The sequence below is a fragment of the Chionomys nivalis genome, chromosome 17 (genome assembly GCF_950005125.1).
Source record: "Chionomys nivalis chromosome 17, mChiNiv1.1, whole genome shotgun sequence".
NCBI lineage: Eukaryota > Metazoa > Chordata > Mammalia > Rodentia > Cricetidae > Chionomys > Chionomys nivalis.
This window is the reverse complement of record NC_080102.1, coordinates 39,200,821-39,257,183: the sequence shown is the minus strand read 5'-3', so window position 1 is coordinate 39,257,183 and position 56,363 is coordinate 39,200,821. Positions and strand designations below refer to the sequence as shown.

Below are 56,363 nucleotides of genomic sequence, written 5' to 3'. Positions count from 1 at the left end.
GGAGGCAGAGGCAGGCAGATCTCTGTGAATTCGAGGCCAAATTGGTCTACAAGAGCTAGTTCCAGGACTGGCTCCAAAGCTACAGAGAAATCCTTTCTTGAAAAACCAAAACCAAAAAACAAACAAACAAACAAAAACCCTAAAACAAACAAAGAAAAGCAAAACAAAAACGAAGTTACCTATGGATATCATAAAGATCATAGCTAACCAATTCTTACCTCCCATGTCAGTTACCTGAAATACTTTGTTTCTGAGCGGTGGGGAGGGACACTAGTGTCTTACAGGTGGCAAGGACCCTTCTATCACTGAGCTAAACCTCTACTCCTCAGCTCCAGCCCCCAAATACCTTATTTTCTTTTCCCTGTTTCCTTTTCCTTCTTCTTCCTCCCCTGCCTTCTTCCACCCACCCCACTTCTTCTTTTCCAAGGAAGGGTTTCTTGTACCCAGGCTTGAATTCACTGTAGCGCTGAACTGAATTCCCAATTCTCCGGTCTTTACCTCTCACATTCTGGGGTTATATTGTGTCTGGCTCTCCAAAGTTATTTTTATTTATTGGCGGGGGTTTCGATGCTAAAACACAGGATCTCATTTTGTAACTCAGGCTGGCCTTGAACCAGCTGCTGGTATCATACACCTGAGAATATCAGTATGCACTCGTGTGCTTTTTGTTGAGTATGTCAATGTGGCACCACTTTCTGTCATCCAGAAAGGTTCTGGTGACCCTTTCTTGCCCAGCATCTTGGGTACTGGTCTGGAGCAAGTTCTGGTTTTTGTTGTTTGAGGCAGGGTTTCTCCATGTAGACTAGACTGGCCTCAAACTCAGAACTCCACCTGCCTCTGCCTCTCGAGTGCTGGGGTTCAGGGTGTGCGCCAACAAGCGCGGCTATACGGATTGGTTTTGTTAGATTTGTATTTTTATTTATTTTTTTTAATATTTATTTATTATTTATTATGTATACAATAGCCTATCTGTGTGTATGCCGAAGGCCAGAAGAGGGCGCCAGACCTCATTACAGATGGTTGTGAGCCACCATGTGGTTGCTGGGAATTGAACTCAGGATCTTTGGAAGAGCAGGCAATGCTCTTAACCACTGAGCCATCTCTCCAGCCCTAGATTTGTATTTTTTTTTTTTTTTTTTGGTTTTTCGAGACAGGGTTTCTCTGTGGTTTTGGAGCCTGTCCTGGAACTAGCTCTTGTAGAGCAGGCTGGTCTCGAACTCACAGAGATTCGCCTGCCTCTGCCTCCCGAGTGCTGGGATTAAAGGCGTGCGCCACCACCGTAGATTTTTTTTTTTTTTTTTTTTTTTTGGTTTTTCGAGACAGGGTTTTTCTGTGGTTTTGGAGCCTGTCCTGGAACTAGCTCTTGTAGACCAGGCTGGTCTCGAACTCACAGAGAGTAGATTTGTATTTTTAAAACATCTCTCCGGTTGAGAAAAGATAACCAGGCCTGAAGCGCAGACTTGTCTCCTAGCAACCAGAACTCCCTGAGGGGCCTGTGGTTGGCTTAAGAAGGAGGTCCCGCCCCCTCAAAGCTCACTCCGCTCCTCTCCCCTCACTGGCTGGAGACAGCAGGAGACCCCGCCCACCTCATGACCACGCCCCTCTCCAGAGCCTCGTGTAGCTCCGTACCCCTCCGGGGCGGGCACAGGCTTCTTATTGGTCAGTTCTCCGGAAGCTGAGGGACCTCGGAACGCTAGTTGCGCGTGAATAGTGCATGGCTGCCGCTCGTGGGGCACGCGGAGCGGTGCGGGGAGGTTCAGCATTTGGGGGGTGGGTGGCGGGCCTCAGCTTCCTCCGGGGCCGGAGAGTAGCATCCGCAAGCGGCACCGCAGGCTCTCCCGCGCGGCCCGGCTGCCGGCTTGGCTTGTCAGGCTGAGAGGGGACCGAGGCGGCTTGGGGCTCTCCACCGCTGGCAGGCCCCGGTGCTTGACAGGCTCTCCGGTTTCCAGAGCCCCGGCGCAGGATGTTCGTCCTGGTGGAGATGGTGGACACCGTGCGCATACCACCGTGGCAGTTTGAGCGGAAGCTCAACGACTCTGTTGCCGAGGAGCTGAACAAGAAATTAGCTAATAAGGTACTGGGCCCTCGGGCTGGCGTGCGGGGTCCGATCCCGCCCCCTGCTAGCCTGGCTGACGCCTGGTTCAGCCTTAGCCTAGCCTTGCACACTTAAGTAACTTCATGTCGGGGTCTCCTTTCCTCTTCTCTCCTCTGAGCCAGGCTTGGATGTTAGAGGTACCCCAAGTAGTAAATGGGCCGGGCGAGGTAGCGCACACCCGTGGTCCCAGCTTCTTGGGTCGTTGAGGCTTGCGAGATCGTGAGTTCGGGGCCAATGTGAGCAACACTGTAAGCCCCTGTCCCAAACAAATTAAAAAGCGTCGGGGTGTCGAACAGTGCTTAAATTTGCTTGGCCTTTGCGGGACTGTTGGTTCGAGTCTTAGTATGGACAGAAAAGAAACAACGGAGAGACCGCGCTCAAAATGAGTTTGTAAAAGCGAGATTCCACATCCAGTTACTGTGCCGCCTCGGCCAAGTCACCGTCTCTGGGCCTCAGTTTTTATTAAAACGGGGATAATTGTTTTTCTCTCAACTGTACATTGGGTAGCTCTAGTAGTCCGGCGTTGTCGGGAGGTTTCATTCTCAAATCGGTGTTTTTCACACCTGCTGTGGGCTATGCCAGTGGAGAGGCCTTTCTGCTCTCCTGTGGTCTTTGGTGACTGCTTAGCCACTCTTCAAGTCTCTCTTCACACTTAACCAGTTATTTTCTTGTTTATTTGAAGTTTTTTTTTGAGACAGGGTTTCTCTGTAGCTTTGGAGGCTGGCCTGGAACTCACAGAGATCCTCCTGCCTCTGCCACCCAAGTCTGGGATTAAAGGCATGTGCCACCACCACCCAGTCAGATTTTACATTTTTTATCTTTGTGTATACCTGTGTGTATACACAGGTCAGAGGACAGTTTGTGGATTCTTCCACCGTGTGGGTCACTGGGATTGAAATCAGCTGTCAGGTTTGGAGGTCGGTGGCTTTCCCAGCTGAGCCTTCTCACTGGCCCCTGGATTTATTTGGTTACTGTGTTTCCCTTTCCATGGATACAGGGGTCTTCTCTGACTTACTCCTTTAACTATCTCTAACACTTAGCCAGGGTGGCCCTGTGGTGTACAGTGAAGGGAAGAAAGTCTTGACCGGCAGGGCCTCACAGTTGAGGGTAAATGCCAGGAAGGGCAGGCATTCACACACTTGGGGAACAGGAGAAGCCAAGTGGAGGCTCTGTGGGGAGGGTTGGAGCAGGCTGGGTATGAGGAGCTGTGCAGGCAGAATCATGAGCATGTGCAGAGGCTCTGAGGAAGGAGGGGTTGGTGGCTTCTCACAGGGCACCAAGGAAGCTGGTGTGGCTGCAACAGTGAGGGAGGACACTGTAGGAGACGGTATGCGGAGAGGTGGGGGCAGAAAGAGCAAGACTGACTAGCTTTCTACGGGAGACAGGTGATCCCTCTACGGGAGACTGAGGTGGGGAGGAGGCACACCTACAAACCTGAGGCCTGGCCGCTTGGGGGAGCGAATTCACGGACTCTGATTTATTTTGGTTTGGCCTTGCAATCAGAGAGACCTGCCTGCCTCTGCCGCGCAGGTGCTGGTATTAAAGGTCTGTGCTGTTGTCTCCGTCACAGTTCAGTTGCCATGGAGAGACACCATGACCAGGGCAGCTTCTGGAGGTTTAGTCCGTTATCAAGGCGGGGCACACATGGTGCTGGAGCATCAGCTGAGCGCTACCTCTAGATCCACAGACCAAGAGAGCAGCAGTCTCAAAGCCCACCCCAGTGGCACACTTCCTCCAGCAAGGCCACCCCTGATCCTTCTGATCCTTCTGAAATAGTGCCTCTCCCTGATGCCTCAGCATTCAAATATCTGGGCCTGTGGAGGCTGTTCTTATCCAACCCCCACAGCCACCACATCCAGGGATTCTTTTGTTAATTTTTTTTTCCTGAAATCCGCGCAGACTGCCCTCCCTGATGAGAGGCAGATGATCAGCTGTGAGAGGCAGCTGTAGCAGAGCAGCGGCCAGAGCTGCCGCCCTCAGGAGGGACCACATCTCGTCCTCGTGGTTGCGGGTGCTCCACACAGTCAGAGAAGCCTCTCCAGTAACACATTATAGAGATGATCCCTGATGGCACACGCCTTTAGTCCCAGCACTCGGGAGGCAGAGGCAGGAGGATCTCTGTGAGTTTGAGGCCAGCCTGGTCTACAGAGTGAGTTCCAGGACAGCTAGGGCTGTTACACAGAGAAACCCTGTCTCGAAGAACTAAAAAAAGAAAAGAAATCCCTGAAAGTGTAGTCTTCATTAATTTTTTTTAATTCCATGTATTTATTTTGCATGTGGGTGTACATATCACAGCACGTATGTGTAGGTGAGGACAGCTGTGAGGAGATGGTGAGTCTCCTATGTGGTCCTGGGCTGCAGCTTAAGTCGTCCGGATTGGTGGCAAACACCTTGACTGCTGGGCCCTTTTGCCAATTCCACCTCCCCACTTATTTTTGAGGCAGGGTCTCATGGGACCTGAACCAGGGTGGCTCTGCCTCCACCTCTCAAGTTGCTATGCCTGACTGAGGCCAGGTCACTGACCCCGTGAGAGGCGCCCCCGCAGAAGAGCTCACCGGGGAGCTCTGCCCCAGTTCTGAAGTGCTCTGCTGCCTCTCGAGTCCCTGAGCAGCTCTGGTGAGGTGTGTGATTTAGAGGGTGGCGGTGTGCAGACACCGAGACAAGAATACCAGAGTGTGGGCTTGGGTGTGGGGCTCTCTCTTGAAGGGCTTGACCACATACCCCTGTGAGAGCCCCGTCTCTGTGTGTGTGAGGTGGCATGAGTGTTGAGCAAGCAAGGCTTCCCACTGCCAGTCCTCACGGTGGTGACAGTCAGTTTGCTCATTTGTGGTCTCTGAACCACCAGGAAACTTTTTTTTTTTTTTTTTTTTTTTGTGGTTTTTCGAGACAGGGTTTCTCTGTGGTTTTGGAGCCTGTCCTGGAACTAGCTCTTGTAGACCAGTCTGGTCTCGAACTCACAGAGATCCGCCTGCCTCTGCCTCCCAAGTGCTGGGATTAAAGACGTGCGCCACCACTGCCCAGCTACCACTAGGAAACTTTATGTTCACCCTACTCACTTAATAACGCTTCAGCTGGGGTCTCTTTTCTTTAGGGGGGTGTCGGTTTGAGACAGGGTTTCTCTTTAGCCCTGGCTGTCCTCAAACTCGCTCTGTAGACCAGACTGGCCTCAGACTTCCTGCCTCCACCTCCTGAGAGTGCTGGAATTAAGGCATGTGCCACAATGCCCAGTCTGGTGTCTCATTTTTAAACATGGGAAAACTGAGTCTCAGAAAGGCAAAGCAGTGTCCTTGGTGGTCCCACAGTGAGGTGGAGTAGCTGGTCGTTCCGGCCCTGCTCTTTCCAGAGTTCTGCGTCCTGAGGTCCCTAACAGTCAGCTCCTGCAGAGTCTTAGCTCACACCCCTCTAGAACAAGGGGAACTTGAAGCTCGCTTATAAGGAGAAGGGTTTGGAGATGCTGGACCCCGGGGTCACTGTATGTATGCACGTGTGTGCACAGGTCGTGTACAACGTGGGACTCTGCATCTGTCTGTTTGATATCACCAAGCTTGAAGATGCCTATGTATTCCCAGGGGACGGAGCCTCACACACCAAAGGTGGGTGCCTTCTCTTCCTAGGGTACCATATTTCTTGGGGCTCATTTTTCTGTAGCAAAAGATCAAGTTTGCCATGCCTCTTGGGGTGGCAGGAGACCTGGGCCCCAGCCTAATTCTGCTAGGAATTTACTTCCGTGACCGTGGGTGGGTACTCTTGTCCCCTCTGGGCCTCAGTTTCCTTTCCTGTCAGACAGCAGTGTGGATGGGGAGAGTCTCAAGGCTGCTATGGTTTTGAGATTGGGATTTTGGTTCAACCTTTGGGTCCCTTGGGTTCCATCCAGTGCCCCCTGATCCTTGCCCAGCCCTCAGGCCACTCAATTGCTTCATGAGTATGGTGAGAAGGTCTGCTAGGCAAGGACCCTGAGCGGAGAGCAGAAGGTGAGGGTAGAGTGGCCTAGTGAGGTCTGGGGACCTGGAGGGGCAGGTAGGCCACAGCAATTAAAACTCTGGGCTCAGCGAGTGGCGCAGGGGTAAAAGTGCTTGCTGTACAAATCTAGAGACCTGAGTTTGATACCCAGAACTCACTAGAAGATGGAGGGAGAGACCTGACTGCACACAGTTTTCCTCTGATCTCCACACGGGGTGTGTGTGTATGTCTCTGTGTGTCTCTGTGTGTGTGTCCGTCCTCTGAGCAGGGATGGTGATACATGCCTGTAATCCCAACACTTGGGAGGTGGAAGCAGTAGGACCAGGAGTTGCGGGCCAGCCTGGGCTAACAGCGATAGTAGCTTCTATACTTTAGGACTGCCAGGAGGACTAAGACATTAATATAGTAGAGCTCAAGGTGGGGCCTGGGCACGGAGGAAGTGTGGCATTGCTTGTTTCTGTTGGCTCTGGGGTTCCTTGGGTGGTGCTATTCTGGGCGGGTCTTGGCCAGGCTGGAGTGTCTGGTGCGGTGGTCTCAAAGGTCTGAATTCAGTGCCTAAGTATGTCTTCAGCCTTGCCTAGAGGCCACTGACCAAGAGCTGTCACGTGGCTAAGACTGAGGAATGGAGAGACAGACTTTCCCCTTGTGAGGCAAAGTGTAGTAAAACTGAAAGGGATGTGCATCTGGGGGTGAAAGGGTGGTGGGTGGGACCTGGGGAGGTGGTGGGAGGGGCTGGTCAGCTTAGGTGTCTTCCCTGGAGGATGTAGGGACTCCTAGTCTTGCTTACATGGTGCCATCAGCAGGACGGCCTGGAGGAACTCTGCACCCTGTCTGCAGGACCAGGGTAGAATGTGTATCCTCAGCTTGCCCAGGGCTTGCAATGTCAGCCCGGAAATGCGGCAGAGGCAAAGAGCCCCGCGACAGACACACAAGGCACAGTGGGGAACCTTATCTTTGTCCATGTTGGTCAGCCTCTTAGCCCAGGGACGGGTGGTTGAGCATTCTGGAGTGGGCAGAGGCAGCCCGGGGTCTGTGTGGGCATCCAGAGACTAGTTAATTGAGCTCTGCAGAGAGCCCCAGCAAGCAGTCTGTCTTTGTTTGGACTAGGAATTTTCATGAGCAAGCCCAGAGCATGGAAACAGCTATGAGTAGCCAGCCCTGTTCTCAGAGAGGAGTGCCAAGCTGAGCTTGGCTCTGCGCTTGGACAAGGGCAAGGCCTCTGTTCTCAGGGAACACTGCTGAGCTGGGCAGGCACTGTTCCTGGACAAGAGCCTGTTGTCCAAGAGGCAAGTGCTAATAACTTGAGGAATACCAGAAACAAATCAGCTTTAAGGAAATGCTGCCTGTTTTCCCTTGGTGATATCTGACACTTCGTCTCCAGTATTGGTTTGTATTGTCCCCTAGACCCTGCTCACCCTGGGTCTCTTGTTTCACCAAGGGAGCTGTGTAAAGTTTGACCCTCGGAGTAAGTACGTCCCACAGACCTGTGCTTCTGGCTCTGGTTCCTGGGATGGGGGCTGGGCAGCTACATTTACCAGTCACACAGTGGGACGCTCTTGAGGGCCATGAGCACTGCGAGAGCATCGGGCCAAGCCCCGCTTCCTCTTCAGAAGGTCAGCTTGTTAGAGTCTTTCCTCTCCTTTCACCATTTGGGTCCTGGTGATCAAACTCCGGTGGTCAGACTTGGTCACAGCCTCTTTTTCCACTGAACCATTTTGCTGGCCCTTCTTTGGAGTCGTGGCCACTTCAGTGCCTCGTGTGAGTGAATTCAGGAATTTGTTCTTTTCCCAGAAACTCCCAAGAGTGTGGAGTACACGTCCCCAGGATGTAGAGTACTATCCTATACATCTGCTTATGCCTGCTAAGAGCAAGTGATTCAAATGGTGCTGCCCCCTGCTGGGGTGGGAATGGAGTACAGTCCTGGGCTGGAAACCAGGGCCTCACGTCATTGAGTGTTCCACAACTGGGCCACATCTTCTAGCCCTTGGCTGTTGTCTTTTAAGACGGGGTCTCTGTGTAGCCCTGGCTGTCCTGTAATAACTCATCATGTAGACCAGGCTAGCCTCGAACTCACAGGGATCTGCTTCCAGGGTGCTGGGGTTAAAGGTGTGTGCCACCATGCCCAGCTTCAGCCTTCCTTTTCGAGGCTGATTACTGTGCTGTGTGTGTACACCGTACAGTAAAGGTGTGTGTTCATTGTCAGTGCACTTGGGCTGCTCACCGCTTAGGCCCTGGGCCCTGCTTTACATGGTGTCCTGTCCATGTAGGCCTGCGCCAAACTAACCTGGCGGAGGCTTTTTTTTTTTAAATATTTATTTATTATGTATACAATATTCTGTCTGTGTGTATGTCTGCAGGCCAGAAGAAGGCGCCAGACCTCATTACAGATGGTTGTGAGCCACCATGTGGTTGCTGGGAATTGAACTCAGGACCTTTGGAAGAGCAGGCAATGCTCTTAACCTCTGAGCCATCTCTCCAGCCCCTGGCGGAGGCTTTGAGCTGAATGCTGGTGCTGTGGGGGGCAATGTGTTTTCGTCCTGTGGGTAAGCGGCCCATGTCTGCTCCTGGCTGCATTCGGGAAAGTTAGTAGAAGGCTCAGTCACCTTTAGGATGCGTGTCACCTCACGGGGTAGTGTGCAGGAAGGCAGTGGACAGAGCTGGGTAAGGTAGGTCACTGAAGGAGCCCTGGTAGGAGAAGCCTGTGCTAGGAGTGAGTCTGTCTGAGGAAGGCCTATTCAACCTGGTGGCCTCGTCCGGGGAGAGACATCTAGGGTGGCTGTTAACCTGTGGGTCGTGACCCCTTTGGGTCGCATAGCAGATATCCTGTACATCCGATAGTTAATTACGATTCATAAGTTGTAAAATTACAGTTAGGAAGTAGCAGCAAAAATAATTTTATAGTTGGGGTCCGTGTATGAAAAGGTTGCAGTATTAGGAAGGTTGAGAAGCACTGACCCAGAGGCTTCTCGTGGCCGAATAGGCAGGGGAGCTGTGTAGTTAGAGTAGCACACCCAGCCTCTGAGCTGCCTCTTCCTCGTGTGTTGGAAACGTGGCTGGCCCAGGCAGTTCATAGCTGCACTTGGCTAATGGCAGAGAGCATCTTCCTGTTTGAGAGGTGTGGCTTCTGCTGAGGCCAGCAGGCAGCCTTTCCCTTGGATTCAGGTGAGTGGGGAACACACAGGACAAGGCCTGAGGACCCCGAAGACTCCCCAGCTGTCACCACAGGCAGCCTTGGCGTTTTTAGCATCCTATCGCAGATTGGCTGTGCTGAAGGTGAGCTTGCTGGGGGGACAGGGAGTTTGGAATTGACTTTGGAGTCACTAGTGGTCCAGAATCAAGGTTCAGGTGTGACTTGAGATGGATTTGGAAACCAGCCTTAGTTCAGGGCAGCAGGAGCTGCTGGTCCCTTTGGAGACCAAGCTGTGACCTTGCAGAAGAGAGGGAGGGTCGGTTCTCTGGCTTAGCAGACAGGTGTAGACCTGCAGGAGGACTTGGCATGGACCATTGGGTAAGTGTGCTGGCAGAGAGGTGGACATAGGCGAACATGATCAGCCCCAGGCTCCATGGCCACCATGGAGGGTCTGCTGTAACTGACAACAATGTCCCTTCTTTTCCAGTCCATTTCCGATATGTGGTGTTCCACCCATTCCTGGACGAAATCCTCATTGGAAAGATCAAAGGCTGCAGCCCAGAGGGTGTGCACGGTAAGGGAGGGTGACTCATGGGGTGGGGCGCAGCGGGGTGGGTGTGTCTGCGGACCAAGCAAGGGTGCCCCGTCCCCTCATCCAACTGTCAGGTTTCACTCTAAGGCTACAGCTTAGGATTTTAGGGTGGCTACTGAGCAGGTGGAGGTGACGGGCGCACAGTCCATATGGCTCTCGGTGAGCACTCAGGGTGGAGAACTAGATCCTTGGAGCTTTGCCCAGGGCTGCTGAGCACTTGTTGGCGGTATGGTTACAGATGTGGGGCTTTGAGGAAGGAGGGGACAGATTGCCCTGGGGACCCCTGGGCTGCAGTGGGAAAGGGACTTGCAGTGTCCAGCCATCTCTTCTGTTGTCCCTTTGAAGTTCTCATCCTGCGCCATCATGTTCATTTCTTCCAGTCTCTTTGGGGTTCTTCGATGACATTCTCATCCCCCCCGAGTCACTGCAGCAGCCTGCCAAATTGTATCCTCTCAAGGTTAATGGGGCAGCTGACATCCCCGCTCCTGTGGTGACCCGGGGCTCTGTGATCTGCCACGGCTGGTGTGAAGCACCAGGTCCCCTGCTCCACTCTGACCTCAGGAGTCATTTCAGAGACCCTTCCCCTAGGAGCTGGAGTGCAGAGCCCCTGTCCTCTTCCTACATCCGGGCTGTTTTTAATGGGACAGTCAGTGGTCTTGGGAGAGAGGCTCAGGTGGCTTGTCATAACTGTATTCAGAGCTCCCAGCAGTCGCCTGACATGGAGGATGCAGTGTGCCACTAGAGGGCAGTGTGGCTCTGCAGGCTGTGGGGGAAAGCACAGATCAGCCTCCGCTCACTCCCAGGCCTCTGCAGGGCAGGGGTAGAGACTGAATTGTCAGCAAATCTAGCCTAGCCTGGTTTTCCTCAGGCAGGTACCATTTAAACCTACCTCATTTTCTGGAGACCAGGGGATCCATGACCTTCCGGTCGAACTAGTTAAGGCTTGAATGAGGCGTGTGGGGCGCTGGGTCATTCTCATCTCCAGACTTGGGAATGTGGTTCTCACTTTGGGTCCTGGCACAACTAGCTCCTCTCCAAGGACCAGAAGCAGCTTTCCCTGGGATTCCCAGCCAAAATAGTCTCAGCCTGGAGTTGGCTTTACCTTGGGTAAGTACTTCCGAGGACCCTCTGCCTCCTGAACCTGCATAGCACGGTTGTGGCCTTGACCTTGGTCTCCAGTGACGAGGCGGAACAAGTCTGGGTGTGGGAGTATGAGACCGAGGAAGGAGCTCATGACCTGTACATGGACACTGGTGAGGAGATCCGCTTCAGGGTAGTGGATGAGAGCTTTGTGGACACGTCCCCCACAGGACCTAGCTCAGCTGAGGCTGCCTCTTCCAGTGAGGAGTTGCCAAAGAAGGAAGCGCCGTACACGCTTGTGGTAAGCTGATGGGGGGTTGCTTTATTTTTTGGGGGGGGGCGTTGAGACAGGGTTTCTCTGTGTATGTCTGGAACTAGCTCTTTTTTTTTTTTTTTTTTTTTTGGTTTTTCGAGACAGGGTTTCTCTGTGGCTTTGGAGCCTGTCCTGGAACTAGCTCTGTAGACCAGGCTGGTCTCGAACTCACAGAGATCCGCCTGCCTCTGCCTCCCGAGTGCTGGGATTAAAGGCATGCGCCACCACCGCCGGCCTAGAACTAACTCTTATAGACCAGGCTGGCCTCAAAACTCAGATCTGCCTGCCTCTCAAGTGCTGGGATTAAAGATGCGCAGCACCACACCTGGCAAGGAGGCTGCTTTCTTGGAGTTCCACTTCCAGAACCCCCTCCTTAGTAGGTCAGATGTCTTATGAGTGTCACCTGTCACTTCTTAGCCTGCTTTTGTGGACTGGGGCTGAGGTGACAGTGTTGCTGTGGGTGTTGGGCAGGCTAGATGGGAGTATGTCCTGTGCCCCCAGAGGGACAGCTCAGACTGGATTATGTCATGGGGATCTTAAGGGATGGAAAGAAAACCACGGAGGGTTAGAGAGGTTAAAGTGGAGATTAGAGCAGAGTTCCAGGGAAAAGGGAGTCTCTGGTTTCTCCCTCGGTGTGACTTTGGGGGGCTCAGAAAGATACGTCTAGGGCTGAGGAAGGATTACCTGATTCCATTTGAGGCCATGGGGTCAATAAGCTTTTTCCTAAGAACCTGGAGAGCTGGGGCAGGAGTGACACTGTGGTTCCCAGTCTCTCCACAGCCTCCTGACTGTTAGGACTCCCGACCTTCCTTTTGCCTGTGCTGGGCCTGCCGGGTGCTACAGGGGGGGGGCCACTGGGCCTCCTGTCCCGGGCAGTGCAGCTGAACAGTAACAAGTGTGCCGGTTTTTCTCTAATAGGGATCTATCAGTGAGCCAGGCCTGGGCCTTCTCTCCTGGTGGACCAGCAATTAGCCCTGGAGCTTAACAGTGACTGGCCAGCCTGAAGACCCTGCCCAGACCTGACAAAGTGGAGCAGATGCAGATTCTGAGGAGTGCTGCCCAGAGCTAGGCTGGGTGGAACCAGGAGTGCCACCCACTTGTCTTCCCGAGCTCTGGTTCTCTGCCTTCTGGAGCCACCCCTGAAGTCCTCTGCACTGGATTGCTTTTGTTTTCCTGACAGTCTAATTGATCCAGGCTGGCTTCTCACTTGCCGTACAGCTAGAGTAGCCTTGAGTTTCTGATCCTCCAGCCTCTACCTCTGGAGTGCTGCGATTGCACGTGTGCACCCCCACGTTGAGTTTATGTGGTAGGATGGAGCCAGGGCTGTGTGCACACCAGGCAGGCACTCTACCAATTTCCCCAGCACAAGGACTGAGGATGGAGCCCAGGGCCTCTCCCACGTGAGGAGGTTATTGTGCTACTAGGATACAATAGGGTGAGCTAGGCCCACCCCATCCTTTCTTGTGAACTTCTGGTTTTCAGTGACAGAAGAAAATTTAATAAATAATGACAGCAGCAATAACCCTCCTCTCTTTCAAGAGCTGACACGATCTAAGGTCACCGAATTGACGACCTGGGACAGCATTCCCAAGCTCGACAGTTGTAGGACTTGGGCATTTATGAGAGCACACTGCCTCTGCTGAGCTTGGTGCTCTGTAACAGAGGTAGAGGCACCAGGCCACAGCCATCCTCCCCCAGCATTTGGAAGGAGTTGCCTCCCCCCGCCCCCCCAATGAGCCAAACCAACTCCTTGCCTAGGAAATGGAGGCTGTGGGATTACTGTCTGGTGTTGCTGCCTCCTCAGCTGGGACAAGTATCATGGGGTTTGTGATGCCCCACGTCTCGGCAAATGACTGCCAAGCCCTGCTGTCCTTTTCTCCAATGGCACTGAGACACTTGTGTAATAAGGTACTATTTTGTGACAGACCTCCTTGGCCTGCCTGGGTCTTCCCATCTGATGCTGCCTAACGAAGAGGCCCCACCCTTCTGCAGAGGCGAGGGCTGGCAAATGTCATTCCTTTTCAGGCTGCTTTATCTAGTTCAGGCTGGACTTGGGAGGCAGAGGCAGGTGGCTCTCCAAGTTCAAGTACTGGGCGCTGGGATTAAAGGCGTGAGCTGCCACCACCCACTTTAACTACTCTCAGGGTAGTTAAAGACCAAGTCTAGTGCCATCAGTCCCGAGGGAACAGAGGAGGCAGCTCTAGCCCACTGCAGTTATCCCAACTTTGCTTTAGTAACCCAGGCCTGATGAGGCCTCTGCTGACCTTGGCTTAAAGTTCTCCCCGAGTGCAAGCTGACAGTCGCAGATAGCAACCACTCTCACACAGAACAGTCAATGGATCTGGATTTTTTTTTTTTTTTTTGTAAGAACAAAAGGTTCTCTAAAATCCTTCAGCCACCAATGAAATGATCAGGCAGGATAAAACTTCTTTAGGAGTGCTGTCATTAAAAATAAATACAGGTGCATGGGCTGTTGAAGGACGAATCAAACTGAAAAGGAAGGCTGGGGCTGGGACATAATCTTTAGTGCCCTCCATGGTGGCTCGCTCAGTGGGCTGAGGATGAGGAGAGCAGGAAGCAGGTCTGGTCACCATCTTAGAGCTGGAGGCCACGCTGGACAGACCAGCTCTGACTGATGATGCACATGGACCTGTACTTTTGACACCCAGCAGGGTCTAGAGGGACACGACAGCCAGCCCGGACCTTCCTTATTGCTGCAGCTCCTTCATCCTGTTTAGGGCACTGCCTGCGCGGAACCACTCAATCTGAGTCTCGTTGAAGGTGTGGTTCAGGAGGATGGTTTCCTGGGTCCCATTAGGGTGCTTGATGATGCATTTCAGAGGCTGCAAAGGAAAGATGCATGTGGGTGGGGAGTGGAGGGTGCTCCTAGGAACACAGTCCTCAGTGGGCACTGGGAAGGCCCATCAGGCAATCTATTTGGGCACTGAGTGCCAGGCCAGCGGTAATGGGTCTCAGCTGGGTGAAGCATGGATTTCTAAGAGCCGTAAGTATGGCATGGCTGGTTATAGTAGGACAAGAAACAAGGGACTATCCAACCCCAACCGCCTAAGAGATCCCCAGTCTGCCTGCCCTCCTTCCTAGCCCCCTGACCTTGCCAGGGGCAAAGTCCTTCAGGCCTTGAATGGTCAGCTTGTCCACTGGATGGATCTTGTTGTAATCAGAGGGGTCGGCAAAGGTGAGGGGCAGCAAGCCCTGTTTCTTTAGATTGGTTTCTGGAAGACATAGATGAAGTCAAAAAGTGTGGGTCCTCTGCCCAGGGACCCTAACTAGCCGAGGAGTATTCTCTAGAACACCAGGAGACAGACCCTCAACCCAGTCCTGCTGGGGATAAACAGGCAGTGACTATAGTGCCCAAGTCCACTGGGTCCCAGCCCTTCTTTCCCCAGTAGCACTCCAGGCAGGCTTGTATTAGTGCCTTGGATTTCAACCGACAAGTTTAGAACCAACACCAGTGTTGGTGGGGGGGCTATGAGCATCAGATTCGGTCAATGCCAACTTGGCGTTGGGTAGGTGGGGACAGGCTATGTGGAATATGGGAGCATGGACTCCAGGCCCAAGTTGTCCACTGACAGTAGGTGACCTAGGACCTTGAGTGAGGAGCAGCACCCAAGGGTCTGGCTCACCGTGGATCCTGGCGAAGCTCTTGGTGATGATGGCCCGGCCCCCGAGGTGGCGAGGCTCCAATGCTGCGTGTTCCCGGCTGGAGCCTTCACCATAGTTCTCGTCTCCGATCACTACCCACCTGATGCCATGTTTCTGTCAGGTAACGGGGATACAGTACTGAGGGTGCTGCCTGTACCTGCCTAACCTTGGGCAAGTTGACGTTCAGCGTCAGGGGAGGGGGCAGTTCCTTTGCTGTTGCTCACAAGCAGCTGGACTTGGAATGAATTAGGCCAGATAAGACCCCAAGGGAGCAGGCAATGGACAAGGAAGCAGCTAGCCGTCACGGAGCAGCACAGAGGCAGGGTGGGCGGAGGCTCCATTTTGAGAGCCAAGCCGTGGCTGCACAGTAGGAGCAGGAGACTCACTAGGGCCATTTAGTTGTACAGTCAACAGTATGGGCTCGAGGAGACTACCGTTCCTTAAGCACCTGCACTGTCCCAGTCAGCCACAAGGAGTTGCCATATGACCCTCACACTACCCTAGAACAGTCTGGACCTTGCAAGAAGTGGACCAGGGTTGAAGAAATGGCTCCACAGTAAAGAGCACCTGTGGCTCTTTCAGAGGAACCAGGTTCTAATCCTATCACCCACGCAGCAGCTCACAACCATATCTAACTCAATTCTAAGGGGTGGGGGTAGCAGTCCTCTTCTAGCCTCTGAGGACACCAGACATGCACATGGTGAACAAAAACATGCAGGCAAAACCCATATATACAAAGAGTGGCGGTGCTGGCCCACGGCTTTAATCCCAGCACTCGGGAGGCAGAGGCAGGCGGATCTCCAGGCCATCTGGTCTACAGTTTCAAGACAGCCAGGGTTTCAAAGAAACAAAATGAGGTAGGACCCTAGCTCAGGCCTGGGTTCTGGGAAACCACCTGTGGCTTTTCTGAGCCTCACTTTGTTTCCTTCAACCTCTGGGTCTGGGTCAAACACTTGCTGTGACTCCTGACTCCAGGGCAGGGTCTCTTGGGTGCTGGAGAGCAATTTTCTCCAGGTATGTCTCCCCCTGCTCCCCGCCCCAGCCCTCAGGAGAGCGGCTGCCAACACTGTCCCCACCAAACAATGCTGGCCTACCTTGTAGTATCGAGCAGTGTCAGGGACAGGACCAAACTCCTGGGTGACAGCATTGCGCACGGAGTTGGCCTTGCCGTTTTCAATGTTGATGGCGCCGATGAGCAGGTTATTAGAGATGTTGTCCAGATGTCCACGGAACTTGAGCCAGGGGCCAGCAGCAGAAATGTGGTCAGTGGTGCACTTCCCTTTGACCTTGGGTGGGTGAACAGAGAAGACAGGCCAGGTTAGACCTGAGTACTGGATGAAGGGAGAAGCCTTCCAGAGACAGGCAACAGTGACCAGATGATAGTTATGTCTGGCCTAGAACCTGTGGTCTGTGGAGTGAGTCCTGATGTTCCCATGCCCACTTGGTTCAGGTAAGACCATCACCCACCCCATCAAAAGCTCCAGCATGCTGTCTCCATGACAGGATACTCTCTCCCAGGATAGGTCAGACATGGAGGACAGATGCAGTTGTTTGCTTATTCAGCTAAGCTGCCTATGGTGGGGAGATGAGCGACTCCACACCAGACACAGGAGCGAGGAGTCATGTCTGGGCCCTGGCTCACACGAGCTAAATACTGGCTGTCACAGGCGTGCCTGGACACCCCCTTAGTAAGCCCATAAATTATTGTCAGATATGAGTCTGAGGCCTTGACCACAGTAGAAAGGCCAAGCTCCCAAACAGTCCCTATCTGGTAATGACCCATAGGAATGCTGTGGAGTCTTGTCAGTCTAAAGCTGAGCTAAGTCACACGTGACGCACACCATATGGCTGAGGTCTGTCCAGCCCAGAGCCATGGAGAAGGGGAACTACAGGCTGCTGTGATCTCTTTCCCCTTGCAACCAGCCTTTCTGCTCCCATGGGGTCAGTCATGCCCAGTGCTTGCGTATGGCATGCTCATGCCAACCTTGATGAGGATCTGCAGGTCTTCCAGGTCCTTGCCGTCCCACTTGTCAAAAGGCTCCAAGAGCTGCAGGCGCTGGCTGGTAGGGCTCACGTCTACCCGTTGCCCACTGCTGTCCTTGGGGGGGTGCTGGTAGGTGTCCTGCCCTGGGTCAAAGTCCTACAGAAGGGATGGAGACACACTGGGCACTGAGTCCTTAATCCCCACATGGAAGTCTCCTAGATCACAAGCTTCCCTGGCCCCAAACCCCACTCGTTCTCAGTAACAATGTTACCCCACCCCACATGAGCCCAGGCAGCTAGGAAGGCGGGCCTGTGGTTAGCCAACCATACAAAATGGTAGCATCTGCTCACCGATCTGGGAAGCTCATCTGCGTCTGGAGCCTCCAGCTTGAACTTCTTGCCATCCTTGCCTGTCAAGAAGTCAGTTTCTGGGTTGAACTTAAGGGTTCCTGCAATGGCCAGGGCTGTGACAATCTGAAATGGAGGAGTCCAGTTTGCTGGTTAGCACCAGACACCCACACCTACCTACATATGCCCCTCTTTTTTAAAATTGTTTTTATTACTGTGTGTGAATGTGTGTATGGTATGCATGTGTGCATATGGGTGCCAAAGCATAGATGTTGGAGCCAGAAAACAACTCTGTGTGGTTGATTATCTCCCATCTTTATAGGGCAGGGATAAGGTGTGTGTTTCTGGACATTCAACTCAGGTCTCTGGGGTTACGTGTAGCATGCACTTTTGTCTGCTGAGTCATTTTGCTGGCCCTCCAGGTCTCGCAGTGAGCCTGGAGCTTTGCTCTTTGGCTATGCTGGCTGGCCAACAAGCCCCAGGGATTTTTTTTTAATGTGGGTGTGGGTGAGGGACTCAGACCCTCATACTTGTGCAGCAACAACTTCACCTATTGAGGCATCTTCCTCTCCCCAGGTCCCTCTTCTGAAGCCAGAAGGCTGTAGGGCTGTCTTTGGGACCATGAGCCACTGGGCCTGCAGAGTACTCAAGCTCCCAAGGGCCACTTGACCTCTACAATGGCTTCCCCCAGGCTAGGCCAGCACTACTATGGCACTTTCCTGTCTCTTGCAGGCGCCCTGGATAGAGAGGAGGCCCAGGACACAAATGCTTCAGTGCTGGAAATGTTCTTGCTTGACAGCAAAGGAAAAGAGAGAACCATTTCCTCACTTAGCAATGAGAGCTCTGGAACACGCAGTAAAGTCAAGAGACTGGCCTGTGCTGGAGATGGGCAAGGTGGGGCAGCCACTCAGTGCCTAAGATGCAGCCGATCAACGGCCACAGTAACGATCAGTGGTCATAGTAACAGCGAAGGCACATTTTTACTGAACATAGAAGCCGAGCTTGAGACATGCCTGTGGTCTCAGTCATTCACAAGGAAGGGAAGACGGTGGGGGGCGACTATTAAGCCAGCAATTCACATAACCTCTCACAGGACCTGGAAGGTAAGTATGGTAGCCAAGCTCATGTAGTCAGGAGAGCAAGGACTTGTCTCAGTGAAATGCCATAGTCCATACTCATAGCTACCAACTGTGCTAAATGGTTGAGACCCTTAAAAATTGAGGGAGATGGGCTGGAGAAATGGCTCAGACTACTGACTATTCTTCCAGAGGTCCTGAGTTCAATTCCCAGCAACCACATGTGGCTCACAACCATCTGTAATGAGATCTGGTGCCCTCTTCTGGTCTGTAGACACACATGCAGACAAAACACTGTATACATAATAAATTAAAAAAAAAAAAAAAAAAAAAAAAGAATTGAGGGAGACCCAGGCAGAAATCACTAAGTCAGTCATGGCTCATGGCTTCCCCTTGGATAACTCACATTAACAGTGACTGCTGCTGGGTAGGGACTAATAGGAGAGGCTAATTTTGTCCTTTTATATTTTCTAGAACATTCTATAATGCCAACCCTCTGACCCACCAGAGGGCTCCCAAGGTAGTTCCAGGCTAAGCCTGGGCATGCAGCCTCACCTCTGGAGATGTGACAAAGGCATGGGTCTCTGGATTCGCATCGTTGCGTCCTGTGAAGTTCCTGTTGTAGGAGGTGACGATTGTATTCTTCTCCCCCTTCTTGATGTCTTTCCTGCCAGAGCAGAGGACAGGATTAGAGATACCTAGTCCTGTCACGTGGGTTGCCCAGAGGTCAGGTGGTCTGCATACCTAGCTCATGACAGGAGGGGAATGGGAATGCCCTGAAAAGTTGCCTCCTCTGAGGGACTCATGCACTCAGCACAGGGGACAACCTCAAGGTCACTGGGTCGCATCTGAGACTGAGGAAGAGAGGCACAGTCAAGCCTGAGGTCTGAGTCTCCTCACCTGGGCAGCTCCATCAGAACAACCACTTGCCTGCTAGGATGCAGATGCAGCCTTTGTTGGTTTCTCCTGCCTGCCAGGGTTTCTGTCTCTGTCCGCTCAGGGCTTTTATAAGGCTCTTTCTAATCTGGGTGCCCAGCCATGCCTGACAAGGACTTCTAACTTGTAGCAGTCTGTGGAACCAGAGCCCTTGGGCTGGAATCTTCTTTCCAGCATTTATTCTGGAACTCTAAACCCTGGAGACAGAGGCTGACCTCTCAGCAATGTCCTGCTTACCTGTCCCACTGGCCGATGCAAGGGCCACAGGCATTGGCCAAAACAACGCCACCTACATCCCTCAGGATCTTTGCCTGCAGGGGACAAAGAGGACAGGAAACTATCAGGGCCAGGCACAAGGCTGATGGCAATGAGTAAGACAGCAGCCTGGAGGATGAAAAGCTGTGTCTGCATTGCCGTAGCCCAACAGGCCGTGGCTTGTCCTATCCTGAAGCATATATCAGCAGGCATGGTAGGAAGCCAGGGGCAGACACAGGCCGATACTCACATAACCATCCCGTTCAATGGTGGCACGAATCTGCTCAGAGCCTGGTGTGATGGTGAACTGGGACTTGCACTTGAGTCCATGGGCCAGTGCCTGCTTGGCCACAGCTGCTGACCGTCCCATGTCCTCATAGCTTGAATTGGTGCAGCTGCCAATCAAACCTGGTATATTGTGGGTGGTAAAGACAGAAGTCTCCATCTGACCTGGACAGAGTTCACCTACTGATCTGGCACAGAGATTATTTCTAATAGGCTGGAAGCAATTTAGGTATCCACAATAAAGAAAGTTACTCACGACCCAGTCACTAACACTCACTGACCATGACACTGAACACAGGTCATAGCAAAACCACTTTCACGCCAATTTATACATAAGCTTAAGTACACATAAAACCCAAAAAGTGTGCAGGACGGTGGTGGTTCATGCCTTTAAACTTTAATCCCAGCACTTGTGAGGCAGAGGAAGGGGGGATCTTTGAGTTCAAGGCCAGTCTGGTCTACATAGATAGTTCTAAGATATAGTCAGGGTTACATAGCGAGGCCCTGTCTCAAAAAAAGAAAAAGCTCGTTATAAAAAAGTACAGAGCCTGGTGGTGGTGGCGCACGCCTTTAATTCCAGCACTCAGGAGGCAGAGGCAGGCGGATCTCTGAGTTTGAGGCCAGCCTGGTCTACAAGAGCTAGTTCCAGGACAGATCCAAAGCTACGGAGAAACCCTGCCTTGAAAAACAAAAACAAAAAGCAAACCAACCAACCAACCAAACATCAGCGGAACTGAAAGACAGAATACTGTCTATTGATACCAAGTTTCCCCTATCAATGCAGCTACTTTTTTTTTCTTTTTTTTTTTTTTGGGAAGATGGCTGGCCTTGAACTCACAGATTCAACTGCCCTGCCTCTTGATGCTGGGATTAAAAGCCTAGCCAGCAGTTTATTTTTTAATTATTAAACCATCTTTTTAAAGAATAATTTACTTCAAACTAGTAAGGGTGAGCATTTTATGTAATAATACTTAATTCTAGACACTATAGAAAGTTCTTTTCACCCTTAGAAAAGGGGCAAATTCCACTTATCACTCCTGAGTTACAGATGGGGAACCAGGCTTGCTTTCTGAAGTGAGACTGTGTATTAGCAGGTGGCACAGGCACATTTATACTGAAAATGATTTTTGTTTATCTGGAAGCTGAGTGTAATAGCGAGCTGTACTGTTCTGGCAACTCTGAGCCCTCCCTCCGCTCCACAGTGACGCCTTCATGTGTCAGCTGAAGAACAGTGAGCTGATTTCCTCTTGGTTTGTGTCTGGAGCAACTTGCTGAGAGCACAAACTACTAAGTTGCAGCGCCAGGATTCAAACCAAGGCCTTGTGAGTGCAGGACCCAGGGTCTGGACAGCCAGGCTGTGCCAGATCCCAGCCAGTGCACCCACCCGCACAGGCAAAGCGTGTAAACAGCAGCACGACTGGTTGATTTGTGCTCGTACACAAGTCTACTTACAGAAAGATGTGCATGTTCATATACACAGCCACGCAGCAACATTCTCAAAGAACATTTTTCTGGTTAAGGTTGGAGTTAGAGGTGTTTTAAGACTCTTCTTGTGCATGTTCACTACATTACAATAAATATGATTCTATATCAAGCAGAGGTAATATGAATACTCATACCTGCTGCAGAAAGGGCCTGCCTTAGGAAGCACTGTAAAGATGAGTGTCCATAGCTCTGGGCTGAGCTGCTGACCCAGACACCTACCAACCCAACCAGGTGGAAGGCACTCACCCACTCTGATGTCTAGAGGCCAGCCCTCCTTCTCTGCCACACTGCCCACATCTGCTACTGGATGAGCCAAGTCAGGGGTGAAGGGTCCATTTATATGTGGCTTTAGCTGAAAAGACAGGGGCAAGGAGCAGAGAGAGGCAGAAATAATGAGGATGGACTTGCTTCAGATTCCCCACATTTCTATAGAAGGAAAGGCTCCTCATGTTCTCACGGCTCAAGCTCTGTCCCAGGAGACAGGTGGCACACAGCCCTATCAGGCTGTCCTCATCTCTGCACGGCACACATAGGAACTAAAGGTTAGAGTGATGTGCTCCACTCCATGTCACAAGTAGATGACAGAGGTACAGAAACAATGGGGTCACCAGCCTCAAGCCCATCACCTCCCAAATTACACTGTTTTTGAAGGAGCGGGGCCTGGTGAGAGGCCCGCACTCCAGCTACTTGAGAGCCTGAGGCAGGAGGACTGCAAGTATAGAATCCACCTGGGTTACAAAGTCAGTTCAAGGTGAGCTTAGTAACTTAGACTCTGTCTTACAGTAAAAAGACGAGGGCTAGGGACACGGATCTGTGTAAGGTGCCTTCAAGAAGTTGAGAGCTCTGGGTTCCACTGTACTACCAGAGGTCAGGATGGACCAAAAATGTTCCTACTGCAATCTTCTGACGGCAGACCACAGCCAGATGCTTTTCACATGGCAGGACTAACGAATGTAATATGCACAGCAGAGTGCCTGCCATCAATACACCAGACTATTACTGCACGAATTAGCCTTTAGCTCACACCCACCTTGGGTTTCACACTTAGTGAAATGAGGCCTACAGAGACAGATCAGCTTGCATCAGAACCAAGGCTGGCACTGAACTTCACACAGCCTGGCTTCTGTTGCTCTAGAGGCCTTTCCTGGCTCCCTGAACACCTCAGCATCCCAACCCACTGCAATGTGCCCTATGGACTCAAAGCAAATGAATCCTCAGGTCAAGTTCCTGGCCTCCACTAAAGTTGGGGTGGCAAATGGACACTTAGATCAGACCTGCTTTCTCCATAGCCCTCTGCCATCTCCTCCTCCTACCTGTTCCCCACTCCTGCCTGACTTAGGCCTAGGAACCAGGGCCAACTGCCATGCTGGGTATACAACTGCCATGCTGGGTATACTGGTAGGACCCACCCCCTCACCCCCCAGCCAAAAACGGAAAGTCCCACCCTCAGCAATCCCCCAAACCCTACTCCCGCCCTCACCTCATTGAGGTTAATTTCAATCACTTGGTCATATTGGCAGCCAGGGTCAGGAACTAAGTGATCCTTAAATTCTTCAGCAAGACTGGCAATGTCTGGAATCAACAAAGGAGGAAAATGAAACAAATTGGTTCTGAGACTTTGTTTATTTATATACCTGAGCCAGATACCTGCCACTTACCAAACAGCAGGTTCCAGGCAGTAACTAAGCCAATAGAGGGACAAATCCAACAGCACAGGATGCTGTCCCTGCCCCCCAGGAACTCAGCCTTCTGCAGAGGCTGTCAGTGAATGGAGAATGAGGAGACATCGGGAGACATGCAGGATATGAAAAATGGAGCACTGGATTACAGGCACACCCCACCACACAGCGTGTGTGGAGCATATAACCCCCCCCCTCCCACGAGGTTTCTCTGTGCAGTCCTGGCTGTCCTGGAATTCGCTTTGTAGATGAGGCTCTCCTAGAATTCAAGAGATCTACCTGCCTCTGCCTCTTGAGTGCTAGGATTAAAGGTGTGCACCATTACCCACCTGTGAGGAGCAGAATTTTTAAATTCTCTCTCTTTTTTTGATTTTATGTGTATTATATGTGTATTGTTTTGGCATGGGAGGTTTCGGAACCCCTGAAACAGGAGTAACAGATAGTTGTGAGCTGCCATGTGGTTGCTGGGACTTGAACCCAGGTCCTCTGGAAGAGCAGTCATGCTCTTAACTGGCTGAGCCATCTCTCCAGTGCCAAGGAATAGAATTTTTAAGAAGTCACTGGATGGAGAAAGGAGTGACAGGTACTCCAGGTGGACTCAGGAGGCTCCCAGCTTCCCAGGGCCCCTAACCTGTAGTTTCTACCCATTCACCCACACTGCCCTCCCTTCCCAGTTTCTAGTCCTTTATTTCCTTCTTTGAGCTTCAAAGAAATCAAACTAGGCTAGGAAAGTTGCTGGGGGAAGCTGGGAAGCTCCCTCAGTCAGGGAACAGTTATACAGAAGAGACCCATGTTGCTTCCAGAGCTTCCTGTATGGGGCACAGGGGAACTGTACCAGAAAGGACCAGAATTCAGCCCCTTTTCCTGTGAAACTCACATGGATAACCTATAGCAGGGATATTTAATGTAGATGCCAGACTCTTCAGAGGCTGAAGAGAAGTACAGATACCATAATTAGAAGCAATCACACACACTTACTTGGTCATTTGTCTACAGGAACTTTTGTGCCTCTGCATGCAGCAAGCCTAGGGACAGCAGGCTAAGGACTCATATCCTCAGGACAGGAGTAGGACATGGATGTGTGCTCACACCACTCTGCCCCTATGAGCTCACCTGCTCGACCTGTCTTGCTCAGGTACTTCTTCATCCTGTGATTGTACGGGAACACTGATGTGGTGGCCCCAATTTCTGCACCCATGTTGCAGATTGTTGCCATGCCTGTGGAGAAACAGAGCCCAAGGCATGAGGCTGCTGGGCCCCTTATCTGCAAGGTGGGCACAAAGCCCCTCATGCAGAAGGATGCATCACTGCCTTACTGCCTACAAAGCCACCGAGGACAATAGGCCCTCGGCCCTCAACGTCCCTGGCCAGTGAAGGGACTTCAGCCTTCATAAGCAGAATTCTGGCTCAGAGCTCAGAGTCTGTTTTTTCTGCTCAGCACAGCACAGAGTCACTGGGTACTGAAGTTGGCCATGGCCAGCCACTGCCTAGAAGTTACTATGTCTAACCTGCTTAGCATGGTTCAAGATCATCATAAAGATATAAATGCTGGGGTCTGGAGAGATGGCCATTGCCTGCTCTTCCAAAGGTCCTGAGTTCAATTCCCAGCAACCACACAGTGGCTCACAACCATCTGTAATGTCCTCTTCTGGCCTACAGGCATACACAGACAGAATATTGTACACATAACAAAAAAATATTTAAAAAAAAAAAGAAAGAAATGCTGGCACTGGACTTCGGTCTAGGTCTGCTTACCTGGTGCTCTGCCTTCTTATAGCTACACTGTGGTGCTACATAAATATTTTTCTGAGTGTGAGTGATGAGGATGGAATAAACTGGCAGAGTATGTGCCTGGAGTCCTAGCTATCAGCGAGGTGCAGACATGAAGACTGCTTGAGCTCAGGGAGTTTAAGGCCAACTTGAGCAACAAAGTAAGAATCCATTTAAAAAAAAAAAAAAAAATTGGAATGGCACCACTGTTTGGACCAGAGCATCTTGTAGCACTGGTGTGGCCCAGAAACATCTTGGCTTCTGTCAGGGCCTGTTAGTAACTTCCCAGTTGGGCTGGGTCACAATAATAAGAGTGAGCTCTTGTTACCTAACGAGATATAATAATTCTGCAGGTTACTACAGAGTCTCTGGGATTTTTTTTTTTAAAGATTTATTCATTTATTATGTGTACAGCATTCCTTCTACGTGTGCCCGCATGCCAGAAGGGGGCTCCAGGTGGCTGTGAGCCACCACGTGGTTGCCGGGAATTGAACTCAGGACCTCTGGAAGAGCAGTCAGTGCTCTTAACCACTGAGCCATCTCCCCAGCCCGTCTCTGGGATTTTTATGGATCATCCAAGACAGTCTGTATAGTTCATGGCCAGGTCCCTTCAGCAGAAGCTAAAACTGGTGTGGGTCCCAACTCTGCATGTTCACAATGAAGTTACTGTCTCTGTACAGTGGTCTCAGCTGTTTCATCAGAGCAGCAGGTTGTCTCGAGCCTGACCTCACGCTCCAGGTATGTTCTCAGCCCACACCCTGCCTGGACAACCTCAAGGGAAGGGCACTTCAACTTCTGCTCCACGCACATGAGACCTAGCCCAGAGTTCGGGATGCCGTGGGGCTGTCATCCTCACCGGTGCAGGAGATGGAGTCGACACCAGGCCCGTGGTATTCCACAATAGCACCTGTGCCACCTTTCACCGTCAGGATGCCTGCCACTTTCAGGATCACATCTTTGGGTGAGGTCCAACCAGAGAGGGAGCCTGTCAGCTTCACACCGATCACCTGAAACAGTGGGCAAGGCAGTTACAGGCCCTACGCACCACATACTATGATCCAGGAAGGAATCAAGGAACGACGCTTGCATTCTCATTCCTCTTGTTCAGCCCTACTCCTCCCCAAGAGAACCTAGCCTGGCTCAGCCATTTGGAACCCACAGTCCACCATGCACCCCCACAGCCCAGAGCAAGTCCTTCCCTAGCCCTCACCTTGGGACACTTCAGCTCCCAGGGGATCCCAGCCATGACATCCACGGCATCAGCACCCCCTACTCCAATGCAGATGCCTCCCAGGCCACCACCATTGGGAGTGTGGGAGTCAGTGCCAATCAGAAGAACTCCAGGATACGCATAGTTTTCTAGAATGATCTGAAAAACAACCAAAGATATTAAGCTTAAAAGCTCTCAGCACAGAATGGAAATGGACACAACAAAGGATCTGCTGCACTGCCCCCACTGACACCAGACCACCCAGACATGCCCGGGTATTCTTGAAGTGTGGGGTAGGGGCAGCCTCATTTAAGCTACTCTTATATGGCCAGGTGGCCTGGACTCATGAACAGCTCTGTGTGACTTGGGCCTGTAAATGCCTCCCTGTGCCTCAGTCCCCTTATTTATAGTAATACAAACACTCAGGTCATCTTAACTTCCGGATATGGTAAGAGTGCCCTGCGATGGCCTGGGACAAGTATGATGAAGAAAGAACTCCCGACAGACTCTCAGCTCACGCAGTGAACTGCCCAGGTTGGGAGCTAAGCCTCCCAGGCTTTTCATCAGGGTAAACAGTTCTGTCAGAAACAGGCTTCAGTCCCCACAGGGCATTTAAATAAGTACTGAGATGTAGCAAGATTCTCCAATGTCTGAGAAGCTGCTTCTCAAGCCTTCATACCCTGCAGATGGCTCTGAGAACATAACTGTTTGCCAGGGCTGCTTCATCACAAGCTCTTCCTAGCTGTGAAGGCCTGGGGATGAGTGCTCTCTAGGCTGGGTGAGAGGGCCAGGGTGACACCTACATCAGTCCTACCCCACTGTCCAGGGCCTCCAAGGTCTGGACTCATGGGAACGTAGGTGTCCAGCCCACTCCTTGCCTGGGTGTTCGCTTTACCACCTACTGTTTTTTGTGAGGCCTTGGGCACTTAGCCTCTTGACCTCTGCCTAGGGATCAGGATGTAGTTCTCAGCCACTGCTCCAACATCTGCCTGCATGCTGCCATGCTCCTCCATCATGATGAAAATGGACTAACCCTCTGAAGCTGTAACAAGTCCCCAGTACAATGTTTTCTCTTATAATAGTTGTCTTGGGCATGGTATCTCTTCACAACAACAGATCAGTGACTAAAACACATGGTTCCTGGGAATGTTATGTTTTAAGAATAATGCTGAATGCTTAGAAGTGGCCAAGGGCAGGTATGAGCATCTTGTACTCACCGTCTCAAGCTTTGGATTAGGAGCTGCCAAAAAGACCTGGGCCTTTGAACTAAAATGGAATGAGGGATACCTGGACTGGAGTGCCCTTCATAACAAAAGGCCAACTGAGAGTGGGCCCATATGCCTTCATACGCTCTGGTCCTTGCTGGCTGTGTGGCATGGCCGCCCTGTCACCCTGGCAGCCCTGTCCAAAGGGCAATGCAGTAATCCACTCTTGGCTCTGGTCTCAAAGTTGGGCAGAGCCAGGGGCCCAAGCAGGGTCAGATGACAGCCTGAGTCAGCTGCTCTGCCTGGGGTGGAGGTGGGATAGAGTCACCTTGGAAACTCAGAGGATGGGTAGTTAACGAACATACACCAGGCTAGGCCTCAGCAGTCACCTTTGATGGAAGGAAGGCAGAACCTCTCTGAATCGTATGCACGCACAAATTTCATTTTGTTTTTGGAAACAAGGCCTCAATATACAGTCCAGGCTGGCCTTAAACTCTCAAAGATCTACCAGCCTCTGCCCCCTTCAATATTGAGATTAAAGGTGTATGCCACCCTGCCTGGCCTACGTTTGTTTATTTATTTATTTTGAGAAAGGGTTTCACATTGTAGCTCAGGCTCTTTAGAATTCAGCTTTGTGGCCCAGGCTGGCCCTCAAACTCACAACAATCTCTTGCTTCAGCCTCCTGTGTTCTAGGATTATAGGTGTGCCTACCATAGTGGCTCTGTGGACAAAACTGTCTGCCAAATTGAAACCAGTCTTAGAAGACTCTGGGAAAGCACCTGCTAACATGGCCCATGGCATCAGCACTTCCACCCTGCAGTGCCCAACCGTAAAGGGAACCCAGCAATGCTCTGGGCAGGGATGGGAAGGGCACCCTGTTGACAGAGGCTGCAGAGCATCTCGGTGGAGCAGAGCACTCTCTCCCTCAGGGCCAGATCCCTACTGCACAATTAGCCAGGAACTGTCGCTGGGTGAAGATATTAATTTTTTTGCCTCGATTTCCTCATTTGTATGTTAGAATAAAACTACTTATTTCACAAAGTTGTGGTAAGTACTAATAAGTTAATATCTTTATTATTATTTTAAATATTTATTTATTTATTATATATACAATATTCTGTCTGTATGTATGCCTGCAGGCCAGAAGAGGGCACCAGACCCTATTACAGATGGTTGTGAGCCACCATGTGGTTGCTGGGAAATGAATTCAGGTCCTTTGGAAGAGCAGGCAATGCTCTTAACCTCTGAGCTATCTCTCCAGCCCCTATCTTTATTATTTTTAAATTTATCATGAAAAACAGCTCAACTGGTATAATACTTTCCTTGCATTTATAAGGCTTTGAATTCAATACCCCAGCACCACAAATAATTATAATTATGTTTAAAAATTATTTTAGATTTGTTTATTTATTTATATATATGAATGTATGTATGTATGTATGTATGTATGGGCTACACACCATGTGAACACCTGGTGCCTGTGGGAGTCAGGATGGGGCTTTACATCCCCTGGATCAGCTACCTACACAGCTGGACTTAATACTTGTGAGAAAAGCGATACACACAAAACAGCTTATTAGTGAACGTAGCTCCAAAGTACCATATAAATGACAGCACTTGAACTACAGTATGAACAAACATCTAACTTCTATCCCTTCCTCTGCATATGCTCTCAGGTATCTCTACCCCTGTAAACTGCAGTTACATACCTATAATCCCAGTACTCAGGATGATATGGCCCCAGCACTCCTGCTCAGCTCTCCTAAGCCTCAAGTCCCCAGCAGGCCTGGTGTATGCTCTCATTACCAGAGTGAAACCTGGGCTTGGGGCCCGTGCAGACGGGCTAAGCTCTGTGTTACCTGGTGAATGATTCCAGATCCAGGCCTCCAGAAGCCCACACCATACTTGGCACCTGCAGTTGCCAGGAAATTATACACTTCCTGGTTGATGTCCTAGTAAAACAAATCAATAACCAGAGTATTAGTTTGATCTGGAATGACCTCACACTCCACACTCCCTCCCACACGGTGCTGACATGCTGGCATCGTGAATACAAGTCTTCTCTCGTAGGGCTTCTAAATATAATTCCAGAGGGCTTGGCTGCTGGCCTGCAGTATCAGCTGGCAGGCCCAGGGAGAGAGACAGGGGAGCAGAGACAGCTCTACTTCATGACACCTGGCCAGGGCAACAGTTTGGGAACAAGTCCCTGCCCTGCCCCGCGCCTCAGTTTCTTTGTAGAAGGATAATTAAGAAAGCCTCCTCTGGCACTCGATTCCCTAGCCAGTGCCAACAGTGAAGGGTGTGTGTCATATGGTACCTGTCTACTAGGGTGGAGGGTGGACACAGAGTGAGGGGGACTATCACAGGGAAGCAAGGGGACCAAGTGAACAGCCTGGTTTTGTTTCTCCATTGAGTTGTGGTTACCTGTGTGGAAACTCAACTAACATCAAGCTAAGCAGCCCCACAGCTCAGGAAGAGGGACAAGACTGCTGTCAAATCCATTTTAGAGATGGAAAACCAGAGGCTCAGGTGAGGCCTGTCCAACCACAGACCTGGAGAATCCAGACAGAACCCAAGGCTGTTGCCTCTGAAGAGGGTGTAAGACTCCACCTGAGAGCACCTAGCTGGTGCCAGTCCATAGCAGGCGCACAGTACTTGGTAATATGTTTGGCAGGCCCCAGATGAATGGCCGCTAACTGGGTGGGCACTGATCTGAAGACGATGAGCTCCACTGTTCCCAGGTTCCTGCAGGCAAGGACGCCCTGCAGCACAGCTGGGTCTGATGAGGCATGTCCACTGGACACGTGAGACTGACCAGGGACAAAAGGGACAGTGTCATGGTGCAGTCTAATGCTGAAAAGGAGGGACAGGTCCCACATTTAGTAAACACCCTGAAAAAAGCTTTAAACCCCTGTCGTCCAGTGTGTCCTTTTGAGAGTCCACTTGGTCCCCAACTAAAAGAATGGCCGACAAGCTGTGTTACCAAAGCAATCCCTTTCTAATTAATAATTAACACACCGACCTTGTCTTTTACAAACCATTCACTTGTGAAACTGGGACCCAGGGCAGGAGGATGGGTACACTTGTATGTTTGTGAGATGATAAACATATGCAGAACTGACCATATCCCTCCCCTTCTAAACCTGCATGTCTCTTCAACGCTCAGGTTGAAAGTTGACCATGACTGTTACACAGGACCTTTAAGAAGCCTCTGCCCCGGTGAATACAGACGCTGTTATCGTGGAGTGCGGTACTGATACAGGAGTTAGACCTGCCTGATGTTCCCCGCTCGCCCATGTTTGCTTGCCCCTCCACCTCATGACAGCACACAAGTTCTTGCTAGATGCCTGGACGTTCCATCCTTTAGGATGGAGCTGAATGAGCTTCTATAATGTATGATTTCCCTCATCTTAGTGGGCTGTTAGGGCAGCAGGAAACAGACCTAGACAAGTCTTTCCAGGACTCTAGAGTGTAGAAACAGCCTTTCCCACAGCCTTCAAGGTTCTGCCTGCTTTGTACATTCCGTCTTCCCACAGGGCTCAAGCCTACAGTCCTCTCTTCACTCTCTAAGTTTCAAGTTTCTTCCTGTTGCAGGACCCTTTGTGTATCTGCTCATTTATCTATTTATTTATTTAGGTGGGACGGCAATGGGACATAGGGCCAGCAGCTCACAAAGGCCAAGCTGATCTCAAACTCACTGTAGAGCTGGGGATGAACTCCTGATCCCCGTGTCTCCACCTCCCAAGTGCTAGAGTTACTGGCATGCTCCGGCATCCCTGGGCTTTGCTAATCTGTCTTGAATTTCTTCCTTCAGTTATCGGTTTCAGGGTCAATTTATAGTCCCACCTCCAAAGGAGCTGCTCCCACCCTTCCCCAAATCTCAACCAGACCTCTTTCTTACAGCACAGAGCCTGCAATTTCCCTTCACATCGCAGTGACTCGGTTTCTCCAGACAGAACTTTAAGATCTGTGAGGGACAGGCCCTGCTAATCTAGTTTCTGCCATCGCACTTAACATGCAATGAATGTTCAGTAAATAAACCTTTGCTGAACACAAGAAGGAATGAGATCGGAAATCTAAGGTTCTGTGATCCACACCTCTACCACAAATGGTGGCCCTGCTGTGGCAGCTGTTCCAGGGTCCCTGATTTCTGCAGCTCCTGGCCCTGCAAAGACATGTCACATGATCACTCCTAAGAAGCTAATGTGGAAGTTGCGAGCCTGCAGACAGGCTTGATCTCAGCTGAGTGGAAAGTGCCACTGTGCCCCTCAGGACTCTATGGGTGGCTAACAGTGGTGAGAAAAAGCTAGAATGGGGGCCAGGTGGTGTTGGCACATGCCTTTAATTCCAGCACTTGGTAGGCAGAGCCAGGCGGATTTCCGTGCATTTGAGGCCAGCCTGGTCTACAAGAGATAGTTCCAAGACAGCTAGGCCTGTTACACAGAGAAACCCTGTCTTGAAAGAAAGAAAAAGAAAGAAAGAAAGAAAGAAAGAAAGAAAGAAAGAAAGAAAGAAAGAAAGAAAGAAAGAAAGAAAAGCAAGCTAGAATGGGAAGGCTGGCTGCCCTCAGTGTCTCCCAGGGGTCTGAGAGGCTCAGTGAACCAGGCTGACCCGTGTAGCTGGAGCACTTTAAATCACACGCTCTGCTCTGTGCCAGCTGGGCTGTAGGCCTGCCAGCATTCACCTCTTGCCAGTGACCCCTGGAGAGCACCCACTCCCACTGCCAGGAGCAGAGAGCAGGCGGGCCTAGGGCTGGGATGGCAGGGCCAGGTCTAGGAGTAGTATTCAGGAAGGTACCATAAAGTTGGAGGCGTGGGTTAGAGTTCACAACAAGATGGGGCATTCAGCTCTGAGTGGCAGTTTCAGTGGCACACAGCCATTAGCAAACCTCCCAAAAGAAGAGGCATGGAAGAAGGCTGTGAGCATGAGAGCGCCTGCCACTCCTGCAGGTGAGAGAGTCAGTTCATGGTGCTGCTACACTCAGGAACCTCCATCCCTTTCCCTGGCTGATCCCCAGGGTTCAAAAGAGAACAGGAGAGAGGTCGCGTGTGACATGGGTACACACATAGGAGATGGGGCTGTGGGACAGAAAGAACTCTGACTCCAGGCACCAGTACTGTGTACCAGCACACCAGGCTCCGCAGCAGCACCTCTCTCTCTCTCCTCCTCAGACAGGGTTTCTCTATGTAGCCCTAGCAGTCCTGGAACTCACTCTGTAGACCAGACTAAAGATTCACCTCCCTCTGAGGATCTCGGGAGTTCGAGGCCAATCTGGTCTACAGAGAAAGTTCCAGGACAGGCCCCAAAGCTACAGAGAAACCCCGTCTCAAAAGCAAAGCAAAACAAAACAACAACAAAAAGAAAGAAAGAAAAAGAAATATGCTAAACCCGAGGCTGGAAAGATGGCTCAGCAGTTAAGAGCACTGGCTGCTCTTCCTGGAGGACCTGAGTCCAATTCCTAGAACTCACATGGGAGCTCAAAACTGCCTGCAGTTCCAGTTCCAAGGGATCTAACACCCTCACTCAGACATATACGGAGGCACAACACCAATGCACACACAATAAAAATCATTAAAAAACAAATATGCTAAAGCCAACCAGGTGGTAGGAGGCAGAGGCAGGTGGATCTCTGTGAATTGGCCAGCCTGATCTACAGAGCGAGTTCGAGGACACAGAGAAACCCTGGCTGGAAAAACAAGAACAAACAAACACAAATTCCTCAGGGCTGGGGAATGACTCAGTGGTAGAGCATTTGCCTGTCATACAGGAGGCTCTGGGATCTATCCTTAGATCCTCAGTACCATGGAAAAAGACTGAGTCAAGCAGCTCAGTAGAACTCTGCAGTGCTCCAGCTCTACCTCCCTTTCCCCATGTCACACCCAGTCCCCCCCCCCGCCCTCCTCACCCCCCCCCCCCCCGGGCTCACCTTGGCCCGGCGCAGGTCTTTCTCACCCCCAACCTGGGCTTCAATCAGATGGTCACAGTGGATGGTTGATGGCACAGCCACCTTGGGCAGCCCACTGCTAATGAACTGTAGCATAGCCATCTGGGCTGTTGCATCCTGCATGGCCACCCGGTCGGGCCGTAGACGCAGGTACGTCTTTCCCCGCTCGATCTCCTGGTTGGCTGGGTCATCCAAGTGTCCATATACAATCTTCTCTGAGAGAGTGAGAGGCCGGTTCAACCTATGGGCAGAAGGAAGGCAGCCTGGTAGCAGCTTTGCAACTCAACTGCCACAGCTTCTCCTTCTCCATGCTTATAGTAGAGAGCAGGCATAGGATAATCTGTTGCAGGATCCCAAGATCCACTTGGGCAGGATCAAATCAAAGCTGTTCCTGTGGCATCTCCAGGACACAGGGAAATATTTACTGTGCTGATTTGAAATTAACGTGAATGTCATATAAATGTCAGCATCACAGAAGACAGGACAGGTGTGGTACATGCCTGCAATACTAGTAACTGGGAGGTGGGGCTAGGGATCATATCAATATCATCTTTGGGTATGTAGCAAGCTAAAGGCCATGCTAAAAGCCAGTTTGGGTTTAGATGAAGTCCTTCTTCAAAAAAAAAAAAAAAAAAAAAAAAAAAGATAAACATAAGGTAACAAGACTAGTTTTCTCAAAGAATATTTGCTTTTCTACTACACTACTCTATTATCCAACAGATATCAATATACATTTTCTCATCTGATATTAAATACATTCTTTTTTTTAAAGATTTATTTTTACTTAATATATGCTTGCCTGCACTACAGAAGAGGGCATCAGATCTCATTTTGGATGGTGGTGAGCTACCGTGTGGTTGCTGGGAATTGAACACAGTACCTTTTAAAGAGCAGTCAATGCTCTTTCCCTCTGAGCCATCTCTCCAGCTCTAAATACATTCTTTTTTAAAAAATATATTTATTTATTTTATATGTATGAGTGCTCTACCTGCACGTACAACTTTATGCCAAAATCAGATATTAGGCCCCACTGTAGATGGTTGTGAGCCACCGTGTGGGTGCTGGGGATTAAATTCGGGTCTCTGGAAGATAAGCTTGTATTCTTAACCGCTGAGCCATGTCTCCAGCCTTTAATTCCATTCTTGTCATTTAATAAACATTCCAGCGCAGGAGCCTTCAGCAGAGAGATGTTAACAGCTCAAACTCAGTCGACAGCCTGAATCCTGTCTTGGAGCCCCTACGTTTGATGGCACTTTCTCCTGTGTCCTCAGCCATCCTAAGACACAGGAACCCTGCCAGTGTTGCCTTCACTCGACTTGCTGCAGTCATGCCTGTTTCTCTATTTACAAGGCTTCCCTGCCAGTTTCACTCACATACACCTGAGAGGTGTGGCTTTGGCCTCCGTCTCCACCTCCCATTTAGGTTTCTCTCCCCAGATCCCAACTCCTTTGGAGGCTCATGGCTCCCTTCCACTTAAAGACAAATGGCAATCGAGCCAATCCCTCAAACTGGCACAGACTCTGCCAGGACTCGAGTTCTTCCTCCTCCCGAGCCAACCCTCCACAAACCATGCTAGCTGCCTTGTGTTTGCCAACACAACACAGCAGCCATATATTCCTCACTTGGACTCCGGAAACTTCAGATCAACGTGAGACTGCCTGGAAAGCATCAGTCACCCACAGCCCAAAGGCCGGGGGTGTGGGTGATCTGACACCCAGAGTCAGAAGCTCTGGGTTATAGTTGACCCTGTTACTAAACCTACTAAGAGACCACATAAACAAACTGACTTCCCCATGGAGTCCCCTCATCTACCTGCCTCAAAGTACAGGACAAGACCGGAGTTAAAAGTTTACCCTTACAGCACCTCCTTTGTTTTGAGGCTTGACCTCAAACTCATGACAGCCATACTACCTCAGCCTCCTGAGTGCTGGGAGTATAGTGTGCTACTGCTGGTTGGCTACTTGTTTTGTTTTCAAGAAATGAGCTACGTGGCTTAGGCTAGCTTCAAATTTATAATCCTCACACCTCAATCTTCTCCCTCAGCATTCCCAATGCAGGCATTACATGCACACACCACCACACCTGGCTAATTTGTGACTGTGAATGTATGTATAGTATATATTGTTGTTGTTTTAATTTATTTATTTATTTATTTTTTAAATATTTATTTATTCATTCATTATGTATACAATATTCTGTCTGTGTTACCAGAAGAGGGCACCAGACCCCATTACAGATGGTTGTGAGCCACCATGTGGTTGCTGGGAATTGAACTCAGGACCTTTGGAAGAGCAGGCAATGCTCTTAACCTCTGAGCCATCTCTCCAGCCCTTATTTTGTTTTTTTGAGACAGGGTTTCTCTGTATAGCCCTGGTTGTCCTGAAATGCACTCTATAGGCCAGGCTGGCCTCGAACTCACAGAGATCCTCCTGCCTCTGCGTCCTGAGTGCTGGGATTAAAGGCATGTACCACTGTCACTCAACTTTTTTTTTTTTTTTAAATTTACAGACAATTTTAATTTTATGTGCATGGGTATTTTGCCTGTATGTATGTCTATGCACTGTGTGTGCATGAGGAATTCACGGAGGCCAGAAGAGGGTGTGATATTAGATCTTCTTTTTTTTTTTTTTTTGAGACAGGGTTTCTCTGTGGTTTTGGAGCCTGTCCTGGAACTAGCTCTTGTAGACCAGGCTGGTCTTGAACTCACAGAGATCCGCCTGCCTCTGCCTCCCAAGTGCTGGGATTAAAGGCGTGCGCCACCACCGCCCGGCGATATTAGATCTTCTTGAATGGAGTTACAAGTGATTATGAGTTGCCATGTGGATTCTGGGAATCAAATTTGGGATCTCTAGAAAAACAGTATGAACTCTTAACTGCTAAGCCAGCTCTCCAGTACCTCTGCCTTGTTTTCGGGGGGCAGGAATTCACTTCATAGCCCAGTCTGGCCTCAAGCTCAAGAAAAAAATCTACTGTCTGTCTCTACTTCTTGGATATTAGAATTACATGTTGCTGGAATTTGCAGATGCATGCTACTATGCCTGACATAGCTCAGTGCCAAGCTGGTCAGGGCTACAGAGCCAGACCCTATCCTCTTTAAACAAACTAACAAAGATACTCTTGAGGAACAGCGTTCCTGAGGTAGAACCACACTGACAAATGTATACAGGGTCTACTTTGGAGCTGGAAAGTAAGTAGCTCAGGAGGTGCTAGGCCTTGTATCTAGCCCTCACCACCAGAGACAAAAACCGGCTGAACCCATCTGCCACACCCCAGAGCTCTTTCCTGCCCTCTGGTAATAACTCTTCCGCCTTTCCCAGTCCACCATGGATCTGCATTCTGTCACTGAAGGTGAGTGCTATCAGGGTACTTCGTTCTGGGATTTTTAAACAGATGTATTGTTTATATGTTTACGTGGACATGTGTAACTGCAGAGCCCACATGACTGCACTGGATTCCCGGAGCTGGAGTCATAGGTGGTTGATTGTAAGCTGTCCAACCTAGGTGCCAGGTATTGAACTTGGGTCCTCTAGAAGAGAGCACTGGGTCATCTCTCCAGCCCAACTTTTAGGATTTCTTAAGCACCTTGTGTGTATAACTCATTTTATACTCACAGTGCAGATGAGGAAAAAAAGTGAGTTCCCCAGGCTCCAAAGTGGCCACACATAACTAGAAGCGAGGAGCCAACAGGGTGTGCTGCTGTCTGTGCCTGAGATTGCCAGCATGAGCGTGCAGCAAATGCAGATCCTTCCTTCTCTTCTGCCTGCCTGGGCCGCAGCCCCTAACCTCACAGTCCCCTAGCCCTTGAATTAAGAGCTCTTCTCTAAGGCTCTGGCTGTGCAGTGTAGCAGCTCAACCAGCACTTCTATGAACCTCTAGGTCTGCGTCATGAGAGCCTCCACTAAAAACAGCAGGAGCCTGAGGTGCAGGGGCTGGCCATCGGTTTGCAGCAGCATATTCCAGGCTGGTGGGTGGTAATGACTCACTGTTCTCTTTCTGGGCCCAAGAGAGCTGAAAAATAGCACCAAGACCTTGAAAGCAAATGCCTGAAATGCTAGTTTAAAAAAACAAAACAAAAAACAACCTGGCACTGGGCTGCTGAGTTACAGCTCAGCAAGTATAGGGACTTGCCTGGAAGCCTGATGACCTCAGGGTGACCCACGAGGAACAGGCACACTAAGCAGTGTCGTAAAAGACTTAAAGCCTGACAAATCAGGAAACTCTGGACAGTTCATCGTTGCATCCTCCTGTGATTGAGGGCAAACTGGTCCTCTCTGTTTACCTGTCCCTTTGTTGTTCTGGGGGCAGAGACCTAGTTCCTGAAAACAGAATCTGATCCTACTGTTAAAGACACAGGTGGAGGAGAGTCCTCTGGCAATGTTCTAGCCTACTTTAAAGTTCTTTAGACTAGCTTGATCTTGTTCAGGTCACATCCATTCTATATTCATGTTTGATCAAAACATAACATGCATGTTTGAAATTCTCAAACAACAAGAAAATTTCTTTGAATAAAGCTTTAGAATAGCCCCATGTCCACTTTTTTCCTACATATAGCAGGGTTTCTCAACCCTGGCACTCTGAACACGTGGGGTCAGGTGACTCTGCTATGGGACTGTCCTGTGCACCGTGGCATGGTTAGTGGTGTTACCAGTCCCTACCCTTAAATAGCAACCCCTCACTGTCTCAAGGTAACCAAAAATGTCTCTATACACTGCTGAGTATCTCCTGGGGGCAAAACCAACTATCTGAGGAGCATTAGTTTATAGCAATAATGATAACAGAACAACCCACGTCTGAGTACCAGCAACATGCAGATAATGGACTAAATTCTCTGGATAACATAGGATTGGGGGAAAAAAAAATCAGTGGAAGTTTTTGTTTTCTTTAAAATTCAAATATGTCTATTGCCTTAAAAGCTTGGTCCTCTTGTGGGACTCCTAACACAGGGAACTGGGGCTATTTTTTAACTGTTCTGCTGGCTTTGGGGACCCTACTCCTCATACTGGGTCGCCTTAGTACATGGGGAGGTGCTTAGTCTTACTGCAACTTGACATGCCATGGTTTGTTGATACTCATAAGAGACTTGCCCTTTCCTAAACAGAAACAGAGTGGTGGATTAGGGGGTGGAAACAGAGGGTGAGTGGGGGGAAGGACTTGGAGGAGAGGAGGGAAGGGAAATTTCAGCTAGGATGTAAAATAAATTTGTTAAAAATTAAAAAGTTTGAGGCCAGCCTTTTTCTATACTGTAAGTTCTCGGACAGCCAGGGATGCACAGAGATACCTTGCCTTAAAAAACCAATATAGCAGGGCTGTGTTGGCCAATGCATTTAATCCCAGCACTCAGAAGAAAGAGACAAGTGGATCTCTGTGAGTTCGAGGCCAGCCTGGTCTACAAAATGAGTTCCATGACAGGTTCCAAAGCTACAAAGAGAAAGCTTGTTTCAAAAACAAAACAAAAACAAAAAAAATACAAACAAACTCTAAATGGCAAGTAATACTTCCTGGTCAAGTTAGCAGGAAGCTCCCTTCTGTGCCAGCTCTCCTTCATGCCAGCATGATTAAAAACGGAGGACAAGTCTTGAGGATGAAAGGAAAATTCAGTATTTTCCCACTGGGTAGTCAGAGTCTCAAGAATAAAATAAACAGTGTTTGCTGGAGAAAAGTATTTGTACAAGGTCCTGTGTTGGTAAAGACAGTATTCTCCACTCTGGCTGCACTTGAAAAAATGCTAAGAGTCTGGCCAGCACTGCCCACATTTTGATGTCATCCATTCCTGGAGGATCCTGGGTTTTTTGTTTGTTTTGTTTTTGGTTTTGGTTTTTAGAGACAAGGTTTCTCTGTGTAGCCTTGGCTGCCTCCAGAGACTAGGACTAGAGGCATTGCACCAGCATGTGCTCACAAGCATACACACAATAGATTAAATGTAATTTAAAAAATAATATGGCTTGAGAGATGGCTCAGAGGTTAAGAGCACTGACTGTTCTTCCAGAGGTCCTGAGTTCAATTCCCAGCAATCACATAAAGGCTCACAACCAACTATAATGAAATCTCGTGCCCTCTTCTGGCAGGCAGGCATACATGCAGGCAGACCACTGTGTACATAATAAATTTTTAATTATAATTTTTTATTAATTTTATTAATAATGATAATCATAATAGAACCAATGCTGGGGCCATTAGAGTCAAGTCAGACAGAACTGAACTGACTGTAGGCTTCACCATTCAACAAACTTAGAGCCTTAGAAGGTAGTTCTCTACTCTGACACTCTTGATGCTTCTGCCTCCACCTCTCAAGTGCTGGGATTGCAGGCATGTACTGTAGTTCCTGGCATTCTGGGCCTTTTACTATAATTCCTTGGAAAAGGGCCAGCAGTTCCAAAGCAAATATTTTCCCCACAGGGGCCTTTGTTTTCTAAATAGTAGATCCTGCCACCATCACTCCCGACGCTTCCTGGAAGGGAAGCAGTTCTCAGTCAGCACCTCGAGCTCCCCTCAGGCTTACCGTTTGCGGACAATGTTAATGTTCTTCTCTAGCAGGTCATAGCGGATGTACTCATTGGGCTCAAAGTGGCTCATGGCCACCTTGGCCCGTTGGCACAGGACAGAGGCCACATGGTACTGCCGAACACCCAGGGCCTTCTGCAAAACAGAAGAAAACAGTACCATGAATGGGTTTCTCAAGTGTCTACATTTGAAAGGCAGGTCCAGATGGTGAAAAAAGGAATCAAGTGCCATGAGCTGCCCTATGACTGTCGCCTTGATTCCCTTAACTGAAGCATGGGTGACTTAGGAGCCACAGAAACCATGGAAGGAGAAAACGGGAGAATTCATAGCAGAATCACTGGTTCAAAGGCAAGTTCCACCACATAAGTTATAACAGCTGAAGAAAAGAGCTAGAGGAGCCCGTAACAGGGATCTAACCAGTCTGGGGACCATTCAGGAATACCGTGTATGAATGTTCCAGCAGTTCTGAAGCCCAGACTACAGCTAGAACTCTGTCCACTTTGTAGGTTCCCTGAGGGTGGAGCACGGCTCCCTTACTGCCTAGTACATTTCATGAAGCATCAAATGTATGCTTCCTAGATAGAAGAATGAATGAGCGAAGCCTGTCCCAAGCTTTGGTCATTACCTCACCCTTCCAAAAGCTGTTGCATGGCTCCCTTGCCTTCTATGCAAGGGGTAAGTGATGCTAAGTGACTTTTAATGTAGGCCACTAAAGGACTAGCTTCTGTCAGGCAGCCTCTGGCTCGAGCTGACCTGGGAGAAGACCATGTAAGGAGTCCAGAGAGAGGTCCCCTCGGAGAGAAACAGAGGCCTCCTGCCAATCCCAGCACTGCCTTGAAAGTGATCCACATGGCAAAGGAATGCTTCTACTCCAGTACAAGCCTTCAGATATCTGCAACCCTAAGCAACATCTGAAAAACCATTTTTTTTCCAGTAGTGCTAGGGCCTTATGCATGTAAGACAAGCACTCTACTACTGAACTAATCACTCATCCCGACTATACCTGCTCAAGTGAGCTCATCTGCAAACTCCTGGACTACAGAAACTGAAAGGTAACTGGCGACTTGTTTTAAGCCTGTACTTTGAGGCCTGTTTGTTATACAGCAATCAGCAAAAAACAGGATGGAGGATATTCTAGTTAATTTTAAAACTCTGGATGACAACATTAATAGAGAAGGAGGCCAAGAAGGAATAAATCAATCTGTCTTAGGAGGGTTCCTATTGCTGTGATAAATAAAACACTGTGACTAAAAAGCAACTTGAGGAGGAAAGGGTTTATTTTGTTTACACTTCCAGGGAACAGTCCAGTATGGAAAGAAGTCAGGGCAGGAACCTGGAGACAGGAACTGATACAGAAGCCATGGAGGAGTGCTGCTTACTGGTTTGCCTGGCATTCGGGACCACCAGTCCAGGGGTGGCACCACCCACCATCCCACATCAATCACTAATCAAAAAAATGCCACATAAGCTTGCCCACAGGACATTCTAGTGGATTATTTTCTCAGTTGAGGTTACATACATTATTTATTTTTGTAAACTGACTGCCCTAAGCATCAGTTAACTTAGAAACAAAAATAACAATACCAGTGTCTAGGCTAGCAGGCAATACCAGAAACTGTAATGCTAATTATAATGCCAACAACAAGGAAACAGTGCCAATACTGAAAACTAAACTTAAGAAAAAAACACTGAGGTACATTGAGATGGTTCAGTGGAAAAAAGTGTTATGCAAATCTGATCACCTAAATTCAATCTCCAGAATCCGCAGTAGAAAGAGAGAACCAACTCCTACGCCTTGTCTGTCCCTGACCTTCACATGTGTACCGCGGCTGGTATGGAGTCAGAAGACAACTTCTAAGAGTCGGTTTTGTCCTTCCACCAGGGGGGTCCCAGAAATTGAACTCAGGCTGTTAAGAGAGAGTTTAATGACAGGGCATTACCCAATGAACCAACTCACTGGCCCATGTACTAACTAAAATAAATAAATACCGATTGTTAGGTTGAGTATATAATTCAGTTGGCAGAACACTTGCCTAGCATATACAAAGTCCAGGCTCAGTCCTGGCACGACATAAACTGGGCAAGGCGGTACACACCTGCAATCTCAGCACTTGGGAGCCGCAGACAGGATAACCAGGAGTTTAAGGCCAGCCTGGGCTATAGGAAACCCTCTCTCAAATAACTATGATGCTGATGACAAGAAAACAAGGACAAGCCGGGCGGTGGTGGCGCACGCCTTTAATCCCAGCACTAGGGAGGCAGAGACAGATGGGTCTCTGTTAGTTCGAGGCCAGCCTGGTCTACAAGAGCTAGTTCCAGGACAGGCTCCAAAACCACAGAGAAACCCTGTCTCGAAAAAAAAAAAAAAAAGAGAGAGAAAAGAAAAGAAAACAAGGACAAGAAATGTGATAGAGACTGGACACATGATTCAATGGAAAAGTGTGTGTACCTTGCTATTCACACGGCCATACACATCACTTTCACACACCCAAACACCCTAACATTTTGACATTTTCCTCACCAGCTAGTCTTTTCTCCCCCTCTCCTCTTTCCACCCTCTCCCTGAAACAGGGACTCACTATGTAGCCTTGGCTAGTCTCATACTCAGAGATCCACCTGCCTCTGCCTCCTGGGTGCTGGGACTAAGAGTAGGTAGCGTCACTGATCACTCATTTTGGGATTTTGTTGTTGTTTTGCAACAGGGTCTTACTGCGTAGATTCAGCTGGCCTGGAACTTGCCTTGAAGACAAAGTTGGCCCTGAACTCAGAAATCCACCTGCCTCTCCTGAGTACTGGGATAAAAAGTATGGTATCGCCGGGCGTTGGTGGCGCACGCCTTTAATCCCAGCACTCGGGAGGCAGAGGCAGGCGAGTCTCTGTGAGTTCAAGTCCAGCCTGGTCTACAAGAGCTAGTTCCAGGACAGGCTCCAAAACCACAGAGAAACCCTGTCTCGAAAAACCAAAAAGTATGGTATCACAGACTACTCTATCCTGCTATCACAGACTACTCTAAAGCCACACCTATTTACAGACATGGCTGATTTATTTGTTTTGGGATTTTCTCTTTAAAAAGTTAAAATTTATTGTGTGTATGTGTACATGTGTGTTGAGAGGCTCCTGGGGCATATCAGAGAACAACTTACAGGAGCCAGTTCCTTTCTGTCTGCCACCTTGGTTCTAGAACTGAACTTAGGTAGTCAGGCTTCAAAGCAAATACCTTTACCCACTGAGATTATTAGCCTAGATTTCATTGGTTTTATTTTTTTATTTTTATTTTTGGTTTTTCGAGACAGGGTTTCTCTGAGGCTTTGGAGCCAGTCCTGGAACTAGCTCTTGTAGACCAGGCTGGTCTCGAACTCACAGATATCCGCCTGCCTCTGCCTCCCAAATGCTGGGATTAAAGGCGTGCGCCACCACCGCCCGGCAATTTTACTGTTTTTTTTTTTGTTTGTTTGTTTGGTTTTTTTTTGGTTTTTTTCGAGACAGGGTTTCTCTGTGGTTTTGGAGCCTGTCCTGGAACTAGCTCTTGTAGACCAGGCTGGTCTCGAACTCACAGAGATCCGCCTGCCTCTGCCTCCCGAGTGCTGGGATTAAAGGCGTGCGCTACCACCGCCCGGCGATTTTACTGTTTTTAAGGCAGGGTTTCACACTATAGCTCAAGTAGCCCTAGAACTGTATAGCCAAGATTGGCCTCAAATTCAAGATGATCCTCCTGCTTCTCAAGTACAGGAATTACACATGTGAGCTACCATGCTTGCCTTGTGTACCTGATTTTCTGAACCTAGATGAAAAATCTAATAACGTTGATCCTGGTTTACCATCTTTCCCATCAGTTTCTGCCTATTTCCAGTCCCTGTGGTCTACAGGAGTCCTGGTGTCCAGTCAGTACCACATGGTTCCTGAATGAGAGGCATGTTGTCTCTACCCTGTTGTCAATTTAAATGTCAAGCAAGTTAATGTCTTAGCTCTTCATTTACATGACACTTGTGATGGCTATTCTTTGTTATCAACTTGATAACTGGAATGAACTACAATCCAGATATGGAGGGCACACCTGTGAGTTTCTGTTTTGTTTGAAGTGGGAAAATGCACTTCTAATCCAGACCTTAGAGGTAGGATGTCACTTTTAATCCAGACCTTGAGGCGAGAAAGACACATTTTTAATCTGGGCCACACCTTCTGGTGGAAGTTTATAAGGATGTAGAAGAAGGAAGCCCTTGCTCTTCACTTGCTTGCCCTCACCTTGCTAGTACATTCATTCCTTTACTGGCATTGGAGTCTTCCTCAGGATTCCAATATACACAGACCAGCTGAGACACCAAGCCCTGTGGGACTGAGCAACTACTAGATTCTTGGACTTTCCATTTACAGCTAGCCAGTGTTGGATTAGCTGGACTGTAGCCATTCCAATAAATTCCATATATATATAATATATATAATTTATATGTGTATATACAATTTGTATGTGTAAATATATTTACATAAAATATATAAGTATATAAAATATATACTTTGTTTTGTTTTGCTTTTCAAGACAGGGTTTCTTTGTTCAGTCCTGGCTGCCCTGGAACTCACTCTTTAGACCAGGCTGACCTCAAACTCACAGAGATCCCTCTACCTCTGCCTCCTGAGTGCTGGGATTAAAGGTGTGTGCCGCCACAGCCCAGCTTTCATTCATGTATTTTAAATGTCCCACACAGTCCTTAAGCAGCAAGCAAGATGCGAAGCTCTGATACCTAGCAGAGTTCCATGAATGCAAGGTATCTTTGGTTGCATTTAATTAAAGTAGGTTGGTGAAAATAGTGAAACTGATTTCTTCAGGACATGACAGAACAGCCAGGTTGTCCCTAACACAAAAGTCAGGGTTGAGTGGCAGTTCAGTTTGGTGGCTGTTACACTAGTTGGACATGATGAGTACCCAACAAAGAGTGTTGACAAAGAGATCAACACTGACCTAACCAAACATCTGTCCTCATGAGCCTGTCTAGACGGGTCACATTTGGATGTCCAACCTAAAACTCTTGCTTATTGTGTGTGCAGCTGGCAGACACTGAGAGGGCCAGGCTTCCCAGACACAGCATGGCACTCTAGTGACTGTGGACCACATTATAAAAGTCTCAGTACATGGTTTTGACCTCTGCCCAGGAGAGGATGGGTGGCCTCTTCCACTCACCTCTAGTCTCCCAGAGGTTGCTAGAAGACTCTCTCCTCCATCATAGCTCACTGTGAAATGGACTTTTAGTGCAGGCCCCAGACCTAGAGCAAGACTCTGAACTTCTTGTCCACAATCTAGATGACTCTCACAGGCTAGTCCACAATCCTGGTGCCACAGTCATTAGCTCCTTTTGCTTGGGAGTCACCGTCTCTTACAGTGTGCAGGAAAAAACTCAAGAGGAATGGCACCAGCAGCTGATTCTGTTTTTCATCCTGTGAGTGACACGAGGTGATCACTGTTTTAACCGCACCAGTCTGTGGCCCTGCTAGTGTGAGCCTGACAGTGCTGTGTTCATTTGTATGTAATTGGTCCTCATAAGCTCATAGAGAGTGGCATTATTAGGAGTTGTGTGGCCTTGTTGGAGGAAGTGTGTCACTGTGTGGGTGGGCTTTGAGGTCCCTTGTTTGAGCTTAGCTCAGTGTAACACATAGTCCACTTCCTGTTGCCTTGATCAAGATGTAGCCAGCACCATGTCTGCCTGCATGCCACCATGTTCCCCACCATGATGATAACAGACTGAACTTCTGAACTGTAAATCACACCTCAAATAAATGATTTTTAAATTCATTTTACATACCAACCACAGTCCCCCCCCTTCCTTCCACTCCCCCTTCAAATAAACGATAATAGACTTAACCTCTGAACTGTAAGCTGCCACCTCAAATAAATATTTTCCTTTATAAGAGTTGCCATGGTCACGGTGTCTCTTCCCTAACTAGGACAGTCATGCTAATTTTTTTTTTTAAGACAGGGTTTCTGTGTAGCTTTGGATATCCTAGGACTTTCTCTATAGACCAGATTAGCCTTGAACTCAAGAGATTCACCTGCCTCTTCCTCCCAAGTGTTGGGACAAAGGTATGTGCCACCACCACCCAGCATGTTAAATGTTTAGCTTGATTTTTAGCAATGGGAGAGTCACAGAAACTTTAAACAAGATCATGAGATTAGAGGTGATTTTTTAAAAAAATCACTGTGGCTATGCATACAGTGCATTCACAGTCACAGGAAGTACCGAAAGGCTGTTGGTAGCTTCTCACACAACCTTTCCTAGTTATGCAACACATCTGTAACACCTGAGCCAAGAAACCTGACAGACACCAAGGAAGACATCCCTACAATGCTATCTTGTTGGGTCAAGATCAGTGAAAGCCCATAGCAACCTTCACAAAGATCATAAAGAAGACTTCTGGGTGGGCAACCAACAATAAATAAGGACTTCTGCTTGGGATGCCTGGTTGAGAATTCACAGAAGAGGGTGTGTGCAGGCATAAAAGCCAAAGCCGGGGAGGACTACTCAGGGTAAAAAATGATGACATCTTGAAATTTGCAGGCAAATGGATAGAACTAGAAAAAAACCATACTGGCTGGGCGTAATGGTGCATGCCTTTAATCCCAGCACTAGGAAGGCAGAGGCAGGTAACTCTCTGTGAGTTTGAGGCCAGCTAGGTCTACAAAGTGAGTTCCACAGAGAAACCCTGTCTCGAAAAAAACCAAAAACCAAAATAAAACAAAACATACTGAGTGAGGTAACCCAGACCCAAAAAGAAAAATACAACTTATAGTCACTTATATAAGAAGTTTTTAGACATAAAGCAAGGAATAACCAGCCTATAGTCCACAACCCAGAGAACCTAGACAACAAAGAAGACCCTAAGAGAGAAATACATGGATCCACCCAGGAAAGAGAAAAAGACAAGATCTCCTGAGTAAATTGGGGAGGGGGGGAGGAAGGGGAGTGGGAAAAAATGTATCGCTCAATTAAAAACAATAAAGTATAAAATAATAATAATAATAATAATAAAGACAGAGCAGGGGCCAAACTTGGTAGAGTTTCATCCCAGCACTGAGGAAGGAGGCAGGAGAAATGAGAGTTCAGACTGGTGCTATAGTGTAAGACTTTGTCTCAAAATGAAGCACAACCAGACAAACCAGACAAAGGGCAAGACATGGTTAAAGGTAGTATGGCTCTGTCCCTAAACCTGAACTCTAAACGGTGGTTTTTCAAGAGGAACAAATCCTGCCCCTAGTCTGTGCTGCACCTGTACCTTAATGGTGCCTGGCTGGTACAATGGCAGATTCCTCCCATCCTGCCAAGCCTAGGTTATACCATAACTACCTGTTATTGAGCCACCATGTCAACGAGGCCTTGTCCTCAGCAAGCCAAGGAGCTCGATGTGGCTGAGCTACTCAAGAGATTGGATTCCTGGGTCAGGAGGAGGTCTCCTGACTTACTTCACTGAGGGACAAGTCACTAGGTACCTGTCAGCATGCCCATGTGGGATGCTCCAATACAAAGAACAGGTACAGAAATGACCTCCTTCTAGGTCTGGGTCCTCTCTCTTAGAATTTAGACTCCTGAGCTACGGGACCGTGGGATTCCTGACCTTTCTTGAGCCTTGATTTCTCTTCTGTAACAGAAAGAGAAAACAGCAAAGATTACCAGGGTCGGAGAGCACGCAGTTTTAAAATGGAAAGACCCAAAATGATAACATAAAACTGCCAGTGTTTCCCCATACACAGTGGCTGAGAAAAAAAAGGGGAAAAAAAAAAAAAAAAACAAACCTGCCAGCGGGGGCTGGGAAGAAGAGGTGGGAAACTCCTGGGCTACCATACTTTGTTAAGAGGAAATATAAAAGATGGCTTCAAAAATACAGATGGGGTCAGACTCCTGGCTATTCCTGACCATGGCCTCCACAGTTCCAAGGCTCACTGCTCTCAGCAACTAGTTACCTGCTCAGCCCTTCCTGGCAGGAAAGCCTCAGGGGGAGCTCCTTCTAGGTGGGCAAACCAGGAATGACTGTCAGTCAACACTTTGTGGAGTAGAAACATCTTCCCACACCTCCACTGTAGCTTCTAACAACATTTTCCCACCCCCGGTGATAGGCAACGCTTGGCAAGTCTCCTAAGAATTCAAAGCTACACAATTCCCTCTTGCCAGCAGGCAATCAGCTAGCTCAGTTGCTATGCAACCAGCAGGAACAAAAGTGGTGCAGCCCTTTCCAGAGACATGGAAAAGTACGGTGAGGAGTTATGCCTCCCTAGTCCCTCTAAATGTCTACCAAAGACAGCAGGGGTCTTTTAAGAAACAGGCCAATTTATTCACTCATCCATCTAATTCCCTTTTGCTGCTGCCTTCAGCAGCAGAGACTGGGCATGTCGTGTGCTGCATACAAATCCCGAGCCCTGCTCTGGCCTGCAGATTAGGCAGTAGTTCTACAGCAACACACTGAGGAGAGGCACCCTGCAAAGCTCCTCAGGCAGCCTATGCGCTCAGCCAAGAACAAAGTTGCCCTGTGAGACCCATATCTCCACCTTACTAGTATCTGGGGCAGGAGGCAATCGCAGCCCCTAGAGACATACAACAAAACCAGCTGGGGGGGGGGGGGGGCAACTGAACTGTGTACCCCATATCCAGAGACCTGGTTTCTACTCCCTACCCCCAGGGGAGGGCTTCAGGGTAAAAGGTTAGCTAAGTGATCAAAAGACCAAGTTCTATAGTCCAACATGTGACTCTGTAGTGTACTACCTGTGACCTCAAATGACTTAACCTTTGTGGGCCTCAATTTCATCATTACAAAAACAGGCTGGGAATGTTGACATTTTAGGGTTGCTGTGAAGGACAAATGTGTAAACCCTGGTAAAAGAAAATCTAGGACGGATCTCTGAGTTCAAGGCGAGCCTGGTCTACAGAGCTAGTTCCAGGACAGTCAGGCTACACAAAGATACCTTGTCTCGAAAAACAACAAACAACAAAAACAGAAGACCTAGGTCTGTGACAGGCGGAAGGACCTGAACTCAGTATGTGACAGTTGCGAGGCTCCCTGTTCTCCAGGCCTGAAGTGGTGGCTCCAACATCAACACCAGCCATGGGTAGATTAAACACTCAGGGGGCTGAGTCTGTTTTGAGGCCATAGCATTTCCATCCACCGTTTGCTTCAGCCCTGTATTACAGTATTTAAATTACGGTTCCCTCATAGCATGGCTGACAACCATATGTAACTATAGTCCCAGGGGATCTAATGCCCTTTTCTAACTCCTTGGCACCAGGCACTCAACTGGTGTAGATACAGGGAAACATTAACACAAATAATAAAAAAATAAGCTGGGTGTCAGTGGTGGCATCATTTGCTGAGGAGGGGTGGTGGCACATGCCCTTAATCCCAGAACCCTAATTCCAGCACTCAGGAGGCAGAGGCAGATGGATCTCTGAGTTTGAGGCCAGACCGGTCTATAGAGAGGCTTCTGGTACAACCAGGGCTACACAGAGAAACCTTGTCTCAAAAAACAAAAACCTAAAATAGGGCAGTGGTGGTGCACACCTTTAATAACAGCACTCAGGAGGCAGAGGCAGGTGGATATCTACGTGTTCGATGCCAGCCTGATCTACAGAGCAAGTTTTAGGGCAGCCAAGGCTACAAAGAGAAACCTGGGCTCAAAAACACACACACACAACTCTAAAACAAACAAAAACAAATCTTTTAAAAAAAAATTTAGGTGGTGGTAAGCACCTGTAATCCCATTAATTTATTGCGTTTGCACGCATGTGTGCACATGTGAAGGTAAGAGGAAAGCTTATAGGAATATGTTTTCTCTTTCCATCATGCTGGTGACAAGCTCAGACCATTAAACAATCTCACCAGCCCTAGACTCTATCTTTTTTTTTTTTTTGAGACAGGGTTTCTCCATAGCTTTTGGTTCCTGTCCTGGAACGAGCTCTTGTAGACCAGACTGGCCTCGAACTCACAGAGATCCGCCTGCCTCTGCCTCCTGAGTGCTAGGATTAAAGGCGTGCGCCACCATCGCCCAGCTTGGACTCTATCTTTTAGATGAAGGACCTAAAGATAAATGCTAGACAATAGAGGCTGTAAACTGGCTGGGGTTGGGAGTTGAGAGACAGAAACTAACATATCCTATATGGCATAACCCACATCTGATTTGTCCCAACTGTCTGATACACACAATGCCATGCCTATCCTATGAGACAGAAAGTAATATGCCCATTTCAGAGAGGAATCTGAGGATCTTAACTACTGCTTAGATCATTCCACATCTGTTGACCTCTTGCTCGAACTAAGCCTTGTAAAATGACCTTAAGAAAGTAAAATCACAGGCTGGAGAGATGGCTCAGTGGTTAAGAGCATTGCCTGCTCTTCCAAAGGTCCTGAGTTCAATTCCCGGCAACCACATGGTGGCTCACAACCATCTGTAATGAGGTAATGAGGTCTGGTGCCCTCTTCTGGCCTGCAGACATATACACAGACAGAATATTGAATACATAATAAATAAATAAATAAATAAATATTTTTTTTTAAAAAAAAGTAAAATCACCATGCCTTCCAGAACTCCAAAACAGTTTGGTTTTGGTTTTTATTTTTGGAGACAGGGTTTCTCTGTGTATCTTTGGAGCTTGTTCTGGCACTTGTTCTGTAGACCAGGCTGGCCTTGAACTCAGAGATTTGCCTGCCTCTGCCTCCCAAGTGCTGGGCCCAAGATAGCTTTTTTTTTTTTTCTTTTTGGTTTTTCGAGACAGGATTTCTCTGTGGTTTTGGAGCCTGTCCTGGAACTAGCTCTTCCAAGATAGCTTTTATAGGTACACTATAGGACACCCCTATAAGATTCTGTGCCTATTTTCAGTGTTGGGAAGGGCTTACTCATAAGATAAGAAATGGGATCAACAAGAAGGCTCAGAAGATAAAGGTACTTGCTGTCAAGCCTGATGACCTGAATTTAATCTCCAAAATCCACATAATAGAGAGGTAACTTACACAAGTTGTCCTCTGCTGTGCACACGCACTGTGGCACATACATACACACTCGACAAACAAAAAAAGAAACTTCACCGCTGGGCGGTGGTGGCGCACGCCTTTAATCCCAGCACTCGGGAGGCAGAGGCAGGCGGATCTCTGTGAGTTCGAGACCAGCCTGGTCTACAAGAGCTAGTTCCAGGACAGGCTCCAGAAACCCTGTCTTGAAAAACCAAAAAAAGGGGGGTGGAGAGATGGCTCAGTGGTTAAGAGCACTGCCTGCTCTTCCAAAGGTCCTGAGTTCAATTCCCAGCAACCACATGGTGGCTCACAACCATCTGTAAAGAGGTCTGGCGCCCTCTTCTGGCCTTCAGGCATACACACAGACAGAATATTGTATACATAATAAATAAATTTAAAAAAAAAAAAAAGAAACTTCACAAATCTTTTTTCATCTTCATTGTTAAGGTTTGTGAATCCCAGACTAGTCTCAAACATGCACACATATACATCCACACCAAACACATATATGAACACACACACACCAAACAGATCCTCTCCACTGCCAGAACTCTAATCTCACAGATCCCAGGTCTCCCTGCCTCCTCTGTGACCTCTGATGGTCCAGCACTTTACACAGCAACTCAGTTTCTTTTCCTCAAGTATAAGTCAATCATGTTATCCCTGATTTAAAATGGTACAGAGCTGAGAGCACTGGCTGCTTTTCCAGAGGACTTAGGTTCAGTTCCTAACACCTCACAACTGTCTGCAACAGCAGTCCCACAGGGTTTGCTGCCCTCTTTTGGCCTCCATGGGCACTGCATGCATGTGGTGCATACATATAAACTACACAAATAAAATAAAAAGAAGAATCATTAAGGAAAAGAGAAAGAGAGAGAGCAAAGAAAACCACCCAGTGGATTTTCCTCTGGGTGCTCAAACAGAAGTAAATGAAGTTCCTTAACTGGTCTTCACGAACTCACCAATTCCTTCTCGTGACACAAATGAGCTTACCCTTACCCTTAACACACTAGCTCAAGCCCATCAGGTACTCTGGTTATGTCGCTGCTTTTATCTCACGTTTCTTCTCCCAAAATACTGACTTGCTATCTTATTATCAGCTAAACGTCAGTTCAAAGGTTATCTCCTCTGCAGTCATCCCAAACCACCGAGAGCTCAAATTCTGACACATTCCCACTCCTTACTCTTTACCTCTGATCTATTTCCTCTTCATTCTTCTTTACCTTATCTTATTCTATTTCTCTTCATACCAACCAACCTCTTTTGTTTGTTTTTATACAGGGTTTCTCGATTATATAGCTCTGGCTTCCTGTACTCGCTACATAGACCAGGATATCCTACCCAACTCAGAGATCAACTTCCCACTGCCCCACCATAGACAATGCTGGGATTAAAGGCATTTACCATCACCTGACATAACCAAATTTCTTATTTGTCTACTTGGCCATTTTCTATCTCCCCACCTCCCTCAGGCTCAAGAGCAGCTGCATTGGCAAGTATGTGCTACTATACCTAGCTTAGCTCCCCTAAGCTTGTTTACTTCTCCCTCCCAGAGCCTAGACCATAGCTGAACAGCAAGCTTGCAATACACATCTTAGAAGCAATTGGTTCAGATAGCAATGCTGTGCTCTGCTAGTCCTCTACACAGTATCCTGATACCTAAATCGGAGGGGTCTAAAGTTGGTCCTGTAACTCTTCACCAACTTTTTCAATTTAAACCAACAGTTGACCCTAGGAAGGCTTCACAGTGAATTTACCACCAGAAAAACCTTTTTAAAATTCAAAGGAAGAGGTGTTTTATCTTGTTTTTTAAAAATGAAATTTTGTAGGAGACTTCTACCACAGACGTCAGACTTCTTTCTAGTTAACTACCATTATAGAACTACATGCAAGTTGCATGATTTTACCAAGGTCATACAGAACCCAAATTCCAGTATATTACTGCAAAGTCAAACATCTAACAAATACATCTGAAGCACCATCCTTTTATTTATCACCTACAGTCATATGGACAAAAATAAACATTAAAAGAGTAAGCATGGCTTTAAAAAAGTCTTAGCCTCTATTTTCTTCCTTTTTTAAATTATCTTTATTGTACATGCTTTGCTGTTTTGCCTGCGTGTGTGTCTGTATGGAAGGTGTCAGATCTTGGAGTTACAGACAGTTGTAAGCTGCCACGTGGGTGCTGGGATTTGAACCCAGGTCCTCTGAAGAGCAGCAGTGCTGTCAACTGCTGAGTCATCTTTCTTCTGTTTCTTTCTACATGTAACAAGTACTAGAAAAACGATAGAATGTGTGGAATTCAGCACTGGTCTCAGGTTAGGAAGCCAGTGGTGTTCTGATGCAAGGCTAAGTCTCACTGCCAAAGGGAAGCAACACACTGCCACTTGCTGCCCTCAGGTTTTGGAATCAGAAATGTGCACATCCAATCACATTAGATCTACCAAAAAGTAGTGGTAACAGTGTATTTATCTTGTTTTAATAAGTATATAGAACTGTCACTGGTGTCAGCTAGGGTTTTGATCACTTTGCAACTGTTACTTGTTTAAATTGATATATTATGGTATCTAAAAGAACAAGTACAGAGAGAGATGGAGTAACTTGCTGAATATCAGAGTTACTTAATAGAGTTACTTAATAATAAGTCAGGATATAAACCCAGATATTCTGATGCATGAATTCATTCTATTAGTTTTTATGCTGTATTTTCTTTCTGTTTCTTCACCTGAAACACTACAGCTCATAGGTCTGCCTTACCCCAGGGTCATAAACAACCAGTAAGGTAAGTAAGTGCTGGTGTTAGTGGCAGGAGTGATACTAACCATCTCGTAACCATCCTTCACACTTGGTTCAGCCAAAAGAAGAGGAATAAATATTCAGGCTGAGAAAGATCTCCAAAGATACAGTACAATAAAGTAAACATTCCACAAGAACAGGAACTGGAATCTAGTAAGATGACTCAGTGGTTAAGATTACTGGCTGCTCTTCCAGAGGACCCAGGTTTGACTTCCCACACCCACAGGTGGCTCGTGACCATCTCTAACCCCAGTTCCAAGGAATTTGAATCTTTCCTCTGCTTTCCGTGAATAAGGCATGCATGCCCATGGTGCATATACACACATGCAGAAAAACACCCACACACACAACATAAAATAGTAAAACTTTAAATACACTGGGAGGGGACTAGAGAGATGGCTCAGAGGTTAAGAGCACTGGCTGCTCTTCCAGGGGTCCTGAGTTCAATTCCCAGCAACCACATGGTGGCTCACAACCATCTGTAATGAGATGTGGTGCCTTCTTCTAGTGTGCAGGCAGAACACTGTACACATAATAAGTAAATAAGTAAATCTTTAAAAGAAATACATACATACTTACTTACATATGTACATTGGGAAAAAAACAAAAACTCTGGGGTTGTCTTCTTACCAATTTTTCTATTAGCCATGATGGCATGTGTCTATATTCCAAGCACTCAGGAGACTAAGGCAGGAAAATTGAAAGTTTAAGGCCAGCACAAGGAACACAGGTAAGAACCAGTCTTAAAAGGAAGATCAAAACGAGAAAGAAGAAAAGAAAAAGTCAGTGATGTTTATGAAGTACTCAGTGCATGCTAGAGATTGACTAGACACAGCCACCAAGGTACTAACCATCACTTCTCAAATGCATCAAGCATAAAAGCGGTCAATGAAAGATGTTCTGAGTACAGAATCACGGAGCATCACTTGAGACTGCCTCGCTGTGGGTGTGGCAGCATATGGCATAGGACATACTACTCCTCATTCACCTTAGCTGAATGAACATCTAAGGGACTGTGATTGTAATCCTGACTCCAGCAGTCATTCGGTCTCTCAAGGGCTTAGATTCACCACATGTAAAGGAGGTTGAAGGACATCACTGTAAACACATTCTAATTCCCCATAATTAAGTGCTCAATAAACATGTCTAATGAAGCCCAATCCCAACTGATAGACAAAGGACATAGGAAGTTACATTTGCAAGGTCATGGGATCAGAGCAGGGCATGAACTATAGCCCAAATCTCGTTCTCCACTATTCTAACACACACACTTTCCATGGTCCAAATGGGACATTATATCTTTGTTCCATACTTAAAAGTCATTTATCCTACTAAACAATCTTTTCTGGATTCCACTAAATCACAGAACAATAGGATCAGGACAAAACACCCCATACTATCTAAAGAAACAAAGGAACCGAAGAGATAATTCAGCTGCAAATCCCTCACCTTGGCCAAAATTCCAAAGATTTGTTCAGATAAAGAAGAGTTTTATTTTACAGTTTGATCTTTAAGTAATGTGATAAAAGAATAACTTCAAATGATAATACTTCCTGAGAGTACAGCACATAACTTTTTAAAATTAATTCTATGTTAAAAGCTGTGCCACTTGGTCCAAAGCAGATACACAAAAGATTAACCAAAAATGTCTACAGGTATTTCATTGCTTTATTTTTATTGATGAAACACACACTTTTACAGTAAACTTCATATACCTTCTTAGGGTTGTCAAGTTAGGAGTGAAAAGCCATCTGCCAGTCATAGTCAACTTTCTAGAAGCGTCCTAACAGAAGAGTCAAGGTCAAACTGCTGAGTCTTCTCATCTTTCCGCCTAGTATCTGAAAAGCAACTAACTGTGAATTCGAAATACTTGACTTTGTACCCTTGACAAACAGAAACGACCACACCCTGGTTCAGGCAGTTCTGTGGCATTAGGCTGCCGTGAAGGAGGTGAACGGAGGGCCTGCAGGGTCACTGCTCAGGCCACGGCACTTTAGTGACACCGTGAAAGCCAGAACTTTCATCCACTTTTCTGCAGTTTTACCACCTATCGAGTTGGGGGGAAAAAAATCACCTGACATCTATGTCGCCAGGTAAATATATAAATCAAGTACTATTAGTCTTGACGTGTGGTACCCAGGTGAGAGCACTGTTTTCATGATTATTTACTACAACGGGGCCCAGAATGCGCTCCCCTTCTTGCATCTGTGACCCCGAGTGTCCTCAAAAGGTAGTACTGGGTGTAACTCCAGGCCGGGCAACCACAGAAACGCACGGCTGGCAAGTCTCTGCTGGTGATGGGAAGTAACGGCTTCCAGAACCCGGCTTGGAGGAACCCAAACCACCGCGCCCCCCAGTCACCTTGTCCTCACCTTGAGGAACAGAAAACCATCTTAGGGGAGCGAGCAACTCGGCCCTCAGAAACTAAGGGGTGCCCCCACCCTTTACCAGGCTGCGGCTGCTTAGACTCTAGGATCCGGCCGCGCGGGGACGGAGACTGGGAAGTGACTGGGCCAGGGACGCCTTGACCTAGGACGACGCAGGAGAGGACAAGGGCGCTGGGCCGGCGGCAGGGAGAGGTACAGCCCCAGGTCGAGCCCGCCTCGCCCGGCCTCGCCTACCGCCGCGGGCAGAGCAGCAGGCTCCCCGCCCCCGTGAACCCACACATCTGAGCTCGCTCACCTGCAGCCGGGTCACCAGCAGGCTGTAAGGCGCCATTTTGTGCACTGACAAAGATGAGGTCGCGTGAAAGTGACGTGCCACACGGCGTATTTAAAGGCCTTGGGAGGGGCGTGGCTTCCAGAGGGGCGCGTCACGCTGACGCGCGGATCTGCCTCCCGGAGCCAGGGTCCAGGGAGCTCAGTGGGCGGGACTTCCAGGACGGGCAAAACTGGAAATTGCCAGTTTGGCTTTGCGCGCGGTCCTGTCACCTTTGTACTTGGGACTGGGAGCTGGAGGAGAATCAGGGGTTCAAGGTCATTCTTCACTCCCGAGACTCATAGGAGACACCCCCAAACCCGCATTCTTTGAGGAAGCATGCATGAGGCCCTGGCCTCAACCCCGAACACAAAAAGTA

At 48.6% G+C, this 56,363-nt stretch overlaps 2 protein-coding genes and 1 pseudogene across 2 annotated transcripts; 1 reads left to right on the top strand and 2 right to left on the bottom strand.

The window, feature by feature from the left end:
* Nucleotides 1-1,725: 1,725 nt before the first annotated feature.
* Polr3h (RNA polymerase III subunit H) lies at nucleotides 1,726-13,351 on the top strand. Its single transcript, XM_057791502.1, has 7 exons — nucleotides 1,726-1,744; nucleotides 1,950-2,074; nucleotides 5,592-5,688; nucleotides 9,673-9,759; nucleotides 10,158-10,221; nucleotides 10,957-11,158; nucleotides 12,089-13,351. The coding sequence occupies exons 2-7, from the start codon at nucleotides 1,964-1,966 to the stop codon at nucleotides 12,140-12,142; spliced, it is 615 nt and encodes a 204-aa protein (XP_057647485.1). The 5' UTR covers nucleotides 1,726-1,744; nucleotides 1,950-1,963; the 3' UTR covers nucleotides 12,143-13,351.
* On the bottom strand, nucleotides 3,986-4,171 carry LOC130889238 (small nucleolar RNA U3; annotated as a pseudogene).
* Nucleotides 13,352-13,501: 150 nt separating the features above from the next.
* Aco2 (aconitase 2) lies at nucleotides 13,502-56,058 on the bottom strand. The gene is made up of 18 exons (XM_057791501.1): nucleotides 55,970-56,058; nucleotides 39,510-39,646; nucleotides 32,993-33,251; nucleotides 28,926-29,018; nucleotides 25,861-26,019; nucleotides 25,507-25,657; nucleotides 23,994-24,098; nucleotides 22,682-22,773; nucleotides 21,448-21,553; nucleotides 19,682-19,839; nucleotides 19,414-19,487; nucleotides 18,796-18,907; nucleotides 17,168-17,290; nucleotides 16,818-16,973; nucleotides 15,928-16,119; nucleotides 14,815-14,947; nucleotides 14,282-14,403; nucleotides 13,502-14,013 (listed from the first exon to the last, which is right to left on the bottom strand). The coding sequence occupies exons 1-18, from the start codon at nucleotides 56,003-56,005 to the stop codon at nucleotides 13,879-13,881; spliced, it is 2,343 nt and encodes a 780-aa protein (XP_057647484.1). The 5' UTR covers nucleotides 56,006-56,058; the 3' UTR covers nucleotides 13,502-13,878.
* Between the last annotated feature and the right edge of the window lie 305 nt (nucleotides 56,059-56,363).

What these genes read in the sequence shown, in the direction of transcription:
- Polr3h (XM_057791502.1), top strand. Translation starts at nt 1,964, where the DNA reads ATGTTCGTCCTGGTGGAGATGGTGGACACCGTGCGCATACCACCGTGG. An exon ending in CGGAGCCTCACACACCAAAG is followed by an intron (nt 5,689 to 9,672) that starts GTGGGTGCCTTC and finishes CTTCTTTTCCAG; the next exon opens with TCCATTTCCGATATGTGGTG. An exon ending in CTGCAGCAGCCTGCCAAATT is followed by an intron (nt 10,222 to 10,956) that starts GTATCCTCTCAA and finishes CTTGGTCTCCAG; the next exon opens with TGACGAGGCGGAACAAGTCT.
- Aco2 (XM_057791501.1), bottom strand. Translation starts at nt 56,005, where the DNA reads ATGGCGCCTTACAGCCTGCTGGTGACCCGGCTGCAG. An exon ending in CGACTCCATCTCCTGCACCG is followed by an intron (nt 24,099 to 25,506) that starts GTGAGGATGACA and finishes GTTTCTCCACAG; the next exon opens with GCATGGCAACAATCTGCAAC. An exon ending in TGCATCGGCCAGTGGGACAG is followed by an intron (nt 18,908 to 19,413) that starts GTAAGCAGGACA and finishes CTGCTCTGGCAG; the next exon opens with GAAAGACATCAAGAAGGGGG.